The following is a 71,147-nucleotide window of genomic DNA, read 5'->3' on the forward strand; positions in this document are numbered from 1 at the left end:
CGTTGCCGACCCTGCCTGTCTGGACTTCCCTGCCTTGCCTGTGTCCCGGTCAACGTCTCAGCCTTCTGTCCCGACCACCGGATTCCTGCCTTGCCTCTGCCTCGGTTAGCCTCCTTAGCCTTCTGTCCCCGACCCCGAGTTTAGCCTCCGCTTCCTCTGGTTTCTGTCTGCCTGTTTCCCTGCCTGTTTCCCACTGTGAGTCATATCCTGCCTGTCTGTCTGCTGTGTGCTCAGCTTTGAATAAAGCTCCAGAACTTTATCTGTCTCCTGGTCGTTCTGCTTTTGGATCCACACCACATCCGTGACAGTTTGTTTATTGTTTGCCTGTTTGTTTATTGTTTGTCTGTTTATTGTTTGTCTGTTTGTTTATTGTTTGTCTGTTTGTTTATTGTTTGTCTGTTTGTTGTTTGTTTATTGTTTGTCTGTTTGCTTATTGCTTGTTTGTTTATTGTTTGTCTGTTTGTTTATTGTTTGTCTGTTTATTGTTTTTGTTTGTCTGTTTGTTTATTGTTTATTTATTGTTTGTCTGTTTGTTTATTGTTTGTCTGTTTGTTTATTGTTTATTTATTGTTTGTTTATTGTTTGTCTGTTTATTTATTGTTTGTTGTGTTTGTTGTTTATTGTTTGTCTGTTAGTTTGTTGTTTGTCTGTTTGTTTATTATTTGTCTGTTTTTGTTTATTTTTGCTTGTTTATTTTTGTCTGTTTGTTGTTTGTTTATGTTTGCTTGTTTATTGTTTGTCTGTTGTTTGTTTGTCTATTGATTGTTTTATTGTCTGTTTATTGTTTGTTTATTGTTTGTCTGTTTATTGTTTGTCTGTTAGTTTGTTTATCTGTTTGCTTGTTTATTGTGTTTATTGTTTGTCTGTTATTTGTTTATTTGTTTGTCTGTTAGTTTGTTTGTCTGTTAGTTTGTTTATCTGTTTATTGTTTGTTTGTCTGTTAGTTTGTTTATTGTTTTATTGTTTGTTTATTGTTTGTTTATTGTTGTTTGTTAGTCTTCTCTCTGCAGAGTTCTGACTAAGTGAGTTCATTGTGACTAAGCGGGTCTGACACGTGATTGGCTTCATATAACTTTATTTGATCTGTTAAAACAGTAAACAAACGAGCATAGCCTTATTAATGACTGTTAGTAATAATAATACTGTAATAATAATGTAATAATAATAATGTAATAATACTGTAATAATAATAATAATAATGTAATAATAATAATGTAATAATACTGTATAATAATTTATAATACTGTCCAATAGTAAATGTTTTAATAATATGTAATAATACTGTAATAATACTGTAATAATAATAATGTAATAACGTCCACAGGTATTAATGTTTTCATGTAAATAAGACTTTACCCCTCCTCCCCTCCCCCTCCTCTTCCTCCTCCTCTGCCTCCTCCTCTCCTCTTTATCTCCTCCCCTTCCTCCTTGTCTCCAGGATTGTAAGCCCCTCCCCTCCTCCTCCTCCCAATTCCTCCCTCTCCTCCTCCTCTCTCCTCCCTCCTCCTCCTCCCTCCTCATTCCTCCTCCTCTCTCCTCTTCCTCCTCCCTCCTCCTCTGTCTCTGGCCTCCTAACCCTCTTTTATCTCTCAGTTGTAAGATCAATTTTAAGAAAGCTCCTCCTCCCCCCTGCCTCCTCTCCTCCTCCCCTCCTCCTCCTCCTCCCTCCAGAGTCCCCTCCCTACTCCCCTCCTCTCCTCTCCTGTCCTCCTCCCTCCTGTTTTAAACCCCTCCTCCTCCCTTATCTCCTCCTCCTCATTATCCTCCTCCTCTTCCCTCCTCCTCCCTCCCTGTTTAATCCTCCCTCCTCCTCCCCCTGCCTGTCTGGACCTCCCTGCCTTGCCTCCTCCCTCCTCCTCTCTCCCTCCTCCTCTCAATGTCTCCTCCTCCTACCTCCTCCCTCTGTTTGTTGCTCCTTAGCCTCCCTCCCTTCCCCTTCCTCCTCTCCTTCCTCTGTTCTGTCTCCTGTCTCCCTCCTGTTTCCTCTCATTCCTCCTGTCTGTCTGCTGTGTCCCTTTGTCCAGAACTTTATCCTCCTCCTCCCTTCTGCTCCTCTCCTCCTCCTCCTGACTGTTCCCTTTATTGTTTGTTTGTTTATCCCTCTTCCTTCCCCTGTTTGCCTCCTTCCTCCCTGTTTGTCTGTTCCCCTTATTGTTTGTCTGTTCCTTATTGCCTTGTTTGTTTATCCCTTGTCTCCTCTTATTTGTCTTTATTGTTTGTCTCCTCTTCCTTGTTTATTTGTCCTCCTCTCCTCCTTTGTCTCCCTATTGCTTGTTTCCCCCCTTTGTCTCCTTTGTTTATTGTTTGTCCTGTTTATTCCCTCCTTCTCCTCCTTTGTCTGTTAGTTTCCTTTATTGTTTTGTCTGTTTGTTTGTTGTTTATCTTTCCTCTTGTTTATTTATTGTCTGTTTGTTTATTGTTTGTCTGTTTGTTGATTGTTTATTGTTTTATTGTCCCTCCTCTGTTAGTTTGTTGTTTGTGTTCCCTCCTCTCCTCCTTTGTCCTGTTAGTTTGTTTGTCTGTTAGTCTGTCCTCCTCTGTCCTCCTCCTTGTCCCCTCCCTCCTCCTTAGTTTCCTCCTCCTATTGTTTCCTTCCCCTCCCTCCTTGTCCTCTCCTCCTCCTCTGTTTGTCCCTGTTTCCTCCTCCTCCTGCAATAATCCTCCCTCCTAATCTCCTCCTACTGTTTATCCTCCCTCTATTGTCTCCCTCCTTAGTCTCTCCTCCTCCTCTCCCTTCCTCCTCTAATCCTGATTGGTCCTCTATTAATCTCTCCTCCTCCCTCCCTCTCCCTAATCCCTCCTCTCCTCTCCACCTCCTCTCCTCCTCCTCTCCTCTCCTCCTCTCCTCTCTCCTCTCCTCCTCCTCCTCCTCCCTCCCTCTCCTCCTCCCCCTCCTCCCTCCCCTCCTCCCTCCCTCTCCTCCCCCCCCTCTCCCTCCTCTCCTCCTCCTCCCCTCTCCCTCCTCCCTCCTCCTCTCCCTCCCTCCTCTCCTCCTCCTCCTCCCCTCTCCTCCTCTCCTCCCTCCTCCTCCCTCCTCCTCTCCTCTCCCTCTCCTCTCCTCCTCTCCTCTCCTCCTCCTCCCCTCCTCCCTCCTCCTCTCCTCTCCCTCTCCTCTCTCCTCCTCCTCCCTCTCTCTCCTCTCCTCCTCCCTCCTCCTCCTCCTCTCCTCTCCTCTCCTCCTCCTCTCCTCTCTCTCCTCCTCCCTCCCTCTCTCCCTCCCTCTCCTCCTCCTCCTCTCCTCCTCCTCCTCCTCTCCTCCTCCTCTCCTCCTCCTCTCCTCCTCCTCTCCTCCTCCTCCTCTCCTCCTCCTCTCCTCCCTCCTCCTCCTCCTCCCTCTCCTCTCCCGTCCTCCCCTCCCTCCTCCTCCTCCCTCCCTCCTCCCTCTCCTCCTCTCCCGTCACCGGACTCCTCCTCCTATTGTTATTCCCTCCTCCTCTCCTCCTCTCTCCCTCCCTCCTCTCCTCTCTCTCTCTCTCCTCCCCTCTCCCTCCCCTCTCCTCCTCCTCCTCCTCCCCTCCTCCTCTCTCCCTCCTCCTCCCTCCTCCTCTCCCTCCCGCCTCTCCCCTCTCCTCCTCCTCCGGAACCCCCCTCTCCTCACCCGACGTCTCCTCCTCCTCTTTATCCTCGTTAGACCTCAGCTGGTCATCCTCACAGGTCAGTCACATACTCCACATCCATCATACATCCTACATCACTCCTCTATAATAACATTAATACATCAACCATCCTCTCATTAATGGTTCCATCCACTTAACACCGGAACCGGAAGTGGTCATCCTCACAGGTCAGTCACATACGGATAACGATAATAACATCGGATCACTTATTGTTATAACATTATAACATTAATACATTAATACCTGCAGCACATTAATACATCAACACATTATCCTCACAGGTCAGTCACATAATACATTAATAACATTAATAACACATCATACATTAATACATCACTGATCTATAATAACATTAATAACATTAATACATTAACACATCACTGATCTATAATAACATTAATACATCACTGGTCATCATTAAACACATTAATCATCAACACATTAATACATCACATCATAACATCAACACACAATAACATCAATACATATAATACATTAACACATTAATACAGCAATAACATTAATAACATCACTGATCATCCTCACATTCATCACATACAACATTAATACATTAATACATTAATACATTAATACAGCAACACATCAACACATTAATACATTAATACATTAATAACATCAACACATTAATAACATCAACACATTAATAACATCAACACATTAATAATAACATCAACACATTAATAATAACATCAACACATTAATAACATCAATACATCACTGATCAACACCATCATCACCAGCTGATGTCTGCACGCTGTTCTCATCTCTTATTACCGTTATGAGTGATGTCAGGTTAGAATAAAACTATATTAATATTATGTTCTCTAATAAACACTGTTACATTATAATACATTCACCTGCTGTATTACAAACATTATATAATACTGTAATAGACCCAGAATATTAAACTAAATGATTCTCTATTCAGAAACCAAAAGGAAACGACATCCAAATAATAATACAAATAATAACAATATTATAATAATAATACAAATAATAACCATATTATAATAATAATACAAATAATAACCATATTATAATAATAATACAAATAACCATATTATAATAATAGTAATAATAACAAATAATAACCATATTATAATAATAATACAAATAATACAAATAATAACCATATTATAATAATAGTACAAATATAACATATATAATAATAATAATAATATAATATTCATAATACAATAATTATAATTAAATCATAATAATAGATACATTATTAGACAGTATTTTACAAGGTAATAGTCTAATTATGATGATGATGATACTTATTGTCAGATTGAGTCTGAATGTTTCTTTCATCACAGCGACTCTTTTTGCAACATCAACAAAGACAAGAAACAAAGATCCATTTAAAGTAACGTTTAATATATCCAAGACCCAAAAACAAAGCTTCATATTTATTTAGGATTGTCTGCTGCACAAACGAGTGATTCCTCAGTCTGACCTCGTTACGTCACGTTGATGATGTTAATGTGTCTTCACTGTTCAGGATGATGTCATTAAGTTAAGTTAAGTGTTTCTAAAAACGTCTCACCTTTCATCACCAGAGATCTCAGCCTTCACCTCATCACACTGACTCTAACTCGTCACACACGAGGATCAATGCCGAACCAGCAGGAAGGTCCAGGACCAAACCTCTCCGGACCGCCTGGACCGTCTGGTCTGCAGCGGCCCGTCGATGTGGAGGAGGACCGCGGTCTCGTAGGCTCCGTCGCCCGCGACGCCGCCAGAGCGAGACGAGCCTCCAGCGCTGAGCTCCACCTGCAGTGGACCTGCCCCGTCACCCACTCCAGGGAGAAGTTCTACACCGTCTGCTCCGATTACGCTCTCCTCAACCAGGCCGCCTCCGTCTACTGTCCCCCGAACGCGGCCCGGGACGCCGGCCCAAACCCCCAGGACGAGGGTCCGTCTCTGGGGAAGACCAAAGCCTTGGTGGATCTCGGAGCCGGCTGGTCTGGAGAGGCCCATGTGGGCTCAGATGGGGACTGTGACATGGAGGAGGAGTCCTCAGGTCTCACTAAACCTATTCTGGCCTGGGAGATCGACACCACGGACTTCAACGCCGTGCTCATGAGAAAAATCAGAACAAGTAAGAAGCAGAATGGTTATGTGTAAACATCTACAGGAAGTAGAAGTTTTTATTGATCTGCTGTTTAGTCGTTGAACAGTTTAGACCCTGGTTCAGACTCCTCTGATGCAGAATCACGTTTACTTTTTACAATTAACACTTGCAGAATGTAAACTAAACGTTGTGTTTTATTTCTACCTCTTTACTAACTTTTTCTCTTTTTACAAAATGAACCAAAACACTGACAATGAGGAAGATATCGGGTCAACGATAATGAGAATAAATATGAAACAGATTCTAGTTCACGTCCTCTAAACGAAAAATCAAACACTATCACTGAGCTTGTTTATAAGATATCTGGATGATCTATAGAGAACCATGAAGAACATCTTTGGCTGGATTTGAAACGTGTGTGACTCCACTGACTGATGCTGTGTTTCAGGTAATGTGAAGAAGAGCAGCACCAAGAAGATGAAGTCTTCAGACCGGCCGAGCAGAAACCTGCAGGACGTTCCTCCTCACGCCACGCTGGAGGACGTCAAGCAGAGAAAAGTTCTGGACCTCAGGAGATGGTAGTTCTGTTTAGAACATCACGCTGCACCAGGAATTCCTATTAGAGACCAAAACATACACATAGAGATCCAAAACAGCCTCAAAGAGACACAACATGACTAAAAGGGAACATAAAAAGACTACAAAGATTCATCACTACAGAAAGATGCAAAATGACTGCAAAAAGAGTGCAAACAACCACAGACAACTAACTACCAAAACAACAGCAAAAAAGATGAAAAAACAGCTGTAATGAAACATAAAGAGATTTACAACGACTTTGAAAACAGGCAAAACAACCTCAGAGACAGAAAACTACAACAAAAGAGTCTAAACAACATAAAGTCGTTGTCTTTCTCTAATGTAGGAGAGGTGGTGGGACCTTAAAGATATCTGTGTTTACAGACGTCACCACCTGTAATCTACTTCACTGTGTGTTTTACTTTCTACTTCACTGTGTGTTTTACTTTCTACTTCACTGTGTGTTTTACTTTCTAGTTACTGTGTGTTTTACTTTCTACTTCACTGTGTGTTTTACTTTCTAGTTACTGTGTGTTTTACTTCAGGTACTGCATCAGCCGGCCTCAGTACAAGACGTCATGTGGGATCTCTTCTCTGGTTTCCTGCTGGAACTTCCTCTACAGCACTCTGGGAGCAGGAAGGTGAGCAGAGAGTCCTCCATGAACCTTAAACATAAACCTCATCCCAGCACTCAGAGTTTAGTTCTGACCCACATGTCAAACCGTCAAAAGTTTGAGTCTCTCTCAGACATTTTGAGTCCTTTATGAACACTTTATGTAAGTCTGCATTTCTGCAGACTTTGCCTGAGGGGATTACCCACAATTCATAGCTATGTTACTTTAAACACGGGGTTAGCAGTGGAAGCATGGTAAACGAACAGGAAGTCACATGTGAGTTAAGCCTGGAATATTACATTCATTAAGGATTAAAGATGAAACATGAAAACACATGAAACCAGAGACCTCATCACACTGTTTTAACAAAAACAAGTAAATAGATTATTTTAAATCACCATCATTTTGTGAGGAAAGAGCCTGGAAGACCTTCAAGTCAGGAAGTAAAAAATATAAAATAATTACCCACAATTGTATATAATACAATATGACGTTGTCATGGTAACGTGATCTGTCCCATTTGTATTTACACCAAATCAAGGCCTCACAGTCTCTCACACTCAACCATCTACCAGGTGAGGTTGGTTTAGTCTCTGAGGGTTCAGGTTTGAAGGTTTTAGGGGGACTCTGGGATCAGACCTTCATGTGGACCTCCTCAGACACTAACCTTGTTTTGTGTCTGCCCTCAGCCTCCCCCCCATCTCTCAGGAGGAGGCTCTGCATATTCTGGGTTTCCAGCCTCCTTTTGAAGAAATCAAGTTCGGTCCATTCACGGGGAACGCTACTCTGATGCGGTAAACAGAGCTGACCGCTCTCTCTTTATTTAAATGAACCTCTTCACTGTCTGCAGATCAGTGATCTGTGAACTTCTCCCTCACAGCTGGTTCAGACAGATCAATGAGAACTTCCGTGTTCGAGGATGTTCCTACATTCTGTACAAACCACACGGGAAACACAAGACGGCCGGAGAGACGGGTGAGTGACACAAACACGACTACAGCTGATGTGAACCATGAGGAGAGAGCTGGTAACCTCTCACATGTTTACAGCTGAAGGAGCGCTGATGAAACTGACCCAGGGTCTGAAGGACGAGTCCATGGCCTACATCTACCACTGCCAGAACCACTACTTCTGCCCCGTGGGCTTCGAGGCCACGCCCCTCAGAGCGGCTAAGGCCTACAGGTAGAATCACAGATACATCAGTGTCACCTTTGATTATAGTTTGTTAATTAGTCCTAAAGTCTGTAATGTCAGAGAGGTTAAAATAGTTTATTTTATCTCTGACATTTTTGAATTTATTTTATTTTATTTGGGGGTTTCTTAGAGCGCTTTTCTTAGTTTGAGTTTTGTTTCAGTTTTTCAGAAAGATTTAGTTTTAGTTTGTTTTTGTTAGTAATAATATAATGTAACTCCAGAAACATACAGAATATTCCAATACTACTTCATAATGTTGAAATCTCCTTTCTTTCACTACCACATTCAGAATAACATCGGACCTGAACAGCTTGGTGGTTAAATGACATTTGATCTGCAACAATATTTAAATCATGTTCCTGTTTTTATTTCTATCAGACTAGACTTCATGTGAAAAACAACAACAGGGAGAAATGTGAAGTCGCGTAGCTGATGGAATGTAGTCAGCTTCTGAGGTTCAATTGGCAGAAGTTCATGCTGTCTCCTTTTTTCAGTGGCGATGAATTAAAGTTAAAAAACTAAACTCATTGAATTTATGTTCATTTTTATTATATTTTAGTTTTTTAACTGGTGAATATTGTTTAAGTTTAGTTTTGAAAAAATATAGTTTCTATTTAGCTTCAGTTTAAAATATCTTCCACTGCTTATTTTTTTGTTTGTTTCACTTTAAGTTTACTATCAGAAGTCAGTCCAAGGTGACGTTTGCTTATCTCTTGTTTTTCCAAACTAAATGTTCAAAATCCCCAAAATATTCAAGTTGCTACGATATAAAACAGAGAACAGGAGAAAATCAACACAGAGGCTGAAATGAGGAATTTTGAATCATTATTTTTACTGTTTTTGCTTTAAAATGGCTAAAATAATCAGTTCTAACATAGTTTTCTATTTATTGATTAATTAATAAATAATTCATTTCCTAAAGAGTTTACAGACTGACAGTTGTTGTTTTTTCTTTAAAGGGGCCCTTTGCCCACTAATGAGATGGAGCACTGGATCCTGATCGGGGAGCCCAGCAGGAAACACCCCGCTATCCACTGTAAAAAGTAAGTAATCAATCTGTTTGATCAGGTTCTGTATCTGAGCCGTTTCAACATGGAGCCTCTTCTTTCAGATGGATGGACATCGTGACCGACCTCAACACACAAAACCCAGAATACCTGGACATCCGTCACACGGAGAGAGGGATCCAACGCCGCAAGACCAAGAAGGTTCCCCGACTCATCGCGTTATTCTATATGATAGTGATTAGTGCAGTAATGATTAATGACACAGTCTAACGTTAACCAGCACAGTGTAAATAAAGTTTCACTGACCATCGTTATCCTCCAATATTCAGTAAAACATGAGATCAGGACGTCATTTATGTTTTTCTAGTCTCTGATCTCTGATAATGTTACATTGTAAACAACCGATCTGTGTTTAAACCAACAGGAGAGCTAGTTTAAGCACCAAACAGGAGGAGAGCTAGTAACGTTAGCAGCACCGCTAACGGCTAACAGGAGGAGAGCTAGTAACGTTAGCAGCACCGCTAACGCACCGCTAACTAACAGGAGGAGAGCTAGTAACGTTGGCAGCACCGCTAACGGCTAACAGGAGGAGAGCTAGTAACGTTAGCAGCACCGCTAACGGCTAACAGGAGGAGAGCTAGTAACGTTAGCAGCACCGCTAACGGCTAACAGGAGGAGAGCTAGTAACGTTAGCAGCACCGCTAACGGCTAACAGGAGGAGGTAACGTTAGCAGCACCGCTAACGGCTAACAGGAGGAGAGCTAGTAACGTTAGGCAGCACCGCTAACAGCTAACAGGAGGAGAGCTAGTAACGTTAGCAGCACCGCTAACGGCTAATGAACAGAGGTTCAGTTCAGTTACATTATGATGCGTTCAGGTTCTGTTCAGTGAAAATGAGTATTGGTTGAAGGCAAATTATAAAAACACTATAAATTACTAAACCAAAGTAAAAGTATAACATTTAGTATGTTTGATGGTCTACAGACTTCAGAATGGAACCCTGACTTCACTGATCTGCTCCTCTATGTTGTATCAACGTGTCTCTAACGGCGGTCGCTCCTGTCTCTAGGTGGGGGGGAACCTGCACTGCATCATGGCCTTCCAGAGGGTCAACTGGCAGAAGCTCGGCCCCTGGGCTCTGAACCTGGAGAACCTTCGCCACGACTTCCACCACCAACACCACCACCAGGGCCCGGAGCGCACCGCCCAGGGGAGCGCCGCCGAGGAAGACGAGGTGAGGACGCCGTCCAAGCGTCTGGGCTTCCTGGGACGCTCCCACAGTACGGGGGGGCAGAAGGACGGCAGCTGGAAACGTCTGTCCAACACGACGGAGTACCGACAGAGGAGCTCCCCCGACAGCAACCTGGAGGAGGACGTCACGGACTGAAGAGAACGGGACCGGAGACACTAAAGGTCTGGTGGTACTCTACATTTATCTGCCAACAAAGACTCCTTGTTAGTCCGTCCATCAGTAGAGAGGTGAAGTCCGTCCCCTCACATCGTCCACCAGAGGACCTCATATCAGAAAACATGATACAGAAAACACGGAGAGACAAACAATGTTTTGATCCTGTTACATGTGACGTTTGTAGATTTAAAGAGGTCATTTTGCACGTCAAGAAAGTTAAAGTTTGTTTTACTAACTTTTAGTTTTAGTGAACTTTATATCTCGTCTCACACAGTATTCATCACCAACACCAGCTGAGCTACGTTACACGTAGAGATGTAACTTTATCTCAATGTTGTAATGAAGTCAGAGCTTCATGTGTTAAAGCTGCATTCTCTCTGCTGTCCACCAGGGGGCGACTCCTCTGGTTGTATAGAAGTCTATGAGAAAATGACTCTACTTCTCTCTTGATTTATTCCCTCAGTAAACATTGTAAACATGAGTTTATGGTCTCAATCTCTAGTTTCAAGTCTTCTTCAATACAGCATGATGTTCATTTAGTAAATGATGCTCCATTTAGAGTCAAACAGACCATAAAGCAGGGGATGCTTTAGGGCGGGGCGTTGAACAAACCAATGAGTCATGTCACAACGACTACGTCCACTTCTTATATACAAACAGTAAGTGGTTATGCCATTCTTTTGAGTGTCGTTTTTTTTAATTTAGTAGTTTCACAGTCACATACTTCAACAGTTTCAAGGCAAACTGAGACCTCTTCTTAACGTGCAAAATTTGTATGTACAAACTTCATGTGGTTATTTCATGGCACAATTCAAACGGGATGAAAACATTATATGTCTCTGTCATGTTTTATTGTTGAATAAAGGTCCGGTGGTGGACGTCCGTACTGTCTCTAGCACTGAGAGCCCGTTTGGTTCTACTGAAGACCCAAATCTTTAAATAAATGTAGTTTTATGTCTAACGATTAAAGCTGCTTAACAAAACAAACAGAAGCTATATAGATCTAAACAGGAGTACATATTGTTTTTGTTGGGGAATATTTTCAGCGGCGGACTGATTCACATTTGATGCTTCAGTGAGTATTCATGGCAGAAATACAGAAAATATAGAATATCACCAGACTTTTACTTGAATATTGGTGTTTTTTACGACGGTCAGATATGGTGTCATTTTTGGGCTCATATTGTAGTTTTTTAGTGCTTTTGATCAAATAATCTGTTAAAAGTCAGCATTGGTGAAGGTCTGCCAATTGTTTCTGTTTGTCCTCATGACTTTTGACACGTTTTCTGTCTTTACCAGCGTCTGTGAACGATTAAGCATTATTTAAAATATAGAAACAGCAGCAACACAGGAAGTACAGTTTCTATGTTTTATTATGTAACTTATTAAGGCAGAAAACTTAACACACAGAATGTTTGAGCTGCTAATGATTCTGTTGCAAAGAAGGTAAAATTTGTTTGTAACATAAATCATAATGACATAACTGCAAACACAAAAATATTCACAAATCAAACTACGGCCTCAAAGATGAACAATGGAACATGAACTTTATTGAGCTTTATTGCGTTTTATTAATTTTACGGTCATATGTTATGAGTGAGACTACACATCGTATTTTATGTGCAAGTGCTGCCCAAGAAATATGAGAGTATTTATTATTTATAATTCATCCAGTTCATTTTGAAACCTGACAAAGAATATTGTTGAGATATTATTCAATAGAACTTTATTTATTTGATTTGACAGTCAGATGTTGATGACGTACAGACGTTGATATAACTGTTCGGCTACTTCAATATATATGGAACTAAATCATAACGCCAGTTAGACATTATTGTGACGTTGACGTTCTCTCTACGTGGACCTTGTTGAATTTTAATTGAATACTTGTGCGTTTGACCAATCATCATGAAACTTGCTGGATACGTTCTCAAGAATACCTGAAACATAACCTGAAAGTTTCATTCCAATCAGCCACTAGTGGGCGCCACAAGTGCTAAAAATCAAGGTGGCTCGACAAAGATCAGACCGTAAACATCAGAAAACTGTCCTGATGTTGAACCAGTTTAAAGACATTTTGACATTGCTCACTTGTTGGGCTCATAAATCAACGAAGGTTTGTAAAAGCAAACTAATATTTTTAATGAAGCTGTTGAAACACGTCCCCTAAATGTTTTAGAAATCGACCAATAGGAGGCGACGGCGTTGCCAAAGAAGGGGCGTGGCCATGAACAGATCTGCTCGATAAAAAAGATCGTCTGTCCAATCATCATAAAACCTGTTAGTTATCTTTAATACAAATGTCACAAAAGGGTCAAAGGTCAAGACCCCTCACAGCTTTGAAGCTCTGTGTCGACTTGAACTCCAGAACCACTTCTCACAGTTTCATTTATATCCTGCTGCTAATCACATTTCTGTGATGTTCATTTTCTTAATCATCATGTTAAACTCACATTTCATTCAACAAAGCTTTTGCTGTGTTTCTGTGGACAGGTGATAACTCCTTGTACAGGTAAGCAGGCTTCTTATTGGTTAGTTCAGTGGGAACAAAGTCCAGTTGAAGTGTCGTTGTGCTTCGTTAGATGATCCCAGTTCATAAAGACGTGATGGTGGAATCCCTCGACATGTGAACCTCAGATATTAAAGACTGCATGTTTATCTTCATGTTCATGTGCAGCCACACTTTGTTGTTTTTGAACCAGCTCTGATGTCATGCTGTGATTTGATGTCGTGGTTTATTTATTACTTATTTTACAATAAATTAAGATTTTTTTATAAACTCCTGGATCAGATGTCGTTCTTCTTATCAATCATGGTTAAATATTTTGATTCCAATTAAACTGCAGCGGCTGAAGACGAGCAGCTTCCTCTTAACTTCAGTCGTAGTTCTGCTATGTGAGCCGGACCGATGCGACAGCAGCCTCCTAAAGAACCAACAACCAGAGACTTCAGAGGAGACACAGGATCAGGACTACACTTAAACCTTTATTCTACTTTAAAAGTTACTGTGACGGCCTGAGAGGACAAAACATGAGAAAATGACTCAATAAAAAATACAGTTTAGAGGTCAGAGCTGTAGATTTAAACCTGAGATAATAGAATGAATGATTGTATGATGTAATGGGATCAAACATTATATTTTAATGGGTTTCAATGGGACATTTTGTCCTTAAAGGTCTGAGTTTATTTAGACTACACAGTTTATTATAGTTATTATGGGAGCTGAGGGTAAAAAAACCTCCCTCTCGTTACTGTATGCCACATGTATTAACACAAAGAATAACATAGTGATGCTCTGAGGGGTAAAGAGAAGAATAAACAGCCCATCTTACCGATTAAATCTGCACCTTGTTTCCTCCATGTGGGACTCAGTTCAGTGACTGATGCTAGAGGACTTTTCTCTGATGTTAACCACCTGTAAGTAAAAGACAAGAAACGATCAGCTGTGATGGAATAAGTACAAAAATCCTTTCATAAAAGTAGAAATAAGTAAAAGTGCTCATAATGCAGAGTGTTACATTATTATATACCGTTTTATTAGTGTATCATTATTAATAATAGAGACCTGTCAATCAGTGTGTAGCCCCGCCCTAAAGCATCCCCTGCTTTATGGTCTGTTTGACTCTAAATGGAGCATCATTTACTAAATGAACATCATGCTGTATTGAAGAAGACTTGAAACTAGAGATTGAGACCATAAACTCATGTTTACAATGTTTACTGAGGGAATAAATCAAGAGAGAAGTAGAGTCATTTTCTCATAGACTTCTATACAACCAGAGGAGTCGCCCCCTGGTGGACAGCAGAGAGAATGCAGCTTTAACACATGAAGCAGTGACTTCACTTTAAAGAACTGGAGGTTGACTCCTACCACAGACATATACAAGTGTCCTAATATGGTCACTTCCTGTTAACTGGTTGCAAAAGAACAAGATGGCAACGGCCAAAGTGCTGCACTAGAGGCTTCAAAACATCCGTTCACAAACCAATGAGAGACGTCACCATGACTACGACCACTTCTAGAGTCTGTGATCTTCATTAATAGGTGATGATTCAACCGTTCTTTAATATAGCGGCTCAGATTGTTGTAATAGTTTTCTCAGCTGCAGTTAAACCTTCATAAGATATCATAAAGTCTATTAAACCGTCCCTTTAAAGGTTTTCTATGATATATTCCAGTTGCAGCCGTGTCCTCCCGATGTAAACTCACCCCTGCTCTCTGTCCCAGTCCTCTCCACTGTTGGGGTACACCACCCAGCTCAGGTCCGGGCTCAGCAGCGACCCGGCAGAGTCCAGCAGCGGCTCCACCAGCGCCGGCGAGCAGCAGTTCACTCCGACGGCGACCAGCTGAGTGGATCTGTTAGCCAACCGCACGGCGTCGGTGAACGGGCTGCCGTCTGATATACAGCGCCCATCCTGAGGGAGACGGAGGACAGAACGTGGGTCATTTAGGAACAACGGACTGCAGTAAACACTGAGTCAGTACTGGTCCGACGGTTCACCTACCTTACAGGAGAAGGACAGCCAGGCCTTGGACTCGGGGAACTCTCTGAGCAGCTCCATCAGAGCCGACGCCTCTTTGATGCTCGGGATCGTCTCTAAAGCAATGAAGTCGGCTCCGGCTGCTGAGAGGACGGAGATCTGAGGCCGATGCCAGAGTTTAAGATCCTGAGAGGAGAAACAGAGACCAGTGATTATCAGTTAACCCCCGAGTCCCCAGGGACGGGTGTCAGTGTATACATACTTTGTGTTCTCTCTGTATTAGTTAATAATACAGCAGTGATGCCCCTAGTGGACACCAGGAGAATAACATGTATTATCTCCATAGTAAGATAAGATAAGATAAGATAATCCTTTATTAGTCCCGCAGCGGGGAAATTTGCAGGCTTACAACAGCGTAGAGTAAAGTGCACACAAGAGACATAGTAGAAGAAGACAAGATAAAAAATGAAAAATAAAAATAAAATAAAACAAGTATTATAAATAAGCAATAAAAAAAAAAACAGTAGAAAAAACAACAATAACTGAAATATTATATTTACAGACAGAGTACAGAGTACAGCAGTGATGCCCCTAGTGGACACCAGGAGAATAACATGTATTATCTCTATAATACAGCAGTGATGCCCCTAGTGGACACCAGCAGAATAACATTTATTATCTCCATAACACAGCAGTGATGCCCCGAGTGGACACCAGGAGAATAACATGTATTATCTCCATAGTACAGCAGTGATGCCCCTAGTGGACACCAGGAGAATAACATGTATTATCTCCATAGTACAGCAGTGATGCCCCTAGTGGACACCAGGAGAATAACATGTATTACCTCCATAATACAGCAGTGATGCCCCTAGTGGACACCAGGAGAATAACATGTATTACCTCCATAATACAGCAGTGATGCCCCTAGTGGACACCAGGAGAATAACATGTATTATCTCTATAATACAGCAGTGATGCCCCAGTGATGCACAGAGGGTTCATTCTAATGTAAATTAATCTATAAAATTGAATCACACTTTGTGCATAATAACTCTTTGTGTTCTGATTGGCTGAGAGACACTCACCTCAACACTCATCTGCTCTGCATAAGCTCCGCTGTACTCAGAGCCATCGAGAAGGAAAGCGCCGTACGGTCCAACGGAGGCCGCCACCAACGGACGTCTCCGCCCTCCGGAGACAAATCAACAGAACTCAGAGGCATGACATCACAGGCATGACATCACAGAGACTGTGTTTCACAGCTCATTGAGGCTGTTTGGTTCTGTACCTGTTGGACGGGCCTCAGAGACGAACCTGTCCACGGCCTCTTTGGCCAGTTGGACTCCAGACGCCATCAGCTCTCTGGCGCGTTCAGAGCTCACGTCCAGGTGCTTGGTGAATCCTGGGATGCTGGCCTGGTACGTTGCCGTGGTGATGACATCAGCACCGGCGAGGAGGAACCTGCAGATACGTCAATGTGGTTTATACAACCGTTTGTCATTTCTGTGCAACAAGACTACAACTAACGATTATTTACGCCTGTATACAATATGACTGACAAGGCATAATGTTCATGTATGCATATCCTACATTCTTATCCGTCAAAATTGGATTTGCACTTGTATAACTTAAATCATAATAAAAAACTTACTGGATGATTTATACTTAAGTCTTTATATTAAACTATTTAACGATAAATACATAAATATATATTTTGTCTTCACTACTTCCTAGGCCACAGTGTCAGATAAAGATCAATCTACACAAATATTATTAGTTTTATACAAATTGTAGACTTAGATTCAAGCGGTGGCTGATTGTTTCCGACTCATGTGATCCAAACATTTGTGAAGTCCAAAAGAAATATCAGTTTGACGCAAATTTTAGAGCAAAAGGTGATGTCATTAAAAGTCTTGTTCTCTCCGAACAGAAGTCAAAACACTCAAAATATTAAAGTCACTAAAACTGACTGATATTAACGTTGACCGACCTGTAATGAGCTTCTCTGATGGCCTCAGGATCTGTGTGTAAAAGCCTGGAGCTCCAAAGAGGATCTCCCTACATGACACACACACACACACACACACACACACACACACACACACACACACACACACACACACACATACACACACACACACACACACACACACACACACACACACACACACACACACACACACACACACACACACACACACGTCAACATTTTTCTCAGTAAATATATTTCTAAAGGTTCTATTGACATGAAATCTTCACCAGATGTCGGTAGAAGAGGCCCACGGAACCTTCAAGATCTGAAGACTGTTTGTGTGGAAGAATGGGCCAAAATCACACCTGAGCAATGCATGCCACTAGTTTCTCCATACAGGAGGCGTCTTGAAGCTGTCATTACCAACAAAGGCTTCTGTACCAAGTATTAAATACATTTCAGTAAGCGTGTTCAATACTTTTTCCCTGTGTCATTCCATTTGATTACACATAACTTAATTTCTGAACTTATTTGTTTGGTTGTCTTTGTATGTATGGATTACTTGGGTTGTTACCGACATCTGGTGAACATTTCATGTCAATAGCACCTTTAGAAATATATTTACTGAGAAAATGGTGACGTGTTCAATACTTATTTTACCCGCTGTGTATATCTTTTAGAACAGTAAAAAATAATATTCCAAAGGATCCTAAAATATGAATCGTAGGAGACTTGAACCCATTAAAAATAAATAATTGTGTTAAGAAATGTATTATTTAAGATAAGACAAAAAATATTAGATATAACTTTATTAATAAAATAAATTATTGTGCCAGAGTTTCATTCACGATTTCAACAGAAGCATAGGAAAAAGACAATAGTATAAATATAGAAACATATAGCAATTATTAAGTATAAAAGAAATAACACTGACAAATATAACAGTATAAGTAAAATAATTCAACTAAAAATAGAAAAAGTAAAAAACAACAACAAAGAGTTAAAATATAAAGTGATACTAAAGACAGAGCGTAATGGAAACTAAAACATAAAAATAATATTGAGAATGATATTGAAAAAGTAGTAGGAAGTTATATTGCACATAGATGAATGAAAATAATAATGTACATGAAATTGAAATGTATTTTTGCACAATTTTTCTATAAAAAAACTTGCCAGTACAGTTTGAAAATATGTATTTTAGTAAAGTGTAAATGTGACCATCACAAAAACACCAGATCCATGAATGAACATCAACCTGAGCCTGGTTCTGCTTTTACTTTACTTTAATTTATTTTACATCCTAACATTCTATCAAAACCATCGACACTGTCATCTGTTTTTTGAGGTTATGGTTTAATAATAATTTACCAGGTCAAGTACTGAGCTTGCTTGTGTTTCTGTAGTTGTTATTTCAGAGAAATGTGCATGTTTTTTATTCCCCCTTGTTTTATTGTGTGTATTTATTAGTTTTTAACGGTTTTGTTGAAAAATGTTGGCAGTTTTTTCAGCAATATTAAAAAAAACACGACAAATGCTCATAATGCTCTTCATGGTTTCAGTGTGTGTGTGTGTGTGTGTGTGTCTGTGTGTGTGTGTGTCTCTGTCTGTGTGTGTGTGTCTGTATGTATGTGTGTGTGTGTGTGTCTGTATGTGTGTGTATGTCTGTGTGTGTCTGTATGTGTGTGTGTGTGTGTGTGTGTGTGTGTGTGTGTGTGTATGTGTGTGTCTGTGTCTGTATGTATGTGTCTGTATGTGTGTGTGTGTCTGTATGTGTGTGTGTGTCTGTGTGTGTGTATGTGTGTGTGTGTGTCTGTATGTGTGTGTGTGTGTGTGTGTGTGTGTGTGTGTGTGTGTGTGTGTGTGTGTGTGTGTCTGTATGTGTGTGTGTGTGTGTGTGTCTGTATGTGTGTGTGTCTGTATGTGTGTGTGTGTCTGTGTGTGTGTGTATGTGTGTGTGTCTGTGTGTGTGTGTGTCTGTATGTGTGTGTGTGTGTGTGTGTGTGTGTGTGTCTGTATGTGTGTGTGTCTGTATGTGTGTGTGTGTCTGTGTGTGTGTGTGTATGTCTGTGTGTGTGTGTGTGTGTGTGTGTGTGTGTGTGTCTGTATGTGTGTGTGTGTGTGTGTGTGTGTGTGTGTGTGTGTGTATGTATGTGTGTGTGTCTGTATGTATGTGTGTGTGTCTGTATGTCTGTGTGTGTGTGTGTGTGTGTGTGTGTGTGTCTGTATGTGTGTGTGTGTGTGTGTCTCTAGCTGCTAGTTTCAGTCACTGGACTCAGTGACTGACAGGCAGCTGTGCAGTGACGTCATCAGTTTACTGGACATCACGTGGTTCTTCGTGATGTTTCTACCTGTAACTTTGCTCCCTGAGCCTCCAGTTCGGTTGCCAGACCTCCATCCAACACCAGCGGCCCGGTTCCGCCCGTGAAGCGGCCCAGACGAGCAGAGGAGCTCATGTTCTCCTCAGAACCCTCAGCACAGCGCAGAACACGCGTTGTCTTCAGACTGCTGTTGTTCTTCCGGGTTCACACGTTGCGTTCACAGCCGCTCGGAATTTAGACGATTGTGGTGATTTCGAGCTTCACCAGGCCGCCGCTAGATGGCGCACGACACCAACACAGAGAGAGACGAGAGGGTTCAACATAAACGAGTTATTATATAAAACATGTTCTGTACGTCATGATACTCTGTCACCGTGTCCCTCTGTAAACATGTGGCTCCACCAGTAAAGGTGTTCTTAGCTTTTATTGAACAAACATTGAATATCACACAATATAACACAATATAACACACAATATAACACAATATAACACAATATAACACAATATAACACACAATATAACACAATATAACACAATATAACACACAATATCACACAATATAACACACAATATAACACAATATAACACAATATAACACACAATATAACACACAATATAACACACAATATCACACAATATAACACACAATATAACACAATATAACACAATATAACATAAACTAACGTTAACAGTTTATCAGTTCAGTTATAATCAATAATCACTGAACGTGGAAGTCGTTTTCCTTCTGTAGCACGAAAGCAGCATTTACACGGTTTAGAATGTTCCCTGAACGCACCGTGGCTAGTCACAGTTGCTATAGAAACGAAACACAGCTAACGGCTAACAACAGCTAACAGCAGCTAACAAACAGCTAACAGCAGCTCAGAGGACCCGGGACAGAGAGACTGTGTTCATTTACCAGAGATGGTGAGTTAATGTTCAATAACAAGAGAACAGACTGGTTACACTGGGACCAACGAGCAGCTGGAGCTACACACAGCTAGCAGCTAGCTAATGCTAATGCTAAGGCTAGCTGCTAGCATAACCGGCAGTGAACGTTAGAAACGGAACTACCGGCAGACATCCCCGTTAGACGGTTAACGGGTTTGTTATGAGTGTGTTTTGTACGTATGTTATGCTAAGCTAGGCGGCTAATATGACACAACATGTGGTTTAAACAACACGAGACTGAACCAATAACACACACAGAGACACACACACACACAGAGACACACACACACACAGAGACACACACACATACACACACACACACACACACACACACAGACACACACACACACAGAGACACACACACACACACACACACATACAGAGACACACACACACACACACACACACACACACACACACACACACACACACACACACACACACACACACACACACACAGAGACACACACACACACAGACACACACACACACACACACACACACACACACACACACACACACACACAGAGACACACACACACATACACACACACACACACACACAGACACACACATACACACACACACACACACACACACACACACACACACACACACACACACACACACACACACACACACACACACACAGAGACACACACACACACACACACACACACACACACACACACACACACACACACACACACACACACACACACACACACACACACACACACACACACACACACACACACAGAGACACACACACACAGACACACACACACACACACACACTCACATTATTCCATTCAGCTGACTACAGACTGTGGGAGGTCAAACACGGGGCTGGAGGTCACACAGGGGGCGGGTCGCTATGAGCTGAGGAACAGTAACCCTTACATTACATTACATTACATTACATTACATTACATTACATTACAGTAACCCATTACATTACATTACATTACATTACATTACATTACATTACATTACACTACAGTAACAGTAACCCCTTAAAGGAGAGTTGATATGAACTGAGGCCTTCTTGTTATTGTGTCAGAGCCTCTAAATCCTCTTTGGGAGAAGAACAGAGTCAGATACTTCGTCTCTCAAATGTTCCTCTTAATTGTTAGTGAAATCCCAACAAACAGCTGCCATGGCAACGAGACATTTCCTGAAACCTTTTTCCTTGAATCTGTAAGAACCCAGACTTCCTCTGAGAGTAGAACCTCCTTCACAGTCCAACACGTGACTCAGCTCAGCCCTCCAGAGAACCGGGATGCTTCCACCAGCAGAGAGTCCAACACGGTGGACACTGATGATACGTTTGTTTTTGTCAGAGTGACATTATTGTTGTGTAGCTGCTCAGCTGAAAGTCAGGGTTCAACAGAAACACAACGCTAACCTTGCACTGTGCTCCGTTACCCAGACCTCGTGTTGGAAGTCTCTGCTAGTTGATTATCATAATGAAAACAGTGATAGAAGGATGTGATGACGCAGCCAGAAGCCACTGAGGCATGCTCCGCTAACAGTGATAGAACCAGTGAGTTGTATTTAATGGGCTGAGACGAGGTTTCTCTGGTCCCAGTATAAACTTAAAGGACGGGTACGTCTGCTGCAGCAAACACGCACAGAGATGCTACCTGATGTTTATTAATATGAACTCATATCCTTTAGATTATTGTAGACTATTATAAAGCAATCTGGGACTGACACCTACACCTTCTAATGATTTAAAAACTGTTTTAAAATGATTAATGCATCTGTTTGTGTCGGGCTGCATCTAACTGTTATTTCCATTATTATATCTTGAAATAACAGTAGATTGAAGTGACATCGACCTTATAAAGCTCATATGTTTCCTCTGACCCCGTTCTTTGACACCATCAGGAGGACCGCTACGCCTTCCTCACTGAGTGGTACGACCCGACGGCAGCTCTCCTGCGGCGCTACCAACTCTTCTACTACCCCAAAGATAGCTCTGTGGAAATGGTGAGCATTTACTACGGCAGTCTCTGAGCGGTATCCAGTTACAGCGGCTGCTTCCACTTTCTGAGGGCCACTTGTAAAGACGAGCAGGCTGTAATTAGAAAATATAAAGCATTTTAGTGTACTCTGGATTTAACCCCTTGAGCTGTGTACATGTCCAAAGAATGCTCATAAACCTGAATAATATTAACATATCACACATGTTTTAATCACAACATACTCCATTCAGAATATTTAAACAGAATATTCTGTTTATATTTCCCTTATCAAATTCTGAATGTTGTCATATTAGTGTTTGTGTAAACGTAGTCACTGTTTGGATCTCTAGGAAGTGAGATAGAGAGAGAGAACAAAACAAAGATATTTAAGATTGTAACTTTCAGTCTAAAACTATTTCAATTTAACAAACTGCCAACATGTTTGATTCATTTCAGTTTGATGTTAAAAACCAGCGGATATTTTTGAGAAGGACTAAATACGAGGACCTGCATCCAGAGGACCTGTTCGTTGGGAATCGAGTCAACGTTTTCTCACGGCAGCTTAACCTGATCGAATATGGAGATCAGTACACCGCCAACAAACTGGGCAGCAAAAAGGAAAGGTATGATTGTTGATCCTCAGCAGTCACATGCTTTACATGAATACAAACGCTATGAAACTGCCAGAATGAACCGAAAGGCTGTTTATCATCTGAAGTCTCATAATCTTTATATCAGCATTATTGAATTCATTCAGTATAATCTAGTTAGTGCAGGATTGCTCTCAGACATTATTCACCCCCCCCACACTGTCCTCAGTATTATAAGGAAATGTGTTGTGTCTTTATTTGACAGTCTCCTGTAACATGTTATTGTCACAATATAAAGGAAGCTACTAGATTCTTACATGTTGTTATTTATTGAATGTTTATCAATACATCATATATTTTTAAGGCAAACTGAATGACTTTGGTTGTGTTTGAATAACTTAAAGGCAACTATCTGGATAAATGGCACAGATACTAAAAAACTCTTTTACTTTGTTTTACTCCCCCAAAACAATTCTGTTCAAGTTTTGTCAGAAACTAAAGATAAACAAGATACAAAGCATTGATCTAAATCTGACACTGACCCAGTACTCCAACTCAACCATGCATTATGGCTCAGACACCCATAATGTATGGTCAGCGTTCTGATGTTGGTGAGTTGTTTGTTCATGTCACATATGTGATCCCTGCAGAACTCTGGCTCTGATTAAACCTGACGTCGTCACAAAGATCGGAGACGTTCTGGAGTTGATCTATTCCTCCAACCTGATGGTGACCAAAGCCAAGATGACCACGCTCACATGGTGAGATGGATAATAATAATGAATACATGAACAGACAGACGGCTCTGCTTTCACACACACACACACACACACACACACACACACACACACACACACACACACACACACACACACACACACACACATTAGGAACACATGTGTTTAAAGGTCACCGTTTAATGACTGTTTCATCAGGAGCTCATTCATATTCATATCAGTGTGTTATAGTAAAGAGTTAAATACATTAGGTGCTGATAACGTTTGGACGTGGACCCTCATCTCGCTCAGAAATGTCTCAAGGTTTTTATTATTACTACCGATCAATAAAAAAGCCTCTTAAATATTTGTATTTCATATGTCAGGCTGAACTGTATGAGTATTTCACTAAAATGGAGCGTTTGTTCTCAAGGACGTTCCTCAGCAGCGTGAACAGAAAGACAAACCTGTCTCAGAGTTTGTCTCTTAGCAACAGAACCATGGATTACATTCCTTTCACAAACGTCCAGAGCACTTACAGTGACAGAGTTAAACCAGTGTTACTGTCTCTGTTCCTCTGTACCACGGTGTGTCTCACACGGACATAGACCCGGAGTGGAAAAACACTGAGATTAAAATGGGAACATTCTGAAATGACTCCCAAGGTTAAAAACAATAACAAAAATAATTCCCCCTGGCATAAAGAGGACCTTACATCAGCGTTCTCTGTTTGTGGTAAAATGTTTTATTGTTCTATTGTTCTGCTAGAACCCTGGACATCAGATTGACCTTTAGCTCTGTGAAGGAGTGACGTAAATACCGTGGACCTCTGTGGACGTCTCCATTGGTAGTTTGTTGGAGTTCACAAAGAACTGTTGAGATAAAGAGTTCACTCATTAACTCTGTTCTTTATGGTTCCTCTCTCCTTACAGGAGGCAGGCGGCAGACTTTTATGTGGAACACCAGTCCAAGCCTTTCTTCAAGTGAGTGCCTGTAAATGATTTGCCAGGTGTGAGCAGGTGAGAGCCGACAGAGCACATCCGTGTTCGGCAGCAGCCTCGATCATTAACAGAAACTGTGGCCGAGATCCTCAAGACTGAATGACTGAAGTCACATTTCATCTTATTTAACCAGGATGTTCCTCATGACACAAATTCAAACTGAGACTATGAGCACAATGAATCTATGAGGTTAACTGTGTCCAGAAACATCTTGCATATATTCAGATTGTATTTGAAATGGAGCTGAGATGTGATCCTGCTGTGTTCAGGCTCAATATGTTCCTCTAACCGTACAGCCAGTCCACGCCTTTACTTGAAGAGTTTACAACTTGTTTTGTGTAGACAGTGTCACAGCTCTTTCTCAATCAGTTTTATTTTGTCTTTCTAATATTTCATCTCTTGTGGTAATGAGGTGAGTTCTCTCTTCAGACCGGGTTTTGGGTCATAATCAATGTCCTATTGAGGAGTTAGTCTGCTCTCCTCACAGGTTAACGTCCACATGTCTCTGAGGGACTGTACCTATTGTCACAATAGCCTTCAAACAACCTTATCTCCATTTTATACTAAATCTAAATACTGTGCTGACCGCCGTTGTCAGTGGAAATGATGTCAATATATGTTTTATACATAAATAAGTACAAGTTTAATCAACTATTGGACTCATCTTCTCATCCTTCTCTTCCTTCTCTTCCTTCTCATTGTTCTCATCTTCTCATCCTTCTCTTCCTTCTCATTGTTCTCATCTTCTCTTCCTTCTCATCCTTCTCATCTTCTCATCCTTCTCATCTTCTCATCCTTCTCATCTTCTCATCCTTCTTATCTTCTCATCCTTCTTATCTTCTCCTCCTTCTCGTCGTTCTCATCCTTCTCATCTTCTCATCTTCTCATCCTTCTCATCCTTCTCATCTTCTCATCTTCTCGTCCCTGTATCTGACCTGCTGCTGGTAGAACTCCACCAACATGACCTAACGTTCTGTCTCCTCTCTGTTTAGTAACCTGGTTCAGTTTGCGTCCTCGGGCCCCGTGGTGGCCCTGGAGCTGATGGGGGACGAGGCCGTGTCCATCTGGAGGAGGCTCCTGGGCCCGGCCGACTCCTCCACGGCGAGGAAGGAGGCGCCGCAGAGCGTCCGCGCCCAGTTTGGAACCGACGGCGTGAAGAACGTCGGCCACGGCTCCGACTCCCTCGCCGCTGCAGCGAGAGTAAGAACCTGCCGTCATCACGTCGGCTTTATTCACACTCTGATCTATCATGATTCATAAACTCTGAAGCTTTGATTCTGGTTGTTCCATCAGGAGCTGGAATTCTTTTTCCCGTCCACTGTTGGCCACGGTCCCTCCAACACGGCCACGTGCACAGACTGCACATGCTGCATCATCAAACCTCACGCCGTGTCAGAAGGTAGGAAACGTGTTCCTCTCTATTTGTAGCCATCAGGAGAGTTTATTTAAACATTCCTGAACGCTGCAGTGTGGAGGCCGCTGGCTGTCACACTAACCACTGCACGCCGACCACAGTGGGATGTAGACTTTTCCAAATCCCTCCCTGATCCCTGCTGGGGCAGCATGCCTCTGGAGCTGTGACCTGTGAAATCAGACATTCTCTGGACTTACAGAGAGTCGAGGAGGGGAGACCTGGACGAGCTGCCCACTCATTTAATCTTTACTTTTCGTTTGATCTGAAGAGCTCCTCCTCAGAGCCTCCATGTCCGCTATCTGATCTGGACCAGGTTTCTTTCCATGAAGTCTCTGGGCTCTCTGTGTTCTTTCTTTATTTTTAGCCACACTAGCAGTGCGACTTCACGGATGGTAATTCAGGGACTTTTCTTCTCGTCCCACCACCTGGTCATAGTATGAATGTGTCCTGATACTTTAGTTTATGACTGAATACCTGAGATGTTGGTCGTGGTGAACGCAGCACTTGATTAGCATTAGCATGTTAGCATTTAGCTCAAAGCAGATACTCACAGTAGCGCCAGGACTGCTGTAGTCTCTATATATTCATCTGAGTTCTCTCTGCCTGCTGAGCCTACATGTACCAGCATGCATTGCACGCTGTTGTAACAACAAGTAACATAACTAAAAGGACTCCTTAAGTCCTGTATGTTGTACTGTAGGTCTGCCGGGCTCCAGACACACCTACATGGAACGAAGCCATCATTAATGTTGTTGCTGCAGTTACACCTGCTGCTTTTCCTGCTATGACAAGTTGAGATCAGCCGTGAGAACGTTCTATGAGAGGAACCCATAAAAGCTGCTTCGTTTGGCTGTAGGGCTGATTGAGTAACTCTATTATTGAGTTTACATTTTTATGTTTCAATAAATACTGATGGTTATCAGCAGTTACACCAGTTCACCATGAATTATGAAACGGTGTCTGGTGTCTCTTCTACTTTTTCTCTCTTAGTTTGTTAACTTAGTGGTGAAGTAGGTTTAACTCTGGTCCTTCATAGAACCAGTTAGTCTGAGCTCGTCGTGGTTTGCTGCCTGATGGTTGGTCTTTGTTTAAACGGAGATCATTGAAGCAGACGTTGCTGTCTGAAGTAGAACTGAAGATTACGAACCTTCCTTAAAGGTACACGATCTACGAGGTTTAGCGCATTTTGATTGCCTCTCAACGGCTCTCAACATGGCGTCACCTGAGCCGGCGGATCACAGCTAACAATGCTAACAGTGCTAACAGGGCTAACGGTGCTAACTGCTGTGAAGGTACTGACAGAGCTAAAGCTTAGTTAATACTGTCTGTATAGTGAAGCCAGAGCGGCAGAAAACCTACATGAAGGGTCACCAAGTGGTCGGAATTATAGTAACGATCACATGACTGACTCATATAGAGACAATATTTACATGTCTGAGGATTTTACTTAGAAATATAATTCATCTTTAGATGCTTTAGAAACAGAAGGTCTGAAAAATCTACATTTGAGTAAATATTTAGCAGCCAAATCAAATAGTTTACTTGATATTCAACCTTTGTTTCTTTATAATACTTTAAATACTTGACTATCTTCTCTACAGTTCTTTTATAAAGACATAAAGTAGTCCATGAATATGAGATATGAGTTTATAGATGATTATAATCCCTCCTCTCTATAGTGAGGGTGGTTTATACTCGTTGTCTTCTTGATTCTTCACGTTATATTTAGTTTGTACGTCCTCTGGTGTTTAGGAGAATAATGCAGAGTATAAACGTGTGAGGAGGCTCACACTACCTGAGGAGTGTTTTTGAAGGTTAAATGAAGGTGGACATTGAAGATGGATGTTGTCAGAGCAAGGACACAAGAAGTAGAGAAGGAGCCATTTTACCCCTCTGGCCTGTGATCCAATCACAACACAGCCTTTAGTCTTCATTCATACTCACTCTCTTTATTTATATACATGTGGGTGTTAGCTTCATTCCATGTCGTCGAAACAAAGTCTGAATGTGACTTGTTGAAACCAGCAGAAACCCTGACACACCTCTGAGACTGCCTCCTCACCAGGAACCACACAAACAGAGTGTGTGTGTGTGTGTGTGTGTGTGTGTGTGTGTGTGTGTGTGTGTGTGTGTGTGTGTGTGTGTGTGTGTGTGTGTGTGTGTGTGTGTGTGTGTGTGTGTGTGTGTGTGTGTGTGTGTGGTCGTCACAGAGCCGGCTTTGTTTCCCCTCGATGATCATTTAGGAGGCCAAACTACAGCACCGCGCCGTGTGTGCGGCTGCAGCCAATCACAGCGCAGATGAGGGAGTCGTGTCTGATAAAGCACTCAGACACGACTGGAATAGAGGAGCTTCTGTTGCCAGGCACCCAGAGCCGGGTCTCCTAGCAACAGCACCAGCTGCTTTTGGGAGCTGGTGGGGGGGGCACAAAGGTGGTTACTTACCTAACAAACACACACACACACACACAGAGACACACACAAACAGACACAGAAACACACACACACACACACACACACACTGGGGGACTGTGACCGAGCGGTTACCGTAATTAGAAATAAATTCATCAGCATCGACACACTGACGTCCTGTTCAGGGAAACAGAAGCTCAGGAGAACATCCTCCTCACCTTCCTCCTCCTCCTCCTCCTCCTCCTCGTCCGTCTGCAGCAGTGTGACCTTCACTGTCACTGAGGTTGTTTCCATCGTCTTCATGATAACACTCCGCCTCAGTGTCTCCTTCTGAAGTGATGACCGTCCCTCTGATAGACGGGACGTCTGAAAGATAATCTCCCCGTCCTTCTGGTCCAGAGAGGACAACCGGAGGTCGAACCCCCATGAGAACACGTTCATGTTCCAGTCAGAGCAGCATGAATAATAACCCTTTAATACAGATATGAAATCATGCTCTGTGATTGTAAAGTGGACCATGAGAGCTGCTCTAGATACTCTCTGTTCTGGGTCACGCTGAACAGCTTATTGATTTCCTGTCGGTCTGTGTTGACTCAGAGAAAAGCTCCGATGTGAACAACTGGATGTGTTTCACAGGTCTGACCGGGAAGATCCTCAACTCCATATCAGCAGCTGGATTCCAGATCTCAGCGCTTCAGATGGTAAAACTGTGACCCGCCGTCCTCTGTCCTTAAATACAGCTGTCCTCTCCTGTCTGTCTCTCCTGTCTCTGATGTCTCTCCTGTCTGTCTCTCCTGTCTCTGATGTCTCTCCTGTCTCTCTCCTGTCTCTCCTGTCTGTCCTGTCTGTCCTGTCTCTGAGCTCCACTCATGACACCAGTATGACCCTGTATTGACGGTGTGACCTCAGCATTGAGCTGAGTTCACAGTGACCTCTGTCTCTCTGCACATTCTGGGCCTCAGGACATCAAGCGATCAATCTGTGTTTCCTCTGCAGCTTCATGTTCTGAACACGTCCATGTTTGTGTGATAACAGTTAAAGCCCTCTGCTTCCATTTGATCAATTCCTTTCCTTCATATATTCTATTGTTTCTTGTAATATTTGCTCCTCACAGTTTAACGTGGACCGGGCCAACGCAGAAGAGTTCTATGAGGTGTACAAAGGAGTCGTCACAGAGTATCCTGTGAGTACAGACTGCTGTTAGAATCACTGATTCATCTCCTGCAGAGATGTTGGAGGTGGTGGTGTTTCATGACACACGTCCTCTCTCCCTGCAGAGCATGGTGACGGAGCTGTGCTCTGGACCCTGCATGGTCCTAGAGATCCACGGCACCGACGCTCCACAGTCCTTCAGGGAATTCTGTGGACCGGCCGACCCAGTGAGTCACACAACATGTCCTCTTTATGTCCTACAGGGGACGGTTCAAAGGTCACATCACAAACGTTTGGTGAAATGTGATGAAAGTCAATTTATCACCTTTTCCATCCTTCATCCTCCTTTAGAATTGAGTTTTAAACAGAAAACATGTTCACAGAAAAATGCCATTTTTATATGTATTATTAATAATAATAATAATCAACTTTATTTGTATAGCAACTTTTATAGAAGAAAAGCAGAACACAGTGTGATACAATTAAAGAAAAAAGACACAGAGTGAACATTAAACAGGGAGAGAATGACATAAGTCATGGAAAATAAGATGGAAAAAATACTAAATAAAATAATAATTATACATTTAGAAAAAAGTATGTGTGTATATATGTATATATATATATATATATATATATATATATATATATATATAATATATATATATATATATATATATATATATATAAGTAGAATGCATAACATAAAATGGAAAATAAATAAAAAATAATGTTAATAATATTATTAATAATACACAGCAGCAGCTCCTCTCTCGTCTACTCTGTTATTTATTTTTAGCTTCATATGAGACGTTTTAGATCTGAACTCGTCTTGTGTTCAGTTTATATTTGTTGAAGGCGTCTGAGGTCAGAGGTCAACTCAAACACACTGCAGCTCTCTGTCTCCTCTTTAAACCTACTGCAGTAAACTCAGTTCACTCAGTTAATCCTGCCTTCATAAATGTTCTTATGTTATAGTTAAAAAGGTGTTTCTAGTGTTTAGTCCACTCTTTAGATAATAAGTTTATATCTATTAAAAGTTGTTATTTATGTATGTTTAGTTATATGTGAACATAGAGCCTCCGTTTAGTTTGTACCATGTGATCTTCATCATTAACACTCAGTATTTAGTTTAAAGCTTCTGATTGGTTCAAAGTTGATCACATAGAAAGTAAAACACAGGTGTTGGTTTGAAGAATCTGAGAATGTTGTTAGCTTCTGACTCAGAACATCGTAGAGAGTTTATGGCTCTGTGACGAGAAAGAGTGTGTGTGTGTGTGTGTGTGTGTGTGTGTGTGTGTGTGTGTGTGTGTGTGTGTGTGTGTGTGTGTGTGTGTGTGTGTGTGTGTGTGTGTGTGTGTGTGTGTGTGTGTGTGTGTGTGTGTGTGTTGAACATGTGTGTGTGTTGGTGTGTAGGAACCAGAGCTGCAGGGCTGTGCTGGTGCGTGATGTGACTCTAATGAGAGGAGGACTCACATCCACAGTCCCTCTGAGGTTCAACAGACGTTCATGACTCAGCTGTTCGTCTCCTTAAGATGATTATGAGTTCCTCTGCTTCTCATTAGATTTATTTTATTCTTTGTAACGCTGTCTGTCCGTCAGTCCTGACGACCACCGTCACAATGTTACTGACATGACATCCACAGAGCAGGAGAGGAGTTAATTAGCTAATGATTTCTAGGTCACATGACAGTAGACCAACAGAAGCTCATTGACGCCAAATAAATCAAAATAAATCAGTCTGTTGTTTTGTTAGTTTTCCTCTTCGGTTTGGTTTCTACCATCAACGCTTAAAGCAACGATGAGAAACTTTCATATTGTGTTGAAGTCGGCGCCCCCTGTGGACAAAAGAGGTAGCATTTTCCAAGACTGAAGACAGCATTTCCCATGAGCACCACCGCCAACACCGCGTGTCGTAAAGATCTTGCTTTGGCTAAAGTCAGTTCTTCATGTCTTAAAGCTGCATTCTCTCTGCTGTCCACCAGGGGGCGACTCCTCTGGTTGTATAGAAGTCTATGAGAAAATGACTCTACTTCTCTCTTGATTTATTCCCTCAGTAAACATTGTAAACATGAGTTTATGGTCTCAATCTCTAGTTTCAAGTCTTCTTCAATACAGCATGATGTTCATTTAGTAAATGATGCTCCATTTAGAGTCAAACAGACCATAAAGCAGGGGATGCTTTAGGGCGGGGCTACACGCTGATTGACAGGCCGACACCAGAGACGTATACGCCGTCTCTACGTCATCTTAGTGTGAAAGAGAAGAAGTGTGGAGAATATTTCTTGTAGTATTCTCTTCTATATTTGATAAAGGTTTAGGTTCCCCCTCGTTTGTTCTCTCTCTCCTCTGTAACTTCCTGCTTTGGTTCAGACTCCAGTGACTAACTGGGAGTTGGAGCGGTTTCATAACTCGGCGACCTCAGACCGACCTCGGTGTTATCTGACCGATAACCTAAACATCAGAGCTCCTCCTCAGAGGAGTTCAGACATCTGATACAGCAGATAGATGGAAAGTCCCAGCAGCAGCACTGTAGGAGACACATTGTTCTCTGTGTACCAAAGTACGTCTTTATCAGGATGACATGGACGAATGAAGAGGTCACAACACGTATTAATAGTTCAGGACTAGTGGATGGGATAAGAACACACTATTGATCCATTCCAGTGGATTTAGGACAATAATCTATAACGAACACATGACTGAAGGTCTGGATTTAGTGACCTCAAACACTCATCATGTAAAAGATGACAGGAGATCATTTTAATTATAAGATTCCCTCACAAACGTATATGAGGCTTTTTACTATATAAATATCATATATATATATATGTGTATATATATATATATCTGTCATAGAGGATCCTCACGTGTTCACACCTCCACCAATCAGCTGCCTCCACTCAGTCATGTGACCGTCCTGTCTCAGAGTGGACAGACACACTGATCCACAGGGTTCCATCAGCTCCTCTTTAAAGGTGTCTCCACAGACTGTTTATAAGAAGAGGACTCGTTGGTTTGTGAACGTTTTGAAGCCTTAAGTTCAGTGTTTGGTCTGTCGCCATCTTGGTTTTTTTTGCAACCAGTGAACAGAAGTCCTGCGTCCTCTGAACAGAGTTGGAGAAACTCTGATGTTTAACATGAAGCTTCTTTATTCAGTGTTTTAATCTGCGGGTTTGTTTGTTTTGTGGTAAAAACCTCCTGAAACATGAACACTGAAGGAATCCTAAAAACTCCCATGATCCCACGCTGCTTCCCCTCGTCACCAAACTCCATCTGTAGTTATTGTTTATGACTGAGACAGAAAACATCAGCTTCATATAAAGAACATTACAGAACATGGTGGTTCTTCACTCTGTCTTCAGTAGATGATGAGTTCAGGCTGAGATCTTCTCTGAGCATCATGTTGGTTAAAGATATACTTTATAATATATTTAGAATATTGATTATTTAATATATATTGATTATTGGCCCGTCTGCGTGATGCTTCCTGTTCCTGGTGCCACTCTGCTAAATGTAGTCTGTTCACTCCAAAGATCATCTGAGTAGAAATGTAGTCTGGCTTACCCGAATAACAGTAGTTTATTATTATTATTATTATTATTATTATTAATTATTATTATAATGATAATAATGATTATTAATAACATTAACAATAATACTAATGTTTTTATTATTGTCATTACAGGAGTCAATGTGTTATGATTATCTTCATAGTCTCCCTTAAACTCTGTAACTTCAGGACAGATTACAGAAAATAGATGTTTGAATTTTTCATAGAGCTTTATAGGACAGTTCACATTATATATAACATTATTAATAAATATGAGCCCCGTGTTGGAGGTTTAGGACACGAGGCATCTGTGCCTCGTTAACACACACAAAGTTTCATTTCATTTAGGTAAAATGTTTTATTTCTGATGATATGGAGGACGCAAGTTGCCAAAATCATTAAATAAATGAATGACTCAATAAATAAATAAATAAATATGCCATTAAATGTACGAAAAGTAATAATAACACAGGGGCATTCATTAATTGATGAAATTTGACACACAATTATTCTTTATTTATTGACATTGGTATCAATTCCCATATTTATGAACTTTTTTATTTAATTTTCCATTTTTCATTTATTTGTATTAATGTTTAAATGTATTTGTACATTGTTAAATTAATATATATATTTATTTATTCATTAGTTTTCCTTTGCATTTTCCCTCTTATTTATTTCTAAATTATTTTATTTAATTTCTTTGGAAAGCTTCAATAATTTTAACATTATTGTTGGTACATTTAATGGCATATTCATTTATTTATCTAGTTGTTTATTCATTTTTAATTATGTAAGATTCGATCCTCTGTAGTGTCACTCTGCCCCGACCATCATGTGCTGAGGACTCATAACGAGGTCATCAGTGTGGGACACGGCGGGCCTCGTTAAGGCCTCATGAAGGTCACTCATGAGGTCACTGATCCGTGAAGTCTTTTGTCACTGAGTCAATCTCCTCGTTGACTTTAGGGTCATGTGACTCAAACAACAGGCTGTAGTTTATGAGAGACAAACCATCGACACTGAGCGGACATGTTTGTAGTCCTGATATTCACCTCCGTTCTGACTGATTTACTGTGATTGATGCCGACAGTTACACTGATACAGTCCAGCCAATAACAACTGGCTGTGACGGGTGAGTTCACTCAGAATGGAATGCGGCCGCTGATAGCACGGTGAACTGTGCATCAGTGGAGCCGCTATCTTCACCGTCTCAAGGTCCCGTTATCTGAAGATACATGAGCACAAACAGAGCGTTCCTTTCCTCTGTCTGACTGCACTCATTAATGTTCAAAGTAGAAATGTGTATACTGTTTCTATGTTTTATATAGGTGTACCAGTACTGACCCAGTACCAGCAGCTTTCACATCCCATAAAACCAGTACTGTCCCAGTACCAGCAGCTTTCACATCCCAGTACCCCCAGTACCAGCAGCTTTCACATCCCATAAAACCAGTACTGTCCCAGTACGAGCAGCTTTCACATCCCATAAAACCAGCACTGACCCAGTACCAGCAGCTTTCACAACCCATAAAACCACCCCAGTACCAGCAGCTTTCACATCCCATAAAACCAGTACTGACCCAGTACCAGCAGCTTTCACATCCCATAAAACCAGTACTGACCCAGTACCAGCAGCTTTCACATCCCATAAAACCAGTACTGACCCAGTACCAGCAGCTTTCACATCCCATAAAACCAGTACTGACCCAGTACCAGCAGCTTTCACATCCCATAAAACCAGTACTGACCCAGTACCAGCAGCTTTCACATCCCATAAAACCAGTACAGACTGTATCTGACTTTTACGTTACGATGTCCAGGAGTTTGAGTTCTCTGCGTCTTAAACATTGGTGGCAAACTTCAACTCGTTAGCTTAGCATAGCTAGCTAACATTAGCCTGCAGGTGTCCTGAAAGTTTTACTTTGATTGATTTAGATTCAGACTCGTCTGTTTATTTTCAAGACCAGACATGTATGTCGGTAGCACCGAGCGACCAGCGGTTACCGTGGTTACTACGACTTCAGTCCCCGATTCAGCTACAGATCTCTAGATTTACATTTTATTTGATTATTGATGACTGTGTTTTTGTAAAAGTACATAAATGTTCCTCATCAAAGAGCTGAAATAAGAACTAAGTTCCCAGGATCCTTGAACCTGGCGACGTGTTTCCTTCTTTTTCTCGGAGCGAGCAGGAGAAGCAGCTCGTCTCTGTTTTGGTTCATTGATGACCTTCAGACTTGTTCTGGTTTTGTTTAAGGCCTCATAAATATAAAGAGCTGTTGAGGTTCTCTGATCAGTTCAATGTAAACCTTTAAAAGCAGATCAAACGTGTGTGAAAGTATCACATGACTCGTCCCTTGTTATTTTTAGTACATAAGCTCCATATGTTCTATATTTGGAGTGATGAATTATTCACATGTGGCCCCTCCCCTGATGGGGGACTCTGTGGGGGGGTTGGGTTTCCTGAACCAGAGGACAGGAGAGCCCGGTTTGACCTTGAGAGGGTCGGATTCTTCAGATTACAATAACTGAGTCTATTTATGAGCCTCGAGGACACGAGAACATTTAAAGGAAAAGTCTGTGAACATGTTGTCACTTCCTGTCACATGACCAGCTGCTGAGTCATCAGCGTACAGGATGTTCAGAACGCCACACTGAACATTTCATCAGCTTCACTTCCATGTTCATGAGACTGAGCCGGCTGGTGATCAGACCACCGGTGGAGGCATTCAGACTGTACTGCAGTGAAAGTACTAACACCGCTCTGTGTAGGAGTACAAGTCCTGTACTGGAAATGGTACTTTAGTTAAAGTACAATCAGGAGAGTGGCGATAAAGTACTTAGAGGTAGGAAGTAAAAGTGTCCAACGCAGAAAAATCTTACCCCAAAAAACTTTAAATATCTTTGAAAACTTTTAACAGCTGCCATTTAACTTTCTGTGAATGGACTAATTGATTTATTGATTATTGGACTAATGGTTTCAGTTCTACTTGCAGAAAGTGTTGGTGTCAGATTTTTATCAACTCTTGACATGTTCTGTGTAAAAATCTGTATTTGAAAATGAATAAATGTATTAAAGTAGAAGTATAAAGTAGCATGAAAAGTAAAAGTACCTCAGATAAATGTACTTAGTTATGAGTAGTAAACTAACGAGGTGTTTCCTCTAACAGGAGATCTCCCGTCACCTCCGTCCCACGACGCTGCGCGCTCTCTACGGCAGAGACAAAGTCAAGAACGCCGTCCACGTCACCGACCTCCCCGAGGACGCCGTGCTGGAGGTGAGCGGACGCTACGACTCTGAACCGCAGAGAACAAAACCCTCTGATCCCACCACTCTGATCCCACTACACCACTACCTGCGTCAGTACTCGGTCTCATGACTCGGCTCTGTGGGCCGAGGATCACACTGGTTCTGAGAATTAGAAACAAAAGCATTGTTGTGAGGGATGTGGGGCAGTGACAAACGGCTCCTTGTTAAACATTAGCCTGTGACGGAGAGAGGTCCAACAGGCTGAACATTCACTCATGTTCCCCTCTCTCCTCTCAGGTTCAGTACTTCTTCAAGATTCTGGACGGATGACAAGAAAACAGGAAGCTGCTCATTCAAAGACGTGACAGTTGACTCATGTTTCTGTTTATTGTTTCAGCCTTATGCAGATTAAATAAAGTGTTTTGATCTTCAACATTGAACACACCGACTAAACATGTCATTACACGGGAAACTGCCTCTGATGTTCTCTTACTTTTTTTTAGACCAGCGACTTTGGTTTTTTGATTCATACATTACACTTTGAAAAAAAATGTACAACTGCATAAATATAAAATTCTTCCACCATGAAAATGGTTAAAACATTCAATAGTAAGTTGCACCACGTCACGTGATGTCTCCAGCAAAAACAGATTTCAGAGTTGCCCCTGTTTCCATGGAGATGACCCACAAAGCTCTACACTACCAGTTAAGAAGGAACAGACGGAAGAGGTTCAACAGAAACATCATCAAACATGGAGTCAGTCATTTACTCACCTCAGAGGTTCAGAGTACCATGCTAGTATCAGTTAGAGCACGTTAACGCACACGCACACACACACACGCACACACACCTTGGACCACGGAAGCGGACATAAGACAGATCACAACAGGACTACAGCACTGGACACTCTGAGGACACGTAGGATCAAACAGTGAGACAGGAGGAGCTACACGTCAGTAGTGGAGTTACAGTAATAGATGAACACATGGCTCGAGGAATATTCTCATGTACAGTAGAATAAATATTTGCTATTGCTACTCTTGTATTTTACATTCTAACCCTGGACGCACACGCACACACACACACACACACACACGGAGAAGCTAGTGTAAAGCACACAGATTAAGTGTAGGTCCTGTATATCATGAATGTTCAAAGACTAGTGGTGTTTATCTCAACTCTTTTATTCTCTCTACATTGTGTCGGTGTCACAGTGAGAGGTCACGAGGTGATGGTGAACTTCACGTCGAAGCGTCCCTGGTAGCGGTCCTTGTCGCTGTAGCCGATGTTGGCGCCGTAGGCTTTGCACTCGATGCGGATCTCCTGGTCAAGGGTCAGGTTGGTGAACTGGATGGCCACCAGAGGCTGCAGGTAGTGGGGGTGCAGCAGCTTGCCGTAGTACGGGTAGTACTGCAGGGGGAAGCCCTCGCCCATACCATGGTACAGGATCTCTCCGACCTTGTCCTCGTCCTCTTCTCTCTGCGAACACAGCGTGGATGTTAACTCATGAATCCTAACTTATTAACAATAACTGATAACTGAAGGTGGAGCAGAGAGGCGGAGCAGACGCACCTTGTTCTTGCAGTAGATGGGGATCAGGTTGGGCTGCAATTTGCTCTGCAGAGGCTCCGGGATAGACTGGTTGTTAACTGGAGCCTGAAACCGGAGAGAGAACACCCTGAGCAGGAGGTCGCGTGATCGAGGACGACGGATTCATGCGGTGCAGCGTGTTGTAAACATCCAAACAGTCATTCAGTTACAGTATGTGATAGTAATAACTGTTTAGTGAGTAAATGTCATAAATAGATAAAACTCCACTTGTGTTGGAATCACAATGCTTAACTAAAAACAAAACGGATCAAAATCGATGCAGCAGATATTTCAATATCTGCTGCCTACGTTACCCACAATGCAGCGCTACCTGCCGCCAGTGTTATGTTAGTAGCAGCTAACGTAGCCTGCAGCAGGACTAACTGTCTGAAGACTCTTTAAACTACAAGTTCACATGTGGAGAACGTCGTGTTCCTCTGAAAGAAAGGAAGCAGGTCTCAAGGGACATCAGAACTGAAACATCCATCACCATCCAATAATCCATAATCCATCATATGCGTCAGTGATGAAGACCAAACAGGACTGAATGCATGTTAATTAGTCCGTTTTCTGTTGTTGTGCTGCTGATTTCTACAAAGTAGAACAATGAACTAAAAACAATCTCCTTAAACTAATCTGACAGTCTTCATCACGAGTAACATCAGCTAACAGTTTACTTCACACTGTGTCACATGGTACCATACATGATAAGTTTATTTAGACTTGAAAAGAATAGTTTAGCCAATTTTCCTCATTGAAAAAGTACATTTGTTGGCGTTTATCCTTAACAGTTAAAACTGATTTCTCTCCTGATCTCGGCTCACAAACAGTTATATTTATTAAAGAAAGTTAATTTAATGGAATCAAATAAAGGATTTTGTTTGAGTGATGAAGTGATGACGACAGAGATTCAAAGCGTCACTCTAAAACCTCAACAGAAGATTGAGATGTAAAAACCGTAGTGTTTAAAGAACTAATGGCTAACTTCTAATAACAGTTTCCTTTAACTCTGGTTTATTGAAGCCGTGGCGGTAGACCTACCCTTGGTCTGAAGTTGACGATGCGGTTGAGCTTGACGATGATGCAGGGCTTCCCGTCCTTGAAGCCGTAGTTGGTGTCGGTCAGTCCGTTGCAGGTGGCGAGCAGAGAGCGGCTGAAGCGACACGCTTTCCTCTGACCGGCTTCGCTGTCCAGAGGGCCGCGGTCGGTGTAGGACTTGGCAATGTCTGCAGGAGACACGTGACCGGGTCATTAAGGGACCGCCGTGAGGCTCACATAGAGACCGATCAATAATCTAATCAGGGATCAATACAGCAGCCGCTCTGTGATTGGCTCATACTTGCCTCCACAGTCCTCAAACTTCATCAGGTCGGTCTGATTTTCTGCATTGTACTGATTCAGGAACTCGTCCATGGCGGCGACGTACTTCTTATAGGAAGTAGCGTCAGACAGACTGAAGGCGATCTCAGACTTCACTGAGCGAGGCGTGTGGGACAGACCTGAAAACACGCCACGGATTTAATAAAACACGACACGGATTTATTAAAACACGTAAGGGATTAAATAAAACGTAACCAAAGACAGAGGGAAATATGGAATCTTTTTAAGAAGTTTAAAGTGTTTTTAATCATTAAATAAAGTAAACTATTGATTTAAACGTAATTTTAATAATAAAATGAATTATTGATTCTTAAGCGTTTTTAATGATAAAATAGACAACTATTGATTCATAAAAGAGTTTAAAGTGTATTTAATATTAAAATACAGTAAACTATTCATTCTTATAGAGTTAACGTTGTTTTTGATAATAGTAAAGTAAACTATTGATTCTTAAAGAGTTAAAGGTGTTTTTAATAATAAAAATAAGTAAATATAGATGCTTATAGTCACCAGTGTTTTTAATAATAATTAAATAAAGTAAACTTTTATTCTTATAGAGTCCTCAGTGTTTTTAATAATAATTAAATAAAGTAAACTTTTTATTCTTAGAGTCCTCAGTGTTTTTAATAATAATTAAATAAGGTAAACTTTTTATTCTTAGAGTCCTCAGTGTTTTTAATAATAATAATAACCTAATATAAAGTAAACTATGTGTTTCTTGTGTCTCTCATGAAACCCTCTGAGGGTTTGGAGGACTTCCTGCGACGCCTCAGTACTTTTCCACAGACGTTGATCTGGAGGCCTCGGCGAGGCGTGGCATGAACACAACGAGATGGTGAGAGGAACCTTTTTTACCCAGCAGCCCCTCTGCTGGAGCCGTGTGTTTGTTTCTGTAGTGGAGAGCGTGTTGTTGGCTGCTGGTTCTCCCTCCCCCACCCTCCACTCTCACGTGTGACTCTCTCACAATGGAAACTTTTAGCCTGAGAGTGAGAGGCGGGCTGAGCTCTGAGCTCTGAGCTCGGAGAGGAAAGAAAAAAAAAAAAAAAAAAAAAAACCAACTGCTCTCTGCTTCCTTCATGGAGACACGACTGGGAACAGAGATCAGCTCCGAGCTCAACGCTGAGAGACAAACCGACCCATGAAGACACACAAACACACAAACACTACATGTGCTGCTCACACAACTACAGAACGCTCACACGCTCACACGGAGACCGTTTGATTGTTTACAGATTAGGATTGTTCTGCCGAAAAACAAGCTTAGAGCTCTGAGACCAGGACACGTGAGAGTCCACACCACCACGGCTCACATGAACCCGTTTCACTCACTAAAGGGGGCCAGAGCTACCGACTAAATGTCTGAGGCTGATCTGAGGTCAGGAGGACAGCGCCAGAGAGGCGGGTCGGGTCTTACCTGGGGGGCCACCCGGTCCTGGTAGGTGGGTTTGTAGTTACTGAGCGTGAGCAGCAGAGCCTGGATGGTCCCGATGAAGATCCCCGCCAAGCATCCGTAGAAGATCACGTAGAACGCGAAGATCTTAACTGCAGAGCAAAGACACGCATCATCAATGACCAGGCTCCAATAATAAGAATAATTCATGTTTTTAAACAGGGTTAGTTTGTTTCAACCTAATTTACAATTTACTCCAATTATGCAACAGCAGCAGGAGGCGTTCAGGATGAGTCACCCCCCCCCTCTGTGTCACCACTAACAGGTAGCACATGAAGACAGCGACCGGTTCTCTGGTTTGTCCACGTTATATAAACTTTAGTATAAATCAGATAAAGTGTGTTTCTGTCCCTCTAACAACGTTACAATCTCTGAACCATAGTTATGACTAACAGGTTAATCTGACCTCAGCTGAACCTCTGGGAGTCTTTGATAATATTTAATACATTAAACTATATTTTATTTGATGTAAATGTACGTTTCTGTTAAAGGAAGTGATCTGTGAGAACACGGGACCTTTACATCTATAAAAACCTCTGAACCATAACTTTGGTTTAAATCTCCTATAATCTCATTTACTCTACGCTGCTGTAAGCCTGCAAATTTCCCCGCTGCGGGACTAATAAAGGATCATCTTATCTTATCTATAAACCGACAGACGGTCGTTGGTTATTCCCGTTTCCTCGTGTGTTTGTTATTGTGGCACCTTCCCAAAATGTCTTCCCTCTGCCAGTTTCACGTCCAAATGAGCTGGTGTGAAACCAGTTTGGTGGGTTGAGAACTGGTTTGACTCCACAGTCTGATCTCCCTCTGCAGACCTTTCTCCTGTTTCTGACGGCTTGGTCTCAGAGAACAAGCAGCAGAGGGTTAATGTGAGCGGTGGAGACACACGCCCTGATTATTCTACCCAACATGGCCGACTGCTCGTCACCTGCTGCCTGCGAGTCTGCAGCAGGCCTCCCGTGTGACGCACCTGTTGAGGGGGAAACTTCTCTCTCTCTCTCTGTGTCTCTCTCTCACTCTCTCTCCCCCTCCCCCACCCTCTCTGTGTTTGAATCGTTTATGTAGAGTTCTAAATAATCATCTGGGGAAGTATTTGCTAAACAGACTCTATTTCCTGCCATGGCTGCAGATCAAACAGGTGATAGATATTTGTACTGTTTGTACTGATCAATAACATGCATTAGCTGGTGATCAGGACATTAGTCATTAAAATGATCCTGTTGAAAACACGAGAGCAGCTTCTCTTCAAATGTAAATATGTGTTTGAATGGAGCACCTCCCCCACACACACACACACACACACACACACAAACTAACACACACACACACACACACACAACACACACACACACACACACACACACACACACTAACACACACAGCAGCCTGGAGCTCTGCGGCACACCACCACCAACACAGAGACACCTGTCTCTCTCTCTCTGTCCTCCTGTCTGTCTGTCTCTCTCTCCTGTCTGTCTCCCTCTCTCTCTCTCTCTGTCCTCCTGTCTGTCTGTCTCTCTCTCTCCTGTCTGTCTCTCTGTCTGTCTGTCTCTCTCTCTCTGTCCTGTCTGTCTCTCTCTCTCTCTCTCTCTCTCTCTCTCTCTCTCTCTCTCTCTCTGTCTGTCTCTCTCTCTCTCTCTCTCCCTCTGTCTCTCTCTCTCCTGTCTGTCTCTCTCTCTCTCTCTCTGTCTCTCTCCTGTTCAGAACCAACAGACTCTTGATGTCCATTAAACGCTGTTTGAGCAACTCAAGGGCACAGAGCAACCTGTTGCTGCTGAGAGCAACATCCTCTTTAGATGGTGCGACACGACACGACACACAGACACAGACACACACACACACACACACACAGACACAGACAGACACACACACACACACACACACACACACACACACACACACACACACACACACACACACACCGGCTCGGTGCAGTAATCCGGGATCACCTCTCGGCGTGTTAAACGGGCCCGTGAGCCGGTGATGTGATTACCGTGTGAAGCTGCCCCCCCCCCTCTGTCTGTTCACACCCTTCACCGTTAATTAACGGCGTAAATCACCGTCCGTTCACACGGGTCTCCATGGCAACACGGTTCAGAGGAGCGGGGACACATTGTCTCTCTCTGTGTGTGTGTGTGTGTGTGTGTGTGTGTGTGTGTGTGTGTGTGTGTGTGTGTGTGTGTGTGTGTGTGTGTGTGTGTGTGTGTGTGTGTGTGTGTGTGTGTGTGTGTGTGTGTGTGTGTGTGTGAGAGTGTGTGTGTGTGTGTGTAAAGTGTGTATAGTGTCCTCTGGTTCTCCTCTGTCTCTCTCACAACTTTCCCCTACCCAGTACCGTGGCAGTACCAGGGTTAACCCGGGTTAGTCCCGGGTTAGTACGGGTTAACACGGGACTAACCCGGGTTAGTACGGGTTAGTCCCGGGTTAACCCTGGTACTAACCCCACTAACCTGTTAACCGGGTTAACCCGGGTTAGTCCCGGTTAACCCGGGTTAGTGGCTCCCGTCCTTCAGCGTGACCTTTCCAGCGTCACGAGGGGTCCATGAGCGCTGCTAACAGTGACGTCACACAGAAAGTAAAGAAAGAAGCGCTAACAGGCTAGCAGGCTAGGCTAACATGCTAAGCTAGCAGGCTAACAGGTGTCAGTCACTCACACCAGCTGCTGCCGGTCCGTCCCAGGAACTCCTTCTTCTCAGAGTTCCACACGAACGTCCTCCAGCCGCCGTCGCTCTCGTTGTTCCCCGACATGTCTGCTCCTCTGGTCCTCTGTCCTCTGGTCTCTGGTTCTAGGTTCTCTGGTCCTGTTCTGGGTTCTAGGTTCTCGTTCCGTGTGTCGGCAGCGTGTGAGAGCAGCTCGTGCCTCCTCAGCGTCTCTGTGGAAACAGCCCCGCCCGCAGCGAGGGGGGGGGGCAATCACGACCCGCCTCTGCGTGGGCGGGAAACCGGGGGGGAGGGGGGGGAGGGGAGGGGCTCCCAGTGGGCAACAGGCGGCCGTTAAAATGGCCAACAGTTGTCACAGAGACGTTTTAAATGATGCCGCTGCCATGGCAACCACTGCGGGCCCCACTGTGTTAGTCACTTTATTACAGTTCTATAACACCATTCATTAAATAAACTGTGTTAGTCACTGATTTACTATGTTTATTACACCATTCATTAAATAAAAGTGTATTAATCACTGATTTACTATGTTTATTATAGTTCTATAACACCATTGAGTAAATAAAGTGATATCTCTGAACTGTCTTTTTCATTTGGTCAGCAGCACTACTAGTTAAAGTAAAGCTAACTATTGAAACTAGTTATCCATGTTTTTAACTAACTCTTCTACTGTTATAGATTAGCCTTCTTTTAGCTAACTTTTACTACCGGCTATCCATGACTTTTAGCTAACTATTTCAACAATTAAACAAAAGCCTTCTCTAAACTAACTATTTCAACCATTTATCAGTTACTTTCAGCTAACTACTTCTGCTAGTTATCCATTACTTTTAGCTAACTATTTCAACAGTTAATGCATTAGCTACTTTTAACTGACTATTTCAAGCATTTATCCAAAACATTACTATTTTACATAACTATTTCACCTGTTTATCCGTGACTTTTACAGATAACTATTTCACCTGTTTATCCGTGACTTTTAGATAACTATTTCACCTGTTTATCCGTGACTTTTAGATAACTATTTCACCTGTTTATCCGTGACTTTTAGATAACTATAACTTTTCACCTGTTTATCCGTGACTTTTAGATAACTATTTCACCTGTTTATCCGTGACTTTTAGATAACTATTTCACCTGTTTATCCGTGACTTTTAGATAACTATTTCACCTGTTTATCCGTGACTTTTAGCTAACTATTTCACCTGATAAGATAACTATTTCACCTGTTTATCCGTCTTTTCACCTGCTAACTATTTCAACTGCCTTTTTTTTGCTATCCATTACTTTGTAGATAACTATTTCAACCGTCTATCCATCACCTTTGGCTAACTATAGTGTTGCACATACCGTTTGGGGTACAAGCAGCAAAACCCTGGTTGGGGATCACTGGCTTTGTCCAACAGTTGGTTATTGTCTGCTGTACATTCAGCCCCACTTGTTTGGCACCTCAAAGTACTTTAACTCTACACGACCGTATTTTAAACACGGTCAGGTCATATTGTTGATGGTCAGTTAACTAGTTTCAGCCATGAAAGTGGGCTTGGGAAAGAAGGGAGATGTTGCAATTGAGATTGAATGGTTGAATCTATTTAGACACAATGGAGGTATCAATATCTAAAGTCAAGAAACCTGCCCTCAAATTGAAAGTGTATTGCATCAGGAGGCTGTTAGCTTTAGGTCATTTCGACATATTGATCCAGAGAAACATACACTGAATATTTGACCTATAGGAAAAAAACCTTGCTGAGAACATAAAAGCATGTGAAAGGTCTCTTGAAGGTGTCATATTGAGAGGATAGTAAGCGCGGGAACATAGATACGCTCCCGTAAACATGAGGACAAAATCCTGATATTCTGGTTAAGTGTATATACCTAGTTAGTGTAGCTATGTGATGACCTGTAAATGGTAAGAATTTAACATGAAGGTGGAATTTAACCAACATGAAGGCCGACAGATCCTCAAAATCTTAGTTTAATCAGGAAAATCTTGATTTGTTTGATCAGTATAGTCCATATTTAGTTGATGTGTTGGTGTTGGTGTTCAGTGTCACTTGGTCATGAGTCACAAAATGCTGGTGTGTGCTGAGAAGTGACTGCATGAGGAGGAGCTGTTATATTCACTATTAAACACAGTCAGCGGTGGTACACTGAGTAAGATTATAACATAAAGACATTGTTTTTATCACATTAAGGAACAGTAAGAATTGCTATTAACGGTTTAGAACAGAGATACAGGCATTATTAGTTATTTATAGGCAGAAAGCAGAGTGTTACCAGGAAATATATAGATGTTTTTAGTGTTTATTTCATAGGACCAATGAAGAAGCATCAGTGTGCAAAGATTACTTTAAATCAGATGTGTATTTAAGTGATCTGCATCATTCTCTACAAAATGATTTAAAGGGTTATATAAATATTTTTCAGTTCAATAAAATGTATAAAGAAAGAATAATGAGACTAGTGTCAGGTAATAAGGTTTATTGTTGACTCTGGCTGTTCATTCCTCTTCTTGTCCTGTTTCTGTCAGTATCAGTTGTAAAGTAACTGTAATCTGTTTCTTTTGTTCCCTCAGTTTGTTTGTTTATCAGCAGAATAGCAGAAAGAAACGACCGTCCTGACTTGAATGAAACTAGTTTTCAGGCTGCAGCATGAAACCAAGAAACAGCCCATTACAGATCTGGGTGGATCTGAATCACTGGGCGGGTTCACACATTATGCGGCGGTCTGCGCTCAGAGTGCTGCACTTGTTTATTTATGTTTTGAGTTGGAGGTAAGAAGAAAACGAGAAATGTTTCTGCTGCTTCATGAATGTGTCAATAGAGTTAAAGATAAGATAAGAAAATCCTTCATTAGTCCCACAACAGGAAACTTTGCAGTGTTGCAGCAGCCAATGAGACGTCAAGATATAATGAAAAAGTAAAGAGTAAAAACTAAATATACAAACTGGATGCACGTATACGAAATGTGAAATACTGATATTCCATAGAAGAGTTTTTGTCTTTTCTCTTTTTTTCTGTACTTGTAATGGTATACCACAGAATTACCACCTGCTGAACAAATAAGAAGTGAAATGAACTGAGCTTCATTATTTAAATGTTCTTTCTGTTCTGATTATCATAAACAAAGTCAGAGTTGAAGACAGAACAGAACCAGTTCCTCCTGTAACCGTGTTCATCATCATTCAACCCCCCCAGACTTTACACATCTCCATCAACCCCGGCCGTCAGGCAAGGGAGGGGGGGTTGCTGTTATCTACAGAAACACTTTTAAATGCAATACCATTCTACATGGCTCTTTCACTTCATTTAAACATCTTGGTTTTATAGTGAACTCTAAGGATCCAGTGATCATTTTAATAATCTACAGACCACCCAGGCCCAACAGTGTTTTTATCCAAGAGTTTGCGGAGTTACTTTCCCATGTGACATCAAAGTACGACAAAATTCTTATCTTAGGTGATTTTAACATACATGTCTGCTGCCCTTCACAGACCTTTGTCTCAGATTTTATGGATACCCTGGAATCCTTTAATCTCACACAGGGTATACAGGAGCCTACACACTCAAAGGGTCACACCCTAGACCTGCTCACTTATAGTGGTCTCTGCCCTGACAGCTTTGAGACAAAGGGTATCTGTGTGTCTGATCACAAAGCGGTTTTATTTAATGTGGTTTTACTACATCCTCTAACAGTTACTGACAGCTCACCTGTCCGCCGCCGAGTTTTTAACTCTCTGTCTGCTAGCAAGTTTTCTGAGCTTTTTTAACTGCTTTTAATCCTCATCTTCATTTAGAGGACCTGGTATCCCTTTTTAATCACACCTGCCAGAATGTCCTGGACTCTGTTGCCCCCTTGAAAACCAAAAGGTGGAATACAACACCCAGCCCTGGCTAAACGAGGTCACCAAAGACTTAAAGAGAGACTGCAGGAGTAAGGAACGAAAATGGAAAAAAACAGGCTTACATGTTTTTTATGAAATTTGGAAAGATGCGATGAAGTACTATCAAGTGGCAGTTAAAGAAGCAAGAACGTCCTTCTTCTCTAATTTAATTACAGCAAACCACTCAAATCCAAGACTTTTATTCAAAATTGACTCAATGGTCACCCGTATGAAATCAGCCACGTGCAGCTTTGATTTTATACCAACTAAATTTCTCAAACAGGTTATTGACACAGTCGGGCCCAGTATTTTATTGATTGTTAATAGCTCGTTAGCAACAGGATCTATTCCATCCAGTCTTCAACATGCTGAGGTCCAACCACTTCTAAAGAAACCGAATCTTGATCCCTCGGTTCTTAACAATTTCAGGCCTATTTCTAAACTTCCGTTTTTATCAAAGGTTTTAGAGAAAGTTGTTTCAACCCAACTTCTAGCCTTTATGTGTCTTAATGATGTTTCAGTCAGGTTTTAGAGCTTTACACAGAACAGAAACCGCCCTCCTCAAAGTGTCCAATGACCTCCTTTTAGCAGCTGACAGGGGGGAGAGCACGATTTTAATCCTTTTGGACCTAAATGCAGCCTTTCACACGGTAGACCATGCCATTTTAATCAACCGTCTTAAGAACTGGGTTGGCATCAAGGACTCTGCACTTAGTTGGTTTTATTCTTACCTCACTGACAGAACCCACTCGGTCACCATAGGTAATGACTCATCTTCTACTTCTAACATTACCTGTGGTGTTCCGCAAGGTTCTATTTTAGGTCCAATTTTATTTTCCATATACATGCTCCCCCTAGGTCAAATCATCAAACGTCATAATGTCTCTTTTCATTGCTACGCAGATGACACACAGATATACCTTCCACTGAGACCCGACGACCCAAGAAGCCGAGCTGCTATTATGGACTGTCTTAAGGATATCAACTGTTGGATGGCTCAGAACTTTCTTCAACTAAATCATTTGAAATCTGAGATCATTTTATTTAGTCCCCCAAACCCCATCACTCCTATTGTAAATGCACTTGGTCCTCTGTCTTTAAATATAAAATCCACGGCAAGGAACTTAGGAGTTCTACTTGACTCCGACTTCACTTTCAGACCCCACATCACAAAAGTAGTCCAGTCCTGTTTCCTCCAAATCAGAACCATTTCCAAAATAAAACCTATCCTCACTCCCCCAAACCTGGAAAAAATCATACATGCATTTGTGTTTTCAAGACTGGACTACTGTAACTCCCTCCTCTCTGGCATCAACCACAAGTCACTCTCTGGCCTCCAACTGGTTCAGAACTCCGCAGCGAGGCTTCTTACTGGTTGTAACAGACGACATCCCATCACCCCGATCCTGGCTTCTCTTCACTGGCTCCCTGTTCGTTTTAGAATTGATTTTAAGGTTTTGCTGATCACTTTTAAAGCACGTCTGGGTCTGGCCCCGACATACATAGGAGAAATGTTGACCCCGTATGAGCCACTCGCAGCCTTAGATCCTCAGGTGGGGCCCTTCTGGCTGCTCCAAAGTCGAAACTGAAAACCAAAGGCGACCGTGCTTTTGCCATCAGGGCCCCTCGGCTTTGGAATGACCTACCGGAGGAGATAAGGCTTCAGAATCAGTAATCTCTTTTCAATCACTTCTTAAAACACATTTTTATAGATTGGCTTTTATGTGATGTCGTCGTTTTATTGGTTCATTTTCATTTGGTCTTGGTATTTTATCCTATATTTGTTTACTATATTTTACCATTATCAAATGATTTTATTTATTTCATTATTTTATTTATTTTATTTATTTTATTTATTTATTTTATTTATTTTATTTATTTTATTTATTTTATTTATTTTATTTATTTTATTTATTTTATTTATTTTATTTGTTTATTTGATTGTCACTTGTTTCTTATGCACTGTCTTGCTGGCTGGTCTGTCAAAGCACTTTGTAAACCTTGTTTTTAAAAGGTGCTATATAAATAAAGATATTATTATTATTATTATTATCAGAGGATGAAGGGAGGGTGAGTGGAGAACATCATGTGCTGCTACGTCGCTATGCTAACAGTGTTTCTTATTAAACTGGGATATGGTCAGAGGAGAGTTAACTGGTCTCCTGCCAGCTCATAGTTTAATATCATGCATTCTCACTTGTGAAGAAGGAAGTCAAGCCAATAACAAGAGCTGATGTGTGAAATGTGTTTTAACAGTTTTTAAATCAGCAGATGTGTATGACTTTAATCCTCTGGCTGACAGGAAGTGTCTCAGTACATTACATTAGAGTCATGTAGCAGAGGCTTTTCTCCAAAGCGACTTACAGTCAGTAGTATGTTACATATCATTCACCCATTCACACACTGATGACAGGCTACCATCAAGGTGCCACCATCAGACTCTAACTAACATTCATCATCCAGTCCACACCGATGGCCTTCAGGAGCAACTTGGGGTTAAGTGTCTTGCCCAAGGACACATCGACTGCCGAAGCCGGGTATCGAACCACCGACCCTCTGATTGGAGAACTACCTTGCTCTCCACTACGCCACAGCCGCCCCATGCTCTCATGTGTCTGTAGCAGCAGACATCAACAGAACTAATGTTTCTCGATCATCTCTTTATCTCTGTTCTCTTCTGACTCCTTAAACTATCAGCTACCTTTGGTCATGTAGACAAATACTCATCATTCCTCAAACGTCTTCAGTGAAAGTTTTTGTCTGTGTGGGAGCTGCAGAGACATTTAGTCTCAGGTGGACAGACGAGTCGACGAGCCGACGAGCTGCATTGAAAACAGGGTTAAGGACTATTTAAGATAAGATAAGATAAAATAAGAAAATCCTTTCTTAGTCCCACAGCCGGGAAATTTGCAGTATTACGGAAGCAGAGTGGAAAGTGCAAACAAACAAATAAGAGACATAAGTAGAAAAACAAGATCAAAACACGTATAATGGATACGTAATCACACAGTAAAGGTGTAATAAAAAGGTAAAAAACACATCATTTAATGGGACGGAATGGATGACCACTGAATGTCCTTTTGTTTAAGTAATCTGGTCTTTGTTTTGCTCTTTTATGTAAAACGTTTCAGACGCCGTCTCTGAATCTCAGTGTAAAAAGTCCAGGTGAAATAAATGTTAAGTAGAAACAATCTAATGACGGATCCGACCGAACCAACCTTCCTGTCCGTCTTTATGTGGCGTCGCTGGTCCAAACAGTCCCGTCTTTGAACTGAAATCTGAAGTGAAGTTTAGTGACTGAATCATATGTGTTTGTTACACTAACACCATCACAGAGAGACAGACGGACAGACACATAAACACCTGTAAACATGACAGCATCGCTTTAAAGGCTGGCTATAAAAAATAATAAATAATAAATAATAAATTACAAAAAATAAATAATAAATAACAAATAATGAATAATAAACAAATAATAAATAACAAATAACATATCCTAAATTACAAATAGTTAATCATTTATAACGAATAATACATTATAAATAACAAATAATAAATAATAACAAAAATAAAAACAACAGTCGTAGTTTTCTTGCCTGCATATGTAAAAGCAGCAGCTGTCACCACGGCTGCTGTCAGAATAAAACAAGACTTCATTTCATCATTTAAAGGTATAAAGTCATAAAGGTGAGATATTGATGTTTCCGTTAAACAAAAAACAACACAAATGACTGTTGTTGACCTTTTTAACAACAAAACACAGAAACCTTCAGTGAAGTTTAAGTAATGACGAGTTGATAAGATGAATCAGATCTTCTTCTGTCAGACAGAACCAGCCGCTCTGCTCGGAATCCCTCCGTTCCTTCGTAGTAAACTTGTTTTCAGCCGCTCTGCTCTGTTTTCACACCATCATAAGTCAACAGTGTAATAGACTCCTGTAGAGGACTATTGATTCTGCAGTGATAACACAGCGGCCCTCTGTTGACATAGATGGACGCTTTGCCAAAGACGACTGGGAGGTGCAGCATTCTGAGCCGGGCTGTGGACCGGACTGGTATGTGGAGAGGAGCCGGACTCCACCTCGTCAACAATACCGAGTCTATGCAGCATGATGGAGGGGATGGAGTGATGGAGGGGATAGAGGGGATGGAGGAGATGGAGTGATGAGGAGATGGAGGGGATGGAGGAGATGGAGTGATGAGGAGATGGAGGGGATGGAGGAGATGGAGGGGATAGAGGGGATGGAGGAGATGGAGTGATGAGGAGATGGAGGGGATAGAGGGGATGGAGGGGGATGGAGTGATGGAGGAGATGGAGTGATGGAGGAGATGGAGGAGATGGAGTGATGGAGGAGATGGAGTGATGGAGGAGATGACTGACTACAGTCAGTCAGAAAAGAGAGGGGGACTTTAAATCCTCTGGGTCCAGTTATAGTCATGGTGCTGTTATAACAGTTATAGTTATAGTCATGGTGCTGTTATAACAGTTATAGTCATGGTGCTGTTATAACAGTTATAGTTATAGTCATGGTGCTGTTATAACAGTTATAGTTATAGTCATGGTGCTGTTATAACAGTTATAGTCATGGTGCTGTTATAATATAACAGTTATAGTTATAGTCATGGTGCTGTTATAACAGTTATAGTTATAGTCATGGTGCTGTTATAACAGTTATAGTTATAGTCATGGTGCTGTTATAATATAACAGTTATAGTTATAGTCATGGTGCTGTTATAACAGTTATAGTTATAGTCATGGTGCTGTTATAATATAACAGTTATAGTTATAGTCATGGTGCTGTTATAACAGTTATAGTTATAGTCATGGTGCTGTTATAACAGTTATAGTCATGGTGCTGTTATAATATAACAGTTATAGTTATAGTCATGGTGCTGTTATAACAGTTATAGTTATAGTCATGGTGCTGTTATAACAGTTATAGTTATAGTCATGGTGCTGTTATAACAGTTATAGTCATGGTGCTGCTGGTTCTGCTGCTCTCACAGATTTAAACCTCTGTTTGCAGAAACTTTCTGAGGAGCTCGTTAATATCGATAAATATCTTTCTGTTCATAACTGTGACCATCACCGTTCACTTTACACACTTTAATTTACTGTTAATATGAAGATATTGATTATAGCAGCTTTAAAGTTACAATCTGGAAGAAGAAAGAGATCAGAAGGTCTCAGTTTGAGCTCCATGATTTTAATCAAGATGGAACAGGAGAAGAAGAAGAAGAAGAAGAAGAAGAAGAAGAAGAAGAAGAAGAAGAAGAAGAAGAAGAAGAAGAAGAGCAAGAATCTGTACTTCTCATTCTACTTCAGTAATTACACACCGTCTGCTTCTCAGGATAACAGAACTCTTATCAGCTGTGTTGCAATTATTGACTTCATGTCCACAAACCTTTAACAGAGTGAGAATTATTCAATGACAACAGAGACGGGGTCAACTGTGTCTCAAGGAGAGAAGGAAACTCTAAAGCCTCAGTTATGGTTTATGAGAGGATGGACACACAAATATGAGCTGAAGAGGATCCAAAAAAAAGTTAAGATGTTTAATAGTTACACAAAAGCTGTTCTGATCTTCTACATGTCCTCCTCTCATCCTCTGCACAGACAGAAGAACCTCCGTCACGTCCACAGACTGTTGGTTTGTGGACATTTTGAAGCCTCGAGTTCAGCATTTCGTCCGCCGCCATGTGTTTTTTTTTGCAACCAGTGAGGAGGAAGTGACCATATATGGAGTGAGGAGGAGTGACGTAGAGACGCCGTATACGTCTCTGGTGTGGACCTGTCAATCAGTGTGTAGCCCCGCCCTAAAGCATCCCCTGCTTTATGGTCTGTTTGACTCTAAATGGAGCATCATTTACTAAATGAACATCATGCTGTATTGAAGAAGACTTGAAACTAGAGATTGAGACCATAAACTCATGTTTACAATGTTTACTGAGGGAATAAATCAAGAGAGAAGTAGAGTCATTTTCTCATAGACTTCTATACAACCAGAGGAGTCGCCCCCTGGTGGACAGCAGAGAGAATGCAGCTTTAACACATGAAGCTTACCTTTTAGTCTAAACCTGAATGTTATTCTCCTCAGGTTGCTTTTGTCTCCTTTGTTTTTGTTTTTGTCTTTCTTTATATAGTTTCTTTAGTTGTTTATGTTCTCCTTTTATTTGCCATAAAGTTATCACTTCCTAACATGACCAGTATTATTTAATAATCCATATAACGTTGGGTGTTTCCCTCAGATATTAGTGGAGTCTTCATGAACGCTGTTGTATTATAACTGATGAATGTTCAGAGGAGGAAACTCGGTTAGTCCTCGTTAAACTCCACTCAGAGTTTATTCACACAGAACAGGCTTTGTTCTCAACGTTCACTGTGTTCAACCTCTGACTGGAAAAGATGACGAGAGAGGCTCCATTTAAGGCTCATTAGAGGAGGAGGAGGAGGAGGAGGAGGAGGAGGAGGAGGAGGAAGAGGATGAGGAGAAGGAGGAAGAGAAAGAAGTAGAGGAGAAAGAGGAGGAGCGCTTCGTTCCTCCTTCACTTCCTGATCAGCACGTTGACCCTCAGAGGTCGTTGATGGTTTGACCTTCTCTCTCCTCCATGATGTCACAGGTGAACCAGCTGACCGAGTCACATGATCTCACTGTGACACTAAACGTATCCGTCACATCCTCACAGTGATGATCACCGCTCAGCACTCTATGAAAACATCATGAATAAATAATGAAATCAAATGATGAAATACTGAAGTAAAGTAGAGGACCAGGTTTAAAGCTATACTGTACGATTTGAGAGAGCTAGCATGATTTGAAATTAGCTTCTCTTCGGAGTTCCGTTTAACTCCTCCCCCACCCTTCAGGACTCCCTGCCCCCACCCCTCGACACAGAGCCGTGCACGAGCGCTGCTGCTACTTAGCAACCAGGTAGCTACGCTGCCGCTGCCTCATTGAGCGAGAGCTGAGCTAACGGTCGGCTACTATGACAACAACGCTTTCTTTGCCCTCCGTGAACGCGCTCAGGCCGGCTCAGGCCGGCTCAGGCTCGTACACAGAGAGAGAACGCGCAGGCTTGTGATTGGTTCTTTAGATTCGGGTACAATGTCTCCGATTGGTAAGCATTTTAACAGGTTTATAGCCGATACAGAATTCGTTTTTGTTTCACTTCTTTTTCATTGCCCATAAGTTATTTATTGCTGTCAGGATGTAAAAACCAATTTCAACAACATATTAAAAAGTGCATATCACTGGAAACCGTACAGTATGCCTTTAACTCACTGATGTTAAAGTGATGTTAAGACTTTTTGACTTTACTTTAGTTTCCAGGACTTCAGGAGTTAAAATGGAGATTCACTTGATTAACACTGGTTCTAATCACACTATTATTATTCTATATTTGATAGGGTTCATGTAGACAACATATTCTCTTTGGATATTCTGACTGTAGCATTCTCAGACTAAACATGTGGTCTGTTGATGATATCCAGGTTTTAGGATCGTTCCTTACACATTTAAAGCTCATTCACTAAACAGCCTGTTCTCGTTTATTGCTGTGAAAAGAACAAACTTAAAGAACACAGTTTGGTGACAGAGAGCGTTCACTAAAAGAGAAACATGACCTCAGCTGGAAAACTAAAGTTATTTAAAGGACAGAGCTTTGGGACAACGTCATGGAGGCGTTTAAACGTTGGTCTGAACAGCTGCATGCAAACAGGAACATTATCTCCATTAACCGTGTGAACAGTTTATTAGGAATAACAGAGCAAGATTTACTAAAGTCTTGAGACATTTATTCAGTTTAAATGATGCATTCAAACGTAGCTAAGAACACGATGCGTTCAGGAACAACAAGTAAATCCAGGAATCCTCAGTATGAATGGTCTGATCTGGGATCTGTATTGTTAAAGTTTATAACATCACAGTCATAAAGCTGCTGTTTGATCAGTAGAGACTGTCACTAATGAACCAGAGAGAAAGTGATGAAGAGGAGGAGGAGGAGGTGAAGAGCTCTCTGATGGAGATGAAGCAGCCTTCAGAGTTCTGTGAAAAAAAGCTATCTAACCAGGAAATAAACATTCATTTGTTCCCGAGAAATCAATATATGTATATTTATAAACGTTTGTACTTGCCTAATGGTGCAGTTATTGGTTTTATTAGTTTCCTAACATTAATATTTTGTTTGCTGTGGCTCTTTGTTGTTGTAATAATGGGTCAGAGGGTCTGTTTGACTCTAAATGGAGCATCATTTACTAAATGAACATCATGCTGTATTGAAGAAGACTTGAAACTAGAGATTGAGACCATAAACTCATGTTTACAATGTTTACTGAGGGAATAAATCAAGAGAGAAGTAGAGTCATTTTCTCATAGACTTCTATACAACCAGAGGAGTCGCCCCCTGGTGGACAGCAGAGAGAATGCAGCTTTAACACAGGAAGCTTTGACTTCACTTTAAAGAACCAGAGGTCGTCTCCTGGTTTAAACCAACCAACACAAGGAACTTCTGCACTTTGTTAATTGTTTGCTGTAGTTCTTTGGCCTACAACTTTTTAAATCTGGCTCAAGTGAATAAATAAATATCTTATATAAATATATTGCTACTGATGGTAGCTTGGCTGTTCAAAATGTTTTGGCAGGAATTCCTGTGTAGTGACGGTTCTCTCTGACCAATCAGTGATCTGCAGTGTTTTAACTCCACCTTCCTCAGCTCAGCCGAGAGAGATCCTCCACAAAGTGGTACCAAAAAAAAAAGTCTCTACCTAAAACTTTTACTAATAGTAAACCCCCCAAAAGTGTACCATGCAGTGCAAATGCATTATTGGAGTGTTCTGATCCACTGGAGTTTGTTCTGGCAGCAAGACGTTCTGGGATCCTTCAGAGGAGATGAGACAGAGTTATTGGACTGTTCTGTTTCTCCAGGCAGAGCTAATACATTTTATTTATATTAAAATATCAAACACAACTACGTGCCGTCCTACATCTTATTAAAATGATATTCATTAAATGAAGATATAGAGGTTCAGCTGGCTCAACATGTCGACCGTTGCATCGATGCAGCCGAATAAATGAGACGGGGTATCACGCTCCTGAAACGCTCGGCCGTGATGGTTTTGTCTCTTCTGTCAGAGAGGCTCATCTCTGGCTGCTCGCCGGCCGCAGCTCCGACACATCCTCCCAGAAACCACAGCGCTTTGTTCTAACGAGGTTACAGCCCGAAGACAAGAGATTTGTTTTGGAGAAGTGGTTCTGGTGGCATTTTGGCCGGCCCCTTAATTTCATCAGTGAAGCACTATTAAGCAGCAAAGGTCTGATGTGGAAACGGGTCATGCTGGGAGACCTTTGACATCCTCACAGTGGCGGTTGTGTAACTCTACATACCAGAGATAGTTGTGTTTCAGAAGTAAAGTTTCAGCTATTAATTCATGATAATAGCCTTATACGAGTTAGTTTTGTTAAATTCAATCTTAGTTTGAAGTTAATTATGTCGATGATTCTTCACACTCTCAGTAGAAGAGTGTACCAGTGCTGCAGGTTGTTTAAAGAACTTATAAAGACAAAACAAAAAATGTTACAACGGTTACAACGTTAGCCGTCACCGTTTCACAACGTTAACTATGTGTTACAACGTTAGCCGTCACCGTTTCACAACGTTAACTATGTGTTACAACGTTAGCCGTCACCGTTTCACAACGTTAACCATGTGTTACAACGTTAGCCGTCACCGTTTCACAACGTTAACTATGTGTTACAACGTTAGCCGTCACCGTTTCACAACGTTAGCCGTCACCGTTTCACAACGTTAGCCGTCACCGTTTCACAACGTTAACCATGTGTTACAACGTTAGCCGTCACCGTTTCACAACATTAACGTCACTGTTTCAGAGGTGTTATGGCGTTAATGCCCACTGCTCCAACCTGTTACAAAGTTTTTCCACATTTTAAAGAACAGGAGCCGTCTGGTGTCTCGAAAGCTGGACCCAAACTCTTCACTCAGGCTTTCAATCTGCTGCACAACCAGCCGCTCACACCAAATGGTGAATGAATAAAACAACAATTTGTAAATCATCTAGCGTCCGATAACAACAGCATTCTGGCTGTTTGCTTGACATTTTTGTCTTTTTTCTTTTTCACGCTGAGAGGTACTGACATAGTATAAAAAGTAAGGAGGACTACTTCTGGTGGACCCCTCAGACAAACAGGACTTCACACCAGGAGACAAGTGTTTCTAACTGTGGCTGTTTCATGATTAAAAAACATGCGTTAAATTATGAAACATATCTAATAGGGATGACTTGATATTTATATGAGATCTGGTCGTCACAACAGCAGACAGCCACAGTCCCGTTCAGCTTATATCGGCCTTTAAAGAAGGACTGAGCGTCCTGTGAGTTAAAGCTGCTGTTGGCTTCAATGAGAAGCAGATGTGAACTGAAGCCCCCAAATATTTATCTTAGAAAAGACGTTCACATGTGAGCCAAACATGTTGTTCTGGGTCATTTTCAAAAACATACTCATCGCTGGAGCGCATTGAAATAAATGAAACTGTTCAGTTTATTTGGGACTTTTATTTGTTCTGGTTCACTCTGCTTCTTATATTTATAAGTATTTTATTATTAATTATTATCAGTGTTTTTAAAGAGTGTCTAATGGTGTTTGTGAGTCTGGCTGTCACAGTCAGATCTGTTGTGAATGAAGCCCACATTCTCCAGCAGCTCTGCTCTAAATAGAGACTTTTAAATAGACAACTGTTTCTATAAATACCTCCCAGTTCTGCTCCATTTTGACTCCGGTGGAACTCCTCCTGCACTTTCCCTCCACATGAGCGGCTGTTTATTTTTAGATGCATTGAGGGTGATTTCTCTCATGGGATCAGATTCTCAGGAACACAGCCATCCAAAGCATTTCTGTAAACATCAGCTTCTCTGAATGGACAGAAAACGTTTGACAAGTATCAAGAAACACTTATTGTATATATAATATGTCAGTGTTGTTTAGTGCTCAGCTCTGTAAAATATTACACAGACACCACAGATTGTGTCAGTTTTCTTAGATGTTCAGGTTTATACTTTACTCTCATCATAGCTCAGTTTCAGTAAATAAAGCCATAAAATACCAGAAAAGTGTATTTTTGTTTTGTCGAACCTTTAAACTGAACTTATTCATCAATACATGGGAGGTTATGTATTTATCAGCACGGATCAGAAAATATGACGATGAGACTTCCTGAAGTGATTTAGCTCATGTTCTGCTTTATTTGGATGTTAATATTATCCTGAAGTAGTAGATATAAAAGCTGTATTTTAATGTGATAGAACATAAATATAAATGAAAGAACACATTTTATTGTATAACTTCCCTACATTGTGACATTTGTACGTTCAGATGTTTATATACTGAAACTCTGCAGCTCACTTCAACACCACAGCGATCTACACTGAAGCATTTTAATACTTATATTATGTATTTGTATTCTTTTGTCTGATTTTACTTCATATTATTGATTCTTTATGGCACATTCACCCTTTTAACATTGGCTTAATAATATAAAACCCTGCACTTCACTGCACATAATCAATAATAATATGACAAATAAATCCTTTGGATCTTCAGTCATACTCAAAGAATGCATCTTACATAACGACGTATCCTCATACAACGGTTCGTATGAAATCCTACAAAAAGTTACTCCCTATTTTTTGTGCCTTTTCTTACAAAAGTCCAGCAACAAAAGTTGATTTCTGTTCGTTACACAAATAAAGTTATTTAAAAATGAACTTCTTCATTTCTTCACAGAAACACCTTAGTTAGGTTTAGGAAAAGATGGTCGTCTGGGTTCAAATAACTAAAGACTTGCCGTTACTGAAGTACTCAAGTAACTTGACGAATAAATACACGCTGATATCTCATTTCCCATGAGGACTGAACAACGGTCTCATTTATACTTTATCGTTCAGAATTACGTAGAATACATAGAATGAAATTTCGTTGTAAATCTTCGAATTATGATGCATTTTTTTTTGTAGGAATAGCTACGAACTCTGGCTGAGACGAGGTGGAAGTCTGGTGCTTTTACGGCAACAGGGCATTGTGTGGATGGCTCATTATTCCAAAACACCAATAGTCCCCCAAAAAATGACCCATTGGACCCAAAGCCCATTTGTCCAACAACCCATGGAAACAAACGTCCATTGTTCATAAATACTCACCTTCCATGCACCAAACAGAAGCTCATGGTTAAATATTATGTAGAACAAAGGTGAAGTCATGACCCGTCTACTCAGCCTCCAATTGGCTAACTTTGATATATTTTCCATAAACTCAATAAATCATGGTCCTCGTGCCAAAACTAAACCAACCCAACCAACAAAGGCAACGGGAACGAGCCAATCAGAGGCCCCAGGGGAAGGGAAAAAAATCATTCAGCTTAATACTTAGTTATGTGCTTCTGTTTGTTGCAGGCAGAGTGTTTATTTTACGAACAATTTTGTTTGGGGGAAATTGGCCTTTGGGTCTTTTTGGACATTCCTTTGATTATTGGGGCTTTACAGTCCCTGTTTTAGACCCAACACAACGTTCTCCCTTCACAGACCTTAGCTCTCTTTATACTACGTCTCCTGTCTTTGGTGAGTTAGGTGGATCACATATGAATTGATTGAGTGGGATGTATAAGACGTATAGTACACTACTCTTTGTAGAAATAAGAAACAGCGTATGAGAACATCCTGGTCTCTGTGTGACGTGGGATGTAAAATTCATTATTCTGCTCCACTGAACTCTTGTGACATCGTGTCCTGAACATAATGTGGTCAAACAGCATCTTTTGTCACATAAAAAGTGAGAGTGTGACCAACTGTTCACACCAGACTCCATGAATCACATGAGCTCATTTTCTGGCAGAGCCTCAGCCAGCTTTTAGAGAGCTCTGATGTTTCACAGCAACAGAAGAAGCTGTGGGAAATTAAAACCTGTCATCTTGTGATCCAGTGATGAAAACGGATGAGTGATCTTTATGTGGTTTCATCTGAACTACACCAGGTCCATGTCAACACTTAGGGAAGTGTGTCTGTGCAGAACAGCTTCATTCACAGCCATGTGACCGATGGTCCCCGTTAACATTCTGACCCTTTTATTTAATGACCTATATGTTGATACAGATGTGTTAGAACATCAGATAGTTATGTAGCTTTTCATTATTGTAATTTTGCTTTCATTCATATATTCTTACACCAAACTCCAAATAAAAAAATATTCATTGGCCCAAAGCTTATGACGTTCTGCGTTCCCCTGGAGAGTCAGGTTTTCTACATGTCACAGACGGCGTTCAGTTTACACTCGTTATACTTCTTTTCAAATTAAACACGTGTTCACAGGAAACGTTCAGTTTCCATTCGTTACATGTAAGTAGTCCCTTTTCCAAATAGACGTACAACCTAGCTTTACTCAGTTTTCAGGTTTACTTACGTAAAAAAGATACTTGGTAAGGTTTGGGAAAAGATTGTGGTTTGGGTTAAGTGAGAAAAAAAGATAAAATATGTACTTTTGTTACATTAAGTATCTTCCATTAAATAAGTCAGTTGTCACTTGTTTGTTTCATGAAATAAGTAAGTTGGTTAGATTAAAATAGTTTGTTTCTTAAATAAAATTTGTAAATTTGATACATGAAATAAGTATGTTTGTTAAATAAAATAAGTTGTTACAAAATTAAGTAAATTTGTTACATAAAATAAGCATGTTACACTAAGCTCGTCCAGAAAGCTGCAGCTCGTCTGGTGTTCAATGACCCAAGTTCTCCCACACAACTTCCCTTCTCCGTTCTCTACACTGGCTCCCTGTAGGAGCATCCAGTTACAGACTCTGGTGCCTACAGGGCAGTGAGAGGAACAGCTCCTTCCTATCTCCAGGCCATGAAGCCCTACACCCCCCCACCACTCCTCTCTGCTGCCTCGGGGTGACTGGTTGCCCCGTCGCTCAGAGGTCCCTGCAGCCGATCCACCCGGTCACAGCTTCTTCCTGTCCTGACCCCTCAGTGGAGGAATGAACTCCCCACTGACCTCAGGACAGCAGAGTCACTGCCCATCTTTAACCTCACCTCTTCAAGAAGTACTACCTGATAAAGAAGTACTACCTGATAAAGAAGTACTACTGATAAAGAAGTACTACCTGATAAAGAAGTACTACTGATAAAGAAGTACTACTGATAAAGAAGTACTACCCTGAGCCTTCCTCGTAGCACTTACTGTATTCGTATTAGTTCGCTGCACTTATTGAATTCGTATTTGTTTACTGCACTTATCCTATTCGTAGTAGTTTGTAGCACTTATTGTATTCGTAGTAATTTGCCTCTGCACTATACTTTTGCTCTGGTTTATGCTTTAAGATGCTTGTGTAAGAAAGGAGATGCACTGATGACTTCTGGTGACTAGTAGTTCTCTTGAATACCTATGTTGAATACACTTCCTGTAAGTCGCTTTGGATAAAAGCGTCTGCTAAATGACTGTAATGTAATAATGTAATGTAATGTAATCAATGACGCCTCACAGAAGAGGAAGTCTTGGACGGATATCTTATATCTGTTATCCACCGGCTTCACCAAAACCCCTTAAACATTGGCTGTTTCCTTGGTTACGATATTGCATTATTTACGACTGTTCTACATATTTATGTTTGTAGTATTTGTAGTATATTATAAATGAACAAATACGTATAATCACAGTGTTGATAGATTGAGGCGGTTCATTAAAATCATGGTATTAAGTTTTGTCAAAATCATTCAGCATTTAAACAGACTTTGCAGAACTGTCACAAAATAATGTTTTTATGACTTTTTATGTGAACTATGTGATATGTGTCTCATTGTCCAAAATGTCCATTCACATTGACAAAGGCCTGAAAAAAGTTGATCCCACTGCAAAGTAAACAGCCAGTAATTAGACGGTCAACACGTGTCAACAATGTGAGAATGACATAATGTGAATGTCTTTAAGGAAACCCTTCTCTACAGAGAGGCTTTGTTAACGCTCCGTCTCTGAGTCCACCTTAAGATATCAAGAGTCCACTCTTGGATTTGTCCCATAAGCAGCAGAGTGCACATCATTCCCAACTACCAAACATCTGGATTTTAAAGTGAGGCAGCTGTGAGGAAGAGCAGCAGACGGACCGACTCCTTTCAAACATGAATCCTGCTCTGCTGGCATTGGCGGCGTCTTTGCTCGCCACGGCGGCGGCTCAGTCCCACGACCATCACGACATGTCCTGGGTCAACGGCTACCGACAGGGCTTCAACTTCCAGTGTCCCCACGGCGAGGTCCTCGTGGCCACCAGGAGCTACTTCAGCGAGGCGGACGGCTCGGACCGCCTGTGGTCGTTTGAGTGCCAGCCCACGCCGGAGGCTCTCGGGGAGCCCAGCGACTGCTGGTGGGACGACATCAACCGAGCTGGGCTGGAGTGGTGGGTCCTCTGTCCTCTGTCACTGATTCAGACCACCTGCTTCCTACTTTATAAGACTTCTACAGCTGTGTGGCTCTGCATTTGTAGAATTTAGAGTGTATTAAAATGTAATGTTAATTAATCTAGAATCCAAACAAGTTGGATTTCCAGTAGTTTTGAAGGGTGTGAAGTTTGTGGAACGAAAGAACTGTAGGTTTTTCTCCTTTTTATAAAACAACGTTACACTTATTCTCCCAGTCAACAGGGATCAACCTTCAGTGATATGAATACATTATGTAGAATAATATACGACTACAATGACTACCTTAACATTGCAACCAATATTCTGTTTTTCGCCCTTATTCTGAAAAGACAATATTCCTTATAAGCTGTTTACATGTTTCTATCAAAGTGTTCCAGAGGTGTTGGACTTGTTGGACTCCCTCTTTCATTCCTTCAAACATCTTCTCTAAAAGGTTGGCGTTGAGATATTTGTTCAGATCCAAAAACCTGTTGTTGATATCCAAGTCCTTCATGATGTTCAACAGTAGGAGTGTTTCTCCTTCTGGTCTTCTGGACATGCATCTCTACTCCAGCACAGAGCTGCTGGTAAACAGGAAAGAGACGTAGAAACCAAATTCTGAATATTGTTATTTTTTTGAATGAAAGTGTAATATTTGGTGTATGTGGACCAGAATCATCTCCGTGGAGTCAGATTACAGTCCACTAGGTTTTAGGTTGACTCCCTTTGAGCAGATTTCTTCAGCTGCTCTTTGACTCTGCTCAGCAGCTGTGAACATGTTTGTTCATCAGATAAACACTTCAACCGACTGATCCATGTGAAGACCACGTCATAGGAATACAACAGGAGGAAGAACAGATCAGGGATTTTAAAAAGCCTGATCCACTGAGTGATGTGGTTTCACTGTTCGTCCTCTGACCAACAACACAGGTTGTTAAAGGTCACTATTAGCAGACAACAAAGACCCAGAGGAGTCCGATGCTCAAACTGTTGTATGAACAAAAACACCCGTGTTGTTGGAATGGAAGACCTCCAGTCCTCATGTGGAGCTCAAAGACAGAGGCAGCTGCAACCAGAGGACATCTGTGGTCATCTAAGGAAGTCTGTGGTCCTCTTAAGACCTGTGGATGGAAAAGCATGTTTTCTTCAAAACAACACCGTTGATCACAGCCAGAAGCTGTGTCATAATCATCAGATTCTCATCTTTCGACGGTCCTTGAACACATCATGTGTGACGAATGCTTCCGTCAGAAAAAGCAATATAAATAACCTTAAAATTGTCATCAACAATGTTTTATTCTACATGTCTCATTTAAAATCTCACCACAAATAAACCGTTTATTTTAACCAGATTCTGTAAAAAACATTAAATTCTGAGCTCCTCAGTGAAACTATGAAGACATGACTGATTCATCTGAGACCAACAGTCATGTGACAACAAATCTGTGAAACTTCAGTCTGACTGAACACAGAGAGGAGAGAAGGAGAGGAGGAGAGAAGAGGAGAGAGAGAGAGAGAGGAGAGAGAGAGAGAGAGGAGAGGAGAGGAGGAGAGAGAGAGGAGAGGAGAGGAGAGAGGAGAGGAGAGAGGGAGAGAGGAGAGGAGGAGAGGAGAGGAGGAGAGAGGAGAGGAGAGGAGGAGAGGAGGAGAGGCTGGAAAAATGTGAATAATTCAATATATAAAACAGGTAGAGCCTCCTTTTTTTTACCAACATTGGTAACACTTGTAGACACCTTAAAACTTGTTGGATATATAGATTATATTGTTGGCCAATTTTTGTAAAATGTATTATTTAAGAAACTCAACTTGCTTTCGTTTTCATGATTTATATCATTCTAACTGTGTTATTCTGCACTAAAGACATGTTTGAGTTCTCTCTACTTCTAGTCATCATTGTTCTGTTTCCTTAGAGGAGCAGGACTTTATACTGAAGAGAAAATCAAGAACACAGAGAGAGAAATGTGACAGGAGCAAAAAAACTAACTGAAAACTGCTTTGGGTTCAGAGGGTTAATGTTTACTAAAATGTTCTGTATATCATAATGGCTTAAAACTTTCCACATATTTATCTTCTAGTAACTTCATAAACGTTGAATCCTGTCCACTGTTATCTGACTCAGAGGAACAAAGCCAGGTCCTCGTGCATGAATCACCATCTCCGATATAAACTGACAGTTCCTGGGAACTGGACTTCCTCCTGTGACTCTTAACAAAGATTCATCCAGCAGGCCGGCGTCCAGCGGCCCTTCACAGACATCAACGTGGGTTTTCTTGGACCACATGCTGCAGCATTTTCCTGGACTTCACAAAAATGTGATTGTAAAAAACAGACAATTCAACAGAAATCCAACACACAAATAAACATGCTGCACAGACTTTGAAGCAGGCGCTCAGAAAGGTTGATCTAATTAAAGGACCTGGATGAAAGTTCAGAGGGAGGACTGAAGCGTCTCGCTGTAAACAGCAGCTTGAACCATACATCAGTGTCTGCCTCACATTACTTCTTCTGGCTGGAGGGTTCTTGTGTTTGTGCTCTTCACATTGATTCAGAGACAGGCCACGCCCGCCTCTCATTATCATAGCTGTCTGTGTGAATTACAGCCATCAGGGAGACGACCCCCACCGGCTGAATGGCTGCCGGCCGAGTCGTGTTTCCATGACAAACGTCCACACGCGGTGCAGCTCCAGCTGCTGGGACCTGGTATTCTCACATGTTGTTGTGGTGACAGTGGAGTCTAAGGGCCATAAACAAACTGCACCGACAACAAACCTCCATTTACCTCCAACAATAGAGAGGCTCTCTCTTTGTCTGAAAGGTTTTTACCCTCAGGAAACCCTTAAACGGTGTGAAAGCAGAGAAAGGAATGTAACAGGAGAGAATGGGGATCATTTTCTGTCATGAATTAAAATGTGTCTGGTTTGTCTTTGCAGGAGTTCCACGTGCACTCGTAACGGCTTGGTGGCGGGCGTCCAGAGCAAGTACTTTGAGTCGGTTCTGGACCGGGAGTGGCAGTTCTACTGCTGCTACTACAAACGCCGCTGCCCATACTCCTGCATGTACGTCCTCACAGGGCTCTGTTAAAGGAGCAGTTCTGCATGTTCTATATTCTAAGATGAGTTAAGAGTTAGATAAGGAGATGGTCAAAATGTTGTACATCATGTAACTTTTGGCATTATTAATTGTTCATCGTACAGAGGACAAAATCCACGTATAAACACAATATTTATTACATCTGGCAACGCTCTCAGGAAGGCACTGCTTCTTGCCAGGAGACAACCTCCGGTTCAGCTTCATGTGTTAAAGCTGCATTCTCTCTACTGTCCGTAAACATTGTAAACATGAGTTTATGGTCTCAATCTCTAGTTTCAAGTCTTCTTCAATACAGCATGATGTTCATTTAGTAAATGATGCTCCATTTAGACAAACCACACATGTTGATCAGTTAAATGTCTCCTGGCTTCATATTTACAGATTGGCATCAATCTTCTCATCTAAATCTCTGCAAGAAAGCTAACCAGTATATTACCACAAAAGTCTAACTCTTCTTTTTAAAGCTTTAATAATTAACTCGTTAAAACATTTCTCTATCTGTTGTTTCCTTTTCGCAGGAAGACGAGTGACATTCCTGAACAATACAGAGAGGAGGCAGAGCTTGTGGTTCCTTCCTACGGATACTTCATCCGAGGAGCTCAGACCACCTTCAGTGGAGTGTTAAGGTTTATCTCTCAACATCTGTTCCTTTCATTATATTGTCAGTTTGGATCCAGACTCCCTCAGAAAATAAATCATCCTCTGGCCGGAGGAAACAATCTCCGGACCAGAACTTATCGTCAGAACCAACCACTAACTGGTGTGCTGTCTTGTGTTCTGTTTCAGAGATCGGCAGTGGAAGTACATCCTGTGCAGAATGACAGACTTTGACTGTGAATTTCAAAATTTATAGACATGTAATCCTCATTATTTCCAATCTATAAACAGTTTAGACTAATATTTACCCTCACATTTAAACAAAATACTTTCATACATTATACATAACTGATTAACGTGTTCGTTCATGTATTTAAAGGACCAACCACAGGTTTGTGATACGTGTTTTTATAATCACTGTTTCTTAGGCTAGCATGCGACATGACAGCTCATATTAAAGTTAATGTACCACAGAGAGTCTTTACCAGTCATTTAGAAAGTGTTCCCATCTAACTGGAATTCATTTGGCCTCATGTGAAAGGGATTTTTCCAAAACATAATGAATCATTTTGGCGCTGTGGTCATCGTGGTGGAAAACATTTCATCATCGGCAACATGAGCTTTAAATGAAATGAAGAGTTTCATGCTTTTAACTTCACGTCTAATTAGAGCTAAACTGTAAACTGTACTAACTCATGTAACTATGCTGTGTGAAGTAGGATTAAAACCTCTTCTGACTACTATGTGAGGTCATTTCTTTATTGCTTAATCATTCAACATGGAGATGAAATAATGTGAATGTTGTGAACGTTGAAGTGAAACCTGAGCAGAGAGGAAGGATTAGGTCTCTTTGTGAGAGAGGATGAAGTCAGCCATGACGGCATCAACAGCTCAACTCAACGCCGCCGCATATTTCCATAACACGCTGCTGGAGGGCTCAACTACGGTGGCCCGGAGAGATCAAAGCACTGCAGATTAAATAGACACAAAACAAACAGAAGAAGAAACATCTCCACCATTTAGACAAAACACACAAACATCAATGTGACGAAACATTAGCAACATTTAGAAACACCGCTGCAGGACGCCGTTTCCAGAGGACGCTAGAAAGTGAAGCACACGGCTGTGACACCTTTGTTTATTGATGTTTGTGGTTTATGACATTATTAAAGATGTTTATCTGTCATTGATCGCATGATTCAGATATTATAATGATTAGCAAAAGGCTAACGCCAGGCTAACAGCAGATATCTGCAATATAAGATAAGATAAGATAAGATAAGATAAGATAAGATAAGATAAGATAAGATAAGATAAGATAAGATAAGATAAGATAATCCTTTATTAGTCCCGCAGCGGGGAAATTTGCAGACTTACAGCAGCATAGAGTAAAGTGCACACAAGAGACATAGTAGAAGAAAAGACAAGATAAAAATTAAAAATAAATAAAAAAACAAGTATTATAAATAAGCAATAAAAAACAGTAGAAAATCAACAATAACTGAAATATTATATTTACAGACAGAAAAACTATTTTAACTATTATTGCACAGTGTAATTGTATTGCACAGGTATTGCACATGTCATGTTTTATTGTCATGTCATGTGTCATGTGTCATGTGGTCTGCTGGGAGCAGAGCTGGTTGTGCAGCCTGACAGCAGCAGGAAGGAAGGACCTGCAGTACCTCTCCTTCACCACCGGGGGTGAAGCAGCCGGTGGTGAAGGAGCTGCACAGAGCTGCCAGGGTGTCCTGCATGGGGTGGGAGGTGTTGTTCATCAGGGATGACAGCTTGGCCATCACCCTCCTGTCTCCCACCACCTCCACCGTATCCAGTGGACACCCCAGCACACTGCTGGCCTTCCTGACAAGCTTGTTCAGTCTCTTCTTGTCTGCTGCTGAGATGCTGCTGCTCCAGCAGACCACTGCATAAAAGATGGCTGATGCCACCACAGAGTCAAAGAAGGTCCTCAGGAGGTCTCCCTGCACTCCAAAGGACCTCAGTCTCCTCAGCAGATACAGTCTGCTCTGACCCTTTTTATAAAGTGCATTTGTATGATTAGTCCAGTCCAGTTTATTGTTCAGGTGAACACCCAGGTACTTATAAGATTTCACAATCTCAATGTCCTGTCCCTGGATGTTCACTGGTTCTGGAGGACAGTGTTTTCCCCGGTGGAAGTCCACCACCAGCTCTTTGGTTTTACCAGAGTTGATCTGGAGGCGGTTCCGCCGGCACCATCCTATGAAGTCCTGGTTCAGTTCTCTGTATTCCCTCTCATCACCGGCGGAGATGAGGTGACGATGCAGAGTCATCAGAGAACTTTTGCAGGTGGCAGGTAGCAGAGTTATATGTGAAGTCTGATGTGTAGATGGAGAAGAGGAATGGAGCCAGAACGGTTCCTTGTGGGGCCCCCGTGCTGCAGGACACCAGATCTGACTCACACTCCCCTATCCTCACATACTGTGGACGGTTGGTGAGGTAGTCCAGGATCCACGCAGTGAGGTGGTGGTCCACCCCGGTCTGCTCCAGCTTGTCCCTCAGAAGCAAAGGCTGGATGGTGTTGAAGGCACTGGAGAAGTCGAAGAACATGACTCTCACAGTGCTTCCAGCCTTTTCCAGGTGAGAAAGGCATCTTTGTAGCAGGTAGATGACAGCGTCATCCACCCCGATGCCAGGTTGGTAGGCGAACTGAAGAGGGTCCATAGATGAGGTCACCAGGGGGCGGAGGTGCACAAGGACCAGCCGCTCCAGGGTCTTCATCAGGTGGGATGTTAAAGCCACCGGCCTGAAGCTGCTGAAGTCCTTGGAGCCATCATATAGAATGATGATTCAATAATAATAATGCTTTAATATAAAGCCACTAAAAATGAGAACTTCCTAAAGTGATGTGAATGAAATCATAACAGCTACTGAGCTTAAAGGTCAACAGATCTGAACTCTGATGAAGACCATGTGATGTGGTTGAAGGTTCCAGACAACACTAACTGTTCCTGTGAGCTTTCATGAATGAAATGTGTTTATTTTAAAAACATGTACTAGCATGTGACTTTAAGATATTAAAGTAGAGACCAGCAGCCATGTTGTCCTCCTTCTCATCCCTCTGGTCGTCAACATTTCTCCACCAGCTCGATTCTCCACGGAGACGTTTAAATCTGTTGGGACTTAATGGAGCGAGCTGAGTGAAGGTTGGCCTGCTGCTCCGTCTTGAGGAGCTCTGGGGTCGAGGCCAGAAGCTCTCAGCGCTGTTTGTTTAAGGCAGCTGCCGTCCCCGGGGCACCGGGCCAGACACCGCAGAGCCACAGCTGTCCCCAGAGCCAGAGGACAGTGGCGGACACACGCCTGCAGAGATCCCCCCCCCCCCAGAGACCCGCCGTCCCCCTGGAGGACAGGGATCCATGCTCCAGGGTCCTAGGTTCCCCGGATCAATGTCCTCCTCAAAGAGGAAGAAAAGGGTTTTTCTTGAAGGTCGAATGTGCATTGATTGTTTCTCTGGGTCAACATGTTTAAATCAGTCTACAAACACATGTTATCCTTGTGATCATGAAACAGGAAGTGTAAAGACACCAAAAACCCAACAAGGGCGTCGATGGACGGGTCCAGTAAACAGAGATCTTTTCTCCATTTGAAACGAGTCAACATTGATTTCTTAAGTAATTCACCATCTTTTACTAAACCCAAGTGAGTTATTTTGAAAAGACTGTTTTCATGTCACAAGCTGATGTTGACACGTGTTGCTGGACATCCGTAGAAAATTGCACGAAAATGAGGATTAACTTTTGGTTAGATCTCATAACATCCTTTGTATGAGGATACATAGGGTTGTGGTCATTTCCATGGAAACAGATCTAATAGAAAGTGAATGAGGATCCTCCTTTGTGGGGGAGACGTTCTCCTCCTCCCTCCATCACGTTTCATTACAGCTGGATGAGAATCAATCCTTTCAAAACAATATCCTCACAGGCTGTAATTAGAGTTTATAGGAGCAGTCACAGAGCTTTAAAGTCAGCTTACTGTAATCTCTTTTGGATCTGTAGTTATCCAACATGTAATTAAGAGCTAAGTTTACATTTATGAGAGAAGAAAGGGATTGAACCTGTGATGAAAACCTGCTTCTGTTTTCAACATGAGATACAAGATTTAAATAGATCTTATAAATACTGACTTTATGAAAGGACGCTTCACAAATCTTCATATATTGTATGAAAATGAAGATATTAATACATTTACCATTATTATCTGTATGGTATTTGATGGTCTGGCTTTTACCTGCTGATGGTGACAATGAAGGAATCATAAAGTTATGTTATATGAACATCTTGATGAGAAGGTGGATCAGCAAACCATTCAAAAGCTTTGGTTACCTTTCACTCAAAACCACATATATGACCTCATGATGGCCCTTGAGAAAAGGTCAGATCAAAGGTCAATTTATTCTGGGGACCACGTATGTCTGAATGGCAATCCATCAAATAGGTGTTGAGATATTTCTTTCTGGAACAAAGTGTTGGACCGACCAACTGACAAAAAAAAAAGTACAACTTCACAAACGGTTCACTGTTTCAGTAAACTGCAGAACATCTGCTGAAAAGTTCTTTGTACACTGTAGGAGGACAAATAAACAGCTAGAGAATACTAAATACTTCCCATCGTAAAGATTCATACCGTTAGAGACAGTTGTTATACGTTTCTAAAGGTTTGAATAGATTCTCTCAGGCAGAGGACTAACTACAATGATCCAACAC

General features: G+C 41.6%; 6 protein-coding genes across 8 annotated transcripts in view; 3 read left to right on the top strand and 3 right to left on the bottom strand.

Moving 5' to 3' along the window:
• The window catches only part of si:ch211-201h21.5 (uncharacterized protein LOC555526 homolog), a 5,211-nt gene extending 5,122 nt beyond the window's left edge, over nt 1–89 (bottom strand). For 2 of the 3 annotated variants that reach the window (XM_054603142.1, XM_054603143.1), the window contains exon 1: nt 1–89. This exon is cut by the window's left edge. The gene's annotated coding sequence lies outside the window, so the exon portion shown is untranslated. The other variant, XM_054603144.1, reaches the window with a different exon arrangement.
• Nucleotides 90–5,255: 5,166 nt separating this feature from the next.
• On the top strand, nt 5,256–11,257 carry LOC129095039 (basic immunoglobulin-like variable motif-containing protein). The gene is made up of 9 exons (XM_054603383.1): nt 5,256–5,742; nt 6,164–6,293; nt 6,840–6,935; nt 7,598–7,702; nt 7,789–7,883; nt 7,958–8,090; nt 9,062–9,145; nt 9,214–9,310; nt 10,179–11,257. The coding sequence occupies exons 1-9, from the start codon at nt 5,256–5,258 to the stop codon at nt 10,494–10,496; spliced, it is 1,545 nt and encodes a 514-aa protein (XP_054459358.1). The 3' UTR covers nt 10,497–11,257.
• Nucleotides 11,258–11,864: 607 nt separating this feature from the next.
• On the bottom strand, nt 11,865–19,491 carry zgc:172121 (uncharacterized protein LOC337599 homolog). The gene is made up of 8 exons (XM_054603384.1): nt 19,326–19,491; nt 16,993–17,060; nt 16,291–16,463; nt 16,088–16,191; nt 15,024–15,185; nt 14,728–14,933; nt 13,850–13,932; nt 11,865–13,441 (listed from the first exon to the last, which is right to left on the bottom strand). Exons 1-8 carry the CDS (start codon nt 19,428–19,430, stop codon nt 13,353–13,355), a joined length of 990 nt encoding a protein of 329 aa, XP_054459359.1. The 5' UTR covers nt 19,431–19,491; the 3' UTR covers nt 11,865–13,352.
• Nucleotides 19,492–20,167: 676 nt separating this feature from the next.
• nme7 (NME/NM23 family member 7) lies at nt 20,168–36,688 on the top strand. The gene is made up of 12 exons (XM_054602431.1): nt 20,168–20,222; nt 22,140–22,241; nt 22,673–22,839; nt 23,457–23,567; nt 24,455–24,505; nt 25,516–25,723; nt 25,817–25,922; nt 28,983–29,047; nt 29,461–29,529; nt 29,624–29,725; nt 36,222–36,329; nt 36,599–36,688. Exons 1-12 carry the CDS (start codon nt 20,220–20,222, stop codon nt 36,629–36,631), a joined length of 1,125 nt encoding a protein of 374 aa, XP_054458406.1. The 5' UTR covers nt 20,168–20,219; the 3' UTR covers nt 36,632–36,688.
• Nucleotides 36,669–43,602, bottom strand: atp1b1a (ATPase Na+/K+ transporting subunit beta 1a). Its single transcript, XM_054602433.1, has 6 exons — nt 43,377–43,602; nt 40,689–40,814; nt 39,236–39,394; nt 38,934–39,118; nt 37,875–37,958; nt 36,669–37,781 (listed from the first exon to the last, which is right to left on the bottom strand). The coding sequence occupies exons 1-6, from the start codon at nt 43,468–43,470 to the stop codon at nt 37,524–37,526; spliced, it is 906 nt and encodes a 301-aa protein (XP_054458408.1). The 5' UTR covers nt 43,471–43,602; the 3' UTR covers nt 36,669–37,523.
• An 18,783-nt stretch (nt 43,603–62,385) lies between these two features.
• Nucleotides 62,386–67,110, top strand: dpt (dermatopontin). The gene is made up of 4 exons (XM_054603379.1): nt 62,386–62,717; nt 65,649–65,774; nt 66,327–66,434; nt 66,595–67,110. Exons 1-4 carry the CDS (start codon nt 62,443–62,445, stop codon nt 66,659–66,661), a joined length of 576 nt encoding a protein of 191 aa, XP_054459354.1. The 5' UTR covers nt 62,386–62,442; the 3' UTR covers nt 66,662–67,110.
• Nucleotides 67,111–71,147: the final 4,037 nt, after the last annotated feature.

The sequence above is a fragment of the Anoplopoma fimbria genome, chromosome 8, assembly GCF_027596085.1.
Source record: "Anoplopoma fimbria isolate UVic2021 breed Golden Eagle Sablefish chromosome 8, Afim_UVic_2022, whole genome shotgun sequence".
In the NCBI taxonomy this organism is placed as follows: domain Eukaryota; kingdom Metazoa; phylum Chordata; class Actinopteri; order Perciformes; family Anoplopomatidae; genus Anoplopoma; species Anoplopoma fimbria.

Bases quoted from the DNA above. Each gene is read 5' to 3' on its own strand.
- LOC129095039 (XM_054603383.1), top strand. From the start codon at position 5,256: ATGCCGAACCAGCAGGAAGGTCCAGGACCAAACCTCTCCGGACCGCCT. The intron at 5,743-6,163 runs GTAAGAAGCAGA...GCTGTGTTTCAG, and splicing joins CATGAGAAAAATCAGAACAA to GTAATGTGAAGAAGAGCAGC. The intron at 9,311-10,178 runs GTTCCCCGACTC...TCCTGTCTCTAG, and splicing joins AACGCCGCAAGACCAAGAAG to GTGGGGGGGAACCTGCACTG.
- zgc:172121 (XM_054603384.1), bottom strand. From the start codon at position 19,430: ATGAGCTCCTCTGCTCGTCTGGGCCGCTTCACGGGCGGAACCGGGCCG. The intron at 16,192-16,290 runs GTACAGAACCAA...TTGTCTCCGGAG, and splicing joins CTCTGAGGCCCGTCCAACAG to GGCGGAGACGTCCGTTGGTG. The intron at 13,933-14,727 runs GTGAGTTTACAT...TTTTACTTACAG, and splicing joins GACTGGGACAGAGAGCAGGG to GTGGTTAACATCAGAGAAAA.
- nme7 (XM_054602431.1), top strand. The intron at 25,923-28,982 runs GTAGGAAACGTG...TGTGTTTCACAG, and splicing joins ACCTCACGCCGTGTCAGAAG to GTCTGACCGGGAAGATCCTC. The intron at 29,726-36,221 runs GTGAGTCACACA...TTCCTCTAACAG, and splicing joins TCTGTGGACCGGCCGACCCA to GAGATCTCCCGTCACCTCCG.
- atp1b1a (XM_054602433.1), bottom strand. From the start codon at position 43,470: ATGTCGGGGAACAACGAGAGCGACGGCGGCTGGAGGACGTTCGTGTGG. The intron at 40,815-43,376 runs GTGAGTGACTGA...TTTGCTCTGCAG, and splicing joins ACGGACCGGCAGCAGCTGGT to TTAAGATCTTCGCGTTCTAC. The intron at 39,119-39,235 runs GCAAGTATGAGC...TGTCTCCTGCAG, and splicing joins GAAGTTTGAGGACTGTGGAG to ACATTGCCAAGTCCTACACC.
- dpt (XM_054603379.1), top strand. From the start codon at position 62,443: ATGAATCCTGCTCTGCTGGCATTGGCGGCGTCTTTGCTCGCCACGGCG. The intron at 65,775-66,326 runs GTACGTCCTCAC...TCCTTTTCGCAG, and splicing joins CGCTGCCCATACTCCTGCAT to GAAGACGAGTGACATTCCTG. The intron at 66,435-66,594 runs GTTTATCTCTCA...GTTCTGTTTCAG, and splicing joins ACCTTCAGTGGAGTGTTAAG to AGATCGGCAGTGGAAGTACA.